Raw genomic sequence first — 71,246 nt, forward strand, 5'->3', positions numbered from 1 at the left:
TCTCCTTGAACTTGAATGTGGTTGTTCCTTCTTGAGTCACTAGAGTATAGCAGAAATTATGCCATGTAACCTCTGAGGCTAAGTCATAAAAGGATATGGTTTTTCCCTGTTTCTTTGTATATATATTTGTGTGTGTGTGTGTATATATATATATATATTTTTTTTTTCCCTTTCTATCTCCCCAATTACCCTTGGAACCCAGCCAAGAGGCTGCGTGGGAAGACCACATACAAGTGTTTCTGCCAGCACCCCCAGTCAGAGTCTCAGCTAACCGTCAGCATCTACACCAGGCAGGAAAATGAAGGAGCCTCTAGAAATTTCCAGCCCTCAGGCTTGGAGAATTCTGAGACCTGCACATCATGGAAGAAAAATAAACCGTCCCTTTTGTGCCCTTTGTGAATTCCTAGCCCACAGAAACCATGAGCATAATAAAGGATTATTTTACACCACTGAGTGTTGGGGTTATTTGCAACCACTGTAACCAGAACAAAATTTTATTTTTTTATAAAAAATAAAATTTTATTTTTTTATTTGATTTTTTTATTTTTATTTTTGATTTTTTTAATCCTTTAATTTCTAGTTATCCAGCGTCAGATCTGTTTTTTAATATTTCTATTTTTTAAAATATCACCCCAGAGGTGCCTGGGTGGCTCAGTTAGTTAAGCCTCTGACTTCAGGTCATGAGTTCAGGGTCCTGGGATGCAGCCCACCGCCATCAGTCTGTGCATTCAGTAGGGAGTCTGCTTCTCCCTCTGCCTCTACCCCACCCTCTTCTTGTGCATGCATGCACTTTCTCTGAAATATATAAATAAAATATTTTTAATTAATTAATTAAATGTCCACTCAGATTCAAACACTTTAAAATACAGTGTGGACCACACAATGACTTTTTAGATAGACCACCGAAAACACAATCCATTAAAGAAAAACTCATTCAGTTGGAAAGGACTTCATTAAAATTAAAGTTGTTGTGTGAAAGACGCTGTTAGGAGAATGAGAAGACTAGCCATGGACTGGGAGAAAATATTTGCAAAAGACACATCTGATAAGGGGCTTGTATCCCAAATACACAGAGAACTCTTAAACCCCCACAATAGGAAAACAAACAGCCCAGGAGAGGTGGGGGATGGGGTAGCAATGGCGGACGGTAAGGAGGGCTCGAGGTGCAATGAGCGCTGGGTGTTACATACAACGGATGAATAACTGAACTCCACCTCCGAAACTAATGAGGCAGTAGATATGTTCATTAATTGAATTTAAATAAAATAAGTAAAAAAAAAAAAAACTAAAAATGGACAAGAGATCTGATCAGATGCCTTACCAACAAGAATAAACAGATGGCAAATAAGTATATGAAAAGATGCTCCACATCCTCTCCCATTTGTGAATTGCAAGTTAAACCGATAGTGATAATACCCGTAGACTGGCTAGTTGACGAGAATGAGATACTGTCAGAATGGGTAAAATCCAAACTATGGACAACCCCGAAGTCTGGTGAGGATGTGGAGAAAACAGGAAATCTCATTCACTGCTGGTGGGAATGCAGAATGGTACCGCCATTTTGGAAGACAGTTCAGGAATTTCTTTTTTGTTTTTTTAAAGATCTTATGTATTTGAGAGAAAGAGTAAGTGAGAGAGAGAGAGAGAGCGCGCAGAGAGGGAAGCAGACTCCTTTGCAATGCAGGCAGCCCTGCTGGAGGCTTGATCTCAGGTCCTGGGATCATGACCTGAACCGAAGGCAGACGCTTAAATGATTGAGCTCCTAGGTATTTACCCAGATGAGCTGAAAATTTGTGTGTGTACAAAAACCCACACAAAGATGTTTATAGGTACTTTATTCATAACTGCCCCAAACCAGAGGCAACCAAGGTGAACATCAATAGATGAACAGATAAACTGTGGTACCTACAGACAATGGATTAATATTCAGCAATTTAAAAAAATGAGTTAACAAGCCATGAAAATACATGGACGAAACTTAAGTGTTTAATCACTGTAAAAGGAGCCAACCTGAGGGACACCTGGGTGGCTCAGTTAAGCATCTGCCTTTGGCTCAGGTCATGATCCCAGGGTCGTGGGATTGAGCCCTGCATTGGGGGAGAGGGGGCATCCCTGTTCAGTAAGAAGCCTGCTTCTCCCTCTCCCCCTGCTTGTGTTCCCTCTCTCACTTTCTTTCAAATAAATAAATAAAATCTTTTTTATTTTTTAAAGGCAGCCAACTTGAAAAGGCTATATGATTCCAGCCATATGACATCCTAGGAAAGGAAAAACCGTGGAGACAGTAAGAAGATGAGTGGTTGCCAGGGATTCAGGAAGGGAGGGATGACGGGTGAACCACAGAGATTTTTAGGACAGTGAAACTATTCCATACGATCCTATATGAGTGGATCCACGTCCTTATACATTTGTCCCAATCTATAGAATATGCTACACAAAGATGAACCTGAATGTAAATAATATACTTTGTTAATAATCATGCATCCATACTGGTTCATAAATTACAACAAAGGTACCACACTAATGCAAGACGTTGATAACAGAGGAAACTTTGGGGGAGTAGTAATTAATATAAGAACTCTGTACTTTCTGCACCATTTTTCTGTAAACCTAAAATTTCTCATTTAAAAGAAGTCTATTTATCTAAAACAAACAAACAGTGTGCATCAAATATGCCATCTCTTAAGGATCAACATTTAGTATACTTTGTTTAAGAAAAAATGAAGGAGGGGCGCCTAGGTGGCTCAGTGGGTTAAGCCGCTGCCTTTGGCTCAGGTCATGATCTCAGGATCGAGGGAGCTTGCTTCCTCCTCTCTCTCTCTGCCTGCCTCTGCCTACTTGTGATCTCTGTTTGTCAAATAAATAAATAAAATCTCTAAAAAAAAGAAAAAAGAAAAAAAATGAAAGAACTACTATGTGCAGATGACACCCATTTTCAGGGAAAAAAAAAATATATATATATATAATAAGTGGCCATTATAGTAATTAATGGTTGAGTCAAGACGAGAATTTAGGCCTCTTTGTCCAAGTTCTTTCCAACCCACCTTGCTGCCGAAGGTAAGTCTTAAATAAAATCGGGTTTGCTCTGAGCTGTATGCTATTACAGGAAAAACTCCCACTTAAAAGAATGAGCACCATCTTCAAAAATGAACTGAGACCAATCCTAATAAAACACCAATACAACGATCAGTACGATCAAGAATGCCTTCCCATGACCAGCTCCGGGGGGGTATATCCTGGCCCCTGAGTAATCCCACCCTAATATGACATGTTCTCCTAAGGTTGGTGTGAGAAACACAGCTGGCAACGACCTCAGAAACAGTCATTTTTCTTTCTATGCCTTTCTCTAGGAATCTTGATAACTCATAAAAATGAATCATGACCCTTAAGTCATTTCAGAGGGAAGAGCGTAGCTTTTGTTTTAGGATAACAAAGCTTTGGTGCATGCATATACATTTAATATCCCTTTTATGTGTGTGTGCGTGTGTGTGTGTGTGTGTGTGTGTGAGTGACCACATTGATCTACTTTTTAAGAAATTACAGCAAATTTTTTTTTAAAGATTTATTTATTTGTCAGAGAGAGAGCGAGCGAGAGCGAGCACAGGCAGACACAGTGGAAGGCAGCGTCAGAGGGAGAAGCAGGCTCCCTGCGGAGCAAGGAGCCCAATGTGGGACTCGATCCCAGGACGCTGGGATCATGACCTGAGCCGAAGGCAGCTGCTTAACCAACTGAGCCACCCAGGCGTCCCAAAATTACAGCAAATTTGTGGAGAATAAAACACCAATCCTTTATATAGGGCCAGGGCTTTAAAAAAGAAAAAATGTTCTTAAAAAAGAACATTTATGGGGGGCTACCCTCCCCTCCCCATTATTTTGCATCAACACAATGGTAAATTTCACTGTGCCCATTTACAGATGAGGAAACAGAAGTTCAAAGGGACTTAGCCAAGTCCCTACAGTAGAGTGTAATACAAATTTATGGCTTGGTCTCCAAGAGTCTACTCTTCATCACCTACCTTACTGTCTTTCTAATCAATTCATTAGCAAAACACCTGCACACGGGCCAAAGCAAGATGTTGCCCAGCCCAAAATTTTCTGCCCGCCCTCCACCCCCTCGGGAGCCAGCCTGGCAAATCAGAAATCCTTTGGACCCTCACTACTCAAGGTGTGGGTCTGAGGTTTCACAACATCAGCATCCCCTGGGAAGCTGCTGGGAAGTGTAGAATTTCAGGCCCCACACCACTGAATCAGAACCTGGCGTTCTAATAAGGTCCCAGGTAATTCACAGGGACTCTGAAGTCTGAGAAACTCTGGGACAGACACTCAACCCTTCGGGTAAGGCATGCTTTCCAGTCGGAACTACCCTTTCAAGGGAGCATCGGAATTTGAGAGGCAGTTTGGGCCACACAGCTAATACCATCAAATTAGCTTGCTGCTTTGTTTAGCGGGGAAGAGCGGGCATCTTCTGGCAGGAAACAGAGACAGTGTGCAGGGAGGCTGGGTGCTTGAAGATTAACTCCATCAAAACTGCTAGAAGAGTGTGGGGAAGCTTAATGCGCGAGAGTAGCGCTAGGACGGAGTTGAGACGCCATCGAAGGACTAGACAGCAAGCAGGGGGTGCCTTGGCGGCTAAGCGTCTGCTTTTGGCTCAGATCATGATCCCAGGGTCTTGGAATCGAGCTCGCATGGGGCTCCCTGCTCTCCGGGAAGCCTGGTTCTCCCTCTCTCACTCCCCCTGCTAGTGTTTTCTCTCCATCAAATAAACAAACAAAATCTTAAAAAAAAAAAAAAAGAAAAAAGACGGCAAGCAGGCCAGGAACAACCACTTCCTATATTTGTCTACAAAACACTAGATTCCGTCATTTGTGTGCGATCGGATGGCCGGTAGATGGATGGCCTCCTACTTGTCCTTCCTATCCACCCCCGCCCCCAAGGCTAGTGGAGCAGGACGCTCAGCCCGCGCCCCCGACGAACTAGAACGCCAGAACCGAGCACTTCAGCGGCCACCGCAAGATCGAACTTCCCCGCGCGCCGGGGCGGGGCGGGGCAGCGGGAGCGGCCGACTGTGCAGCCGGTGCGCGTTTCTATCCCTGAGAAGGTATCTGCGCACCTCCACCGTGAAATGCGGCTGTTTTCAGATTGGGGGGCGGGATGGGTAGAACGCGATGTGCAAATCTCAGATGGTGTAAAATGAGAAATCGTACAGGGACAGACTTTTTTTTTTTAACTGATTATATATTTGGCTAATAAAGAGATAGCCCTTCAAACCTTGCTTTAACGGATACTACTATCTAGAATAGGGTTAAAATAAATATTTACGTTTTCGGGAAGTGGGCCTAATTAACATAAACTCTTAAGTAAATAGTAGTACCGAGGGAAATCGGATACGTAGGGGGTAAAAAGACGGGATCGGAGAAGGAAGCTTCGCCCACCGTGTCTTTAAGTGCCCCGGGAGGGAGAGCGCTACTGCCAGCTTCTCTCCTTCTGGAGTCTGGAAAGGGCCCCCGGTGGTTTTGCGGTTCTGAGGCTCCAGTCAGAGAGACAAGGCGCGGGAGGCTGGGTCGGCTCTGCGCGCCCCCCGCCCGGCTCCCCCGCCGCCTCCCCGGGGCCCGGGCGCTCGCAGCCACCGCCCCGGCGCCGGCTGCCGTCAACGGCGCGAGGTGTCGGGTTGCGGCCGGGCGCAGGGCCACAACGGGAGGCTGCTGGAGTGACAGTGACGACCCCCAGGTCGAAGGACAACTGCCCTTCCCCCACACGCACACACACCAGTCCCCAACCTGCCGCGCGGCAAGCAGCAGGAGGCGGGGCGCGACGCTGGGACGCGGACCTCAACCCGGCTGTGGACAACGGGTCCAGAAGGAAGCGGTCCCCAGGGAAAGCGGGCGCCACGGTCTCGCCCTTCGAAGAAATGCCGAGTGAGGTGGCCACCATTTCAAAGCGGTCGCTGAATTTTTTTTGTACCATTCCTGACAGCATCCTATTGTTGGCCGCGTCGCAGAACTTCGCCATCAGGCCACCAGCACCCTCCCCTCTGCGGGTCTAAGGCCGAAGCCCTGGCCTCCGGCTCTTCTCCGGGCCTCCTGTTTCTAGAAATCTACAGGGTTGCGATCTGAACTGGGAGGAGGGCGTGCGCGGGAGCCGGGCCGTTTGTTTGGGCTTCTGTTAGGTTCCTATTTTCTCCAGGGTCGGAGAAGGCTAATTAGTTCAAGCCCTGGCCTGGGAGTGGGATGGGCACCCCCGGTCACGGGAGGAAAGCTACAGGTGACGCAACTAGACCTCGCAAACTCCATATGCTAGAGTCGGAAGCCACCCGCTCCGTGGACTTCTGGACGTCATTCTGGACAGCTCCAAGGTAGTGTACCACAAGGTAGTACCACAAGGTACTGTGGCCTTCAAGAACTCAGCTCTGGAACTCTGCCCGACTGAATAGGCAAAGAACATAGGCTCTCCAGCCTTAGTTTCCCCAACTGTAACGTGGAACGTCCAGCTCAAACGGTCAGGAGTGGGATTAAAAGACTTAACGTTCACATCTATAAAGACACCAGAACAACACCAGGCACGTATAAAAACTACTATTAGCAGGAGTTGAAGAGCAAGTTTCTCTAAGATTTATAAAGTAAACGTGTCATTTTCCTACAGAGCATTTGTCCATGTTTCAGTGTGTATTTCAAAATATGTACTTTAAGGTATAGCTACTCTGTTAAAATGATAATAAATGAAATCTACATGTGAAAATGCAAGCTGTGGGTAAGTTTTAAAAACATATTTTTGCTGCCACTAACCGATTATCTTTTTTATTTTTATTTATTTATTTTTTTTACTTATATTTTTTAAATTTTAAAAAATCAAATCATCAGAGCGTCTGGTGGCTGAGTGGGTTAAAGCCTCTGCCTTTGGCTCAGGTCACGATCCCAGGATTCTGGAATCGAGCCCCGAGCCCCGAGTCGGGCTCTCTGCTTGGCAGGGAGCCTGCTTCCTCCTCTCTTTCTGCCTGCCTCTCTGCCTACTTGTGATCTCTCTCTATCCAATAAATAAATAAAATCTTAAAAAAAAGAATAGGCCAAATTTAACTACGGTATATTGTTTAGGCATGCATCCTTGGGTAATAAAAAAATATATATGGCAAAGAAATGAACACTGTAAAAGAAGTCAGGATAGTGTTTGCTGGTAGGAGAGAGGGAATGGGAGACGTCTATGATCCCGAAGTGACTGGCAAGAGCTCCTGAGAGAGAGTCTGTCCTGGCTGGCTATTATCCTAGTGTTTGTTTTACAATTGATTAGGCTTGACACGTTTTTAAATACACTTTTGGGGGCATGTTTTTATATCCACCCCCCACAATGTAAAAATGATATTGACTGTCTGAGGCAGGATTTGGGGAGGAGCTTCCCTAATTTCTGTGAAAGGATGGGGGAGTGAGAAGATAAAGTCTTGCTATTTTCAGCTAGGCACAATAAAGCAAAATATCCTCACATTGTGGACATCACATGATTTCCTAGTGGAGATTCCTTAAGTCTCACTTGAATTCTGTAGGAAAGAGGAGTAATTTCTCTTTAATTTGATTGCAATGAACCTATCAAGCCTTAGCCTAAAAGAGCACCTCAATTTTTTTAAAAAGAGATTTTATTTATTTATATGACAGAGAGAGACACAGTGAAAAAGGGAACACAAGCAGTGGGGAGTGGGAGAGGGCAAGATGGCAAAGCAGGCTTCCTGTTGAGCAGGGAGCCGGACCCAGGACCCTGGAACCATGACCTGAGCTGAAGGCGGATGCCTAAGGACAGAGACACCCAGGTGACCCAGCACTTCAATTTTATTTTAAAGCAGCTCATCGAGTAAAAAAGTTAATTATTGCTTTGCATTGACTGAATAAGTCCCTATTCTAAAGATTTTATTTATTTATTTGACACAGAAATCACAAGTAGGCAGAGAGGAAGGCGGGGGGGGGGGGGGGGTTGTGGGGGTGTGGGATGTGAGAATGGGGGAAGCAGGCAGGCTCTCCTCTGAGCAGAGAGCCCCATGCAGGGGTCCATCCCAGGACCCTGAGATCATGACCTGAGCTGAAGGCAGAAGCTTAACCCACTGAGCCACCCAGGCACCCAGAGTCCCTATTCATGTGCATTTTGAGTTACGAGGCCAGCTGTCTGTCCATCCTTTGGGTCCAGAGGTTCCATCCTCTGACCCAGGAGAACCCTAGATGGAGACTCTCCAAGTCATTCCTCTCTCTTTCCAAGGGAAACTTCAGCTAAGGGGACTGCTTAACAGCAGCCTTATTACTAGGAATGTACCGATTTGCCAGGAGAGAACTCTGTAGCAAAATTACAAAAGGACGGGGAATCAGAAAATGTAGAAGGTGGGCTCCCAGCAAGGCAGAATTTACTAGATGAGTTGATTTTTTTTTTTTTTTAAGATTTTATTTATTTATTTGACAGAGATCACAGGTAGGCAGAGAGGCAGGCTCCTTGCTGAGCAAACAGTACTCTTCTCTCAAAGCCAGATAAAGCGGACTCTGGAGCTCCAGGATAGCCCCTGGCATATCCCGGGCAATTCTCAGCCGCGGGGGTGGGGGGGGCGGGGGGCAGGGTGTCCCACCCGCCGCGCTAGGGGTCCGGTTGAGCCTGGAGGGTGGGGAGGGGGTGTGGCCATCCCTGCTGCTGGCTGCAACCTCCATGCCCAAAGGCAGCTTCCTTCCAGCCCCAGTAGCCCTTTGTAGGCCAGGGAACTCTTTGGGAACCAGGATTGTGGCCCATCCAAAGCCCACTCTCGTTACTTCTTCAGGCTTTTGCTTCTCTCCCACGGGATCATCTCCAAAACTGAAGTCTCCCAGGAGACAAGGAGGAGGAGGAGCCCCAGGAGAGAAGGAGCCTGGTGGTGAGCGGTGCCTAGAGGCAGACGAGCACCCAGAACTTAGTGCTTTGGGACAAGCTCCAGGGAATGGGCGCGGCTGGTGGGAGGGGGCTATGCTAAGGAAATCCCGTAGTGGTTTATATTTTTCTACCCGGGTCTGCCACCACACGCCGCCTTTCTTAAGAACTAATGTCTTCCTCTCCCTCTCTTCCACAAACATACTTCTTTTGCCCAGAGAAGAATCTGAGAGGCATGGAGCACACTTATTAGAGGAATATTTTTAGCAATAGCACTTAAAGGGAAAACCTGGAAGAAACCTATATATCCCACAAAAGATATGCAGCTTTAAAAATTGGTACATATCCATAGAATAAAATATACAGTCATATTACAATTATACAGTATATACAGTCGATATACAGGATAAACAGTCGCTCATATCACATTATAGAAGAAGTTTATGATATGCAAAATTTTTCATAATATAACGTTAAGAGAAAAGCAACTTAGAAAACCGCACATCCAATCCAATCCCTATTTCTTTAAAGGGAGTTTATTACACATATATGAAAAAGCGTAAATGGAGAAAAATTTTTCTGCGAGTAATTAGGAGAATTAGGTTTTGTGCGTACTTCTTTATTTTCCGTTGTTTTTGTTGACTGCATGCTACTTTAAGAATCTAGCTACGTTTGAAAAAAGCAGGGAGGGATTCAAGAAGTTTACAAACCTACTGTGGCTTGTTGAGTGCGGGGAGGGGTTTGTCATCAAGGCTGGTACCCAAGTTATCAACAAGCGGAGGCCAGAGCTACATCCCTAGAAAACTAAGTTCAGGCAATTTCTGGTAAAAGCAAAACAAAACACTGCTGCTTCCTGTTTCCAGAACATGGGAATTTGCCTTTCTAATCTTAATTGTCCAAATACCAAACCCACATAGCACCAAGATCTGGTGCTGCCCAGAAAGGTACAAAAGAAGGAATCAAATAAATGTCCTCCTTATTCTAGTTATTCTGTTTTTTCTGCTCAGCTTCATCCATCTGAATAAATGCACTCCCTACGAAATGAAAGCTAACCCCAGTATTTACTATACCCAAAGGTTGTTTGACACCCTGCCACCCTTGAGAGAAAAATACCTAATCTTGCAGGGCTACAGTCTAGAGCCTGGAGCCTCCCCTTTCCTGACCTTCCTCTCCTTCCTGGGGACAGCCTCCTCCCTCAGGCCTCTCCTCCAACTCTCCAAGGCTGGTCCTGGCATCCAGAGACTGCTTAGTCTCTCCCTCCCTCCCACCCTCCCCTCCCCCTCCTCCGCCACCTACCCTCCTCCCTCCCTCTCTCCCCTTTTTCGTGTCTGTCCCTCTCTCCATCTCCTGGAAGCCCAGTCAGAGGGCTTAGCCAGCACTGGCAGCAGTCACCTTTGAGCTCTGCTCAGCTGTCCGGTTTTAGATCTAAAGTCATTTTTGTCACTTTACCTGACAACAGAGTTGCATTTTACATCCTTTCTGTTCCTTCTTGCTTCATCCACTTCCTCCAGGTGGTTTCCAGGCCAAATGCCCAGTCTGGTGTTTATGCCTTTTCTCTCTGATCTCTCTTCTGGTTCCTTCACGTCCTTCAATCTGTTTTCCTGCGGCTTTTTTTATATTGAAATTTTTCTAATTTACAGAAAAACTGAAAGAGCAGTACAGTGAATATACACATATCCTTCCTTTAACTATTCCACCAACCACTGGTAACCCTTACCATTCTGTCACATGTGAACGTTTATGGGCATGAATTCATCCCAAACACTTCGAGCAAAACCACTCTCCTGTGATCATGTCTAAGAAACTCACATTAATTCCGCCATAACATCAAATATGGGTGCAAACTCAAACCTTACCCCATTGTTCCAAAAATATCTTTTACAGCTTCTTTCTTAACTCAGTATCCAGTGGAAGTGCTGAAATGTACTTGAAATGTACTTGCTGAAAAGTACTGAAATGTACACCAAATGTAATCTGGTGTTAATGCCTCTTTCTTGTCTTTTAATGGAGAACAGCCCAGCACATTCTTTTTTTTTTTTTTTTTTTTTTTTAATGACAGTGACTTTTTTGTAGTCTTTAGATCAGTTGGTTTGTACATTTTTCCTGCTCTGAATTCCTGACCGCTTAACCTTTGGGTTGCCTGAGAATTTGGTTTTGGACTTCTTTTCTTCTCTATTTACATGCATGCCTTTGGCAATTTCATCCAGGAGTGTGGTTTTGGATAGCTTATGTATCCCAAATGTATCTTCTCAGCCTGGGCCTGTCTCCTAAACTCCTGACCCCATCTGCTTCCTACTGGTCTCACAGACATTTTAGGTTTCATAACTGAACTCCTGGTCTTCTAAAAATTTCCTCTGCCTACAGTCCACTTTTGAATTGATGCAACTCTACCTCTCCATTTATCCAAGCCGGAAAAAACTTAGAATCATCCTTGATTCTGTGTCTCACAGTGTCTTACACTCCACATGCAGTTGTCTGGAAACCCTGTTCACTCAACCTTCAGAATATACTGGGAATCTGGGGTGCCTGGGTGGTTCAGTGGGTTAAGCCTCTGCCTTCCGCTCAGGTCATGATCCCAGGACCCTGGGATAGAGCCCCACATTGGGCTCTCTGCTCAGCAGAGAGCCTGCTTCCCTCTCTTTCTCTCTGCATGCCTCTCCATCTACTTGTGATTTCTCTCTGTCAAATAAATAAATAAAATCTTAAAAAAAAAAAAAAAGAATATACTGGGAATCTGACCAGTTTCCCCCACCTCCTTTCCTTCCTCCCGATCCCTGTCTCTATCTGTGGTCTAGATTTCCAGCTAACAAGTCTTCCTAACATCTCTGCCCCAGCCTAGTCTGAACACAGAAACCACGCAGCTCCTTTACAAACTCAAGTCCCATTGTAGTACTCCTCTACTCAAAACCTTCCAATGTGCTGTTTCCCTCAAAAATAAAAGCCAAAGTCCTTCACTAGCCTCGAAAGGCCCTGTTACCTCTCTGACCTCATGTCTAGGCACCCCTCTGCCCCCTCCCTTTCTTTCCTGCCACACCACCTGTTCTCAGCACACCAAGCCTGATCCTGACTCAAGGTCTTTGCACTAGTTGTGCACGCGCCCTCCAGATCTGCGGGACTCACTCCCTCGCCCACCTTGGGCCCTTGCTCAAGTAGCATCTTCTGAAAGAAGCCTATTCCCAACACCCTTCTCAAAATTGCAATGGCCCCCCTGTGCGTGCCAGTTCACACACACTCAAGCGCACTTCTGATCCTTTTACATATTTGTTTTCTTCATACCTATTTCCTGCATATTGTATATCACCTTCTTTTTAAAAAGGATTTTATTTATTTAACAGAGAGAGTGAGAGCATGTGTGCACAAGCAGGGGGCGGGGGTGGGGGGAGTAGACTCCCTGCTGAGCAGAAAGCCCAATAAGGGATTCAATCCCAGGACCCTGAGATCTTGACCTGAGCCAAAGGCAGACACCTAAGGGACAGAGCCACACAGGTGCCCCTGTATATCACCTTCTAACATGTTCTACAATTTATCAATGTATTATATTTCTTTATCTTCTCCACCCTTCCCTGAATGTTAGCTCCCTAGGAGTGGGAGTAGAGGTGACCTGAGGACCTGAGCAAAGACCTAAAGGAGTCATGAAGACATCTGAAAGAGGACAAGGAGTGGGGGTAAGAAACTGTGCACATATATAAGAAAAGCCCATATCAGGAAAAGTACCGGCCAAGCACTGAATATTTAGCTATTATTAATATTTAGTGCATCCTTCATTCAAAGTAGAAAAATAATACTGAGAATACAGTGAATGGTTTATCATTAAGCCAGCTATAGTTCTTAAAGGCTACTTGGCAAGGAGGCACTGGATAAGGGGGTAAAGATCACAGGCTGAGAGTCCACGGACATCGAATCATGCTGAGTAGATTCAGTCAGGTTTCTGGCTCTCCCAGGCTGAGCAGAAGTCCTGCCCTCTTGCTTCTATTGTGTGCTTGCAGCCACAGTTTTCCTGGGTTTATCTATAAAAATGAGGGAGGAGGTTGATAAAAAGAACAGCCTAGAGTTTACTAAATTAATGGTCAGGGACCCTCCTGGGAATTAGACAGAAAACAGCAATGACTGTTAGGACTGGCAGCTTCATTCTCTTGGTTAACTCAGTTTGACACTGTCTGCTGTGTATTATAACAAGCACAATTTTGGCACCTTCTTCCTGTCTCTGATGCTGGACTCCCCGAGAGATCAAAAGGAAATACAAAGCAAAACTTTTCAAAGATTTGGATATCTAACAGTCTCATTTTAAATCTTTTTTAAAAAATATTTTATAAATATTTTATTTATTTATTAATGAGGGAGAGAGAGAGAGGCAGAGGGAGAAGCAGGCTCGTATGTATAGAGAATGGAGCAGGGAGCCTGATGCGGGACTCAATCCCAGGAACCTGGAATCATGACCTGAGCTAAGGCAGACACTCAACCAACTGAATCACCCAGGCACCCAACAGTCACATTTATATCCTTTAAAAAAAAATGTCTTGTTCTTCAATCTCTCCAAATTGCCTGGACTTGAGAAAGGAGAATGTATTACCGGCTTCTCATGGGATAAATTTATTTCCCACACATCCTCTACTTTATTCCAAATAAGCCCAGAACCCTCTGGCTACAAATCTACTCCAGCCCTGCTCCAAGCAGGCAATGTAGCCCACAGTATCCAAGTCCTGGAGAAAAACCCAAATGACAGCAGAGGGCAAAAGGAACCCTGCCAAAGGACACTGGGTGAAGGGCTCTGGGCATAGTGACAGCCTTCTGGGCATATTCTCCTGTGTAAAGTAGACCTGCTTAAAACATGAGACCTCTCCAAAGTCAACTTTTAAATGAGCCATCCTACTCTCTAATGCATCGACCCAGCGTCAGACTGTCTGGGGGAGAGGCGGAAGGGGAAGACTCACTTGGTTATCGGGATAATTTATCTACGTGGCACCAAATTTCAACATGCTGGCTGTGCCTGTATGCTCTGTCTTTGTCCAGGCAGCTGTCCCTCAGCTGCCACGTATGTATGGAGAATGCCCACTGGGGAAAGGGTGACGGGCTGTGCTCCTACAGCTCCAAAGACCCTGGGCTCTCCCTCCCAGCGCGTGTACTCTTCTTCTAGGTTCTGAGGGAAGTATCCACAAGTTTCCTTGGGGAGATCTCAAAATATTTTGCATTTTCTTTAGTATCCATTCTGAGCTAAGAAGCATGGAGAGCTGTAACTGTATTACAAATTAACTTCCTTATATGCAAGGCACCCCGCAGGAGCAGGGGTGGGGGCTACAGATATCTGAGCGCGTGGCTATTGCCTCAGGGGGAGACAGACAATGAATGTCTTGGGACTCAATCTAGAGAGTCAAAACATTCTGAATGACAGCATGGTGTCCATTCACATTTCCGCTCCAGCAGAAGCCAGAGAATCTGGGACAGATGGTGTTTAACTATAAGCTCACACCACAACTATTTCTTTCTGGTCTAGTCCTTATCCGTCAACACCTTAGCAGGTTGCTAGTTTTTCCTAAAGGAAGTACTTCAGGGTGCCTGGGTGGCTCATTTGGTTGACTTTTGGTTTGGGCTCAGGTCATGATCTCAGGGTCCTAAAATGGAGCCCCTCCTCCAGCTCTGAGCTCTGTGGGGAATGTGCTTCTCTCCCTCTGTCGCTCCCCCAGCTCTCTTTCTCTCTCTAAAATAAATAATTCTTTAAAAAGGATGTGCTTAAATTGTCTTTTAAAAATTATACTCCTAAACCTAATTAATTTATCTGGGCTGGCTCTTGCAGGCAATAGAACACTCCTGGAATAGGGTTGAGCATCCTGCAATTACTTTAAGGAAATAACAGGTTTGGGGGTTTTGTAAAGGTAACTTTTTTGTAGAAAGATTCTGCTTGGAATATTTACCGCTTTGGACACCCCACATACATACCTTCGAAGAACAGGTGGCCCTATATTCTGTCTGTGCACGTAGAAATGTTGACATCTTTCACTTTTGCAGAGAATAACAATAATGAGCAGAACATCATTTATGGATAATTAGCACGTTGTCAATCTCCTAAGTAAGGTACGACATGGAACGCTGGCCTCGGCCCCCAGAGTACTGAATGCAGGTCTATCACTGCCCCCTCACTAGACGAATGACTATAAACAATTAGGGGACCCCTCTGCATCTCAACATCCCATCCCTGGAACTGAGATAATGACATCTGCTTACTTATCTCGGAGGGACATCAGTGAGATCATGGATCCCCACGCTAAGCAAGACACCAGACACTAAAAACTGCCGAAGCGGGTCTGTCTGACCTCCAGGGTCAGTGTGCGTGAAACTCCTCTGGGCAGGCTCTGGGGACGCTACGACGCATCTGATCCCAGCCCAGGTTCGGAGGCTATCGCGAGGGCACATCGAGACGACGGGCTGCCAGTTTATGACAGAACAGCTGCGGTCTGGCGGTGCGCATCTAGACCGCCTGGGCCGCTCCCGGGCTACCCGGCTTCGCAGTACCCGGCCCCGAGCCCACAGGAGCGGCCGCCCCATCGCGCCACGGCGAACCCCGCAAGACCCGCTCGCAGGCGCGCTATTTCTTTGAGTCTGATCCCGGCAGCCCTACGCCCACCCGCACGCACATACGCGCGCGCGCGCGCACGTAGAGTTGCCAGGGCCGAGCGCGTATTTTTCCGGCGGCGGGGGGTGGGGGTGGGGCGCTGTCAGTCTGCCCGCCAAGGGGCCGCGCTGGGCGAAGCGGGCGCGCCGGCGGCGGGCGCCGGAATGTTGATTGAAACGGAGCTGGCTGCGCGGCGCTGATAAGTGTCGCCCGCCGCCCGGCCCCGCGAGGCCCGTACAGAGGAGCCCCGCCGACCCCGGCCCCAGGATTCGCCGCTTTACTCCGGACGTGTGGCCGGCGCACGGGGGCGGCTCTCGGGCCCCCGCGGTCTGATGGGAAGACTAAACTGCCTCCGCGGCGGAAAGCCGGAGACGGGGGTGGTGGGGAGACCACTGGGAGAAATGGAGAAGCTGGCTGTTTTATATATGATCAGCAAAACACAGCTCTTCGCCCTCTCCCCTCTCCACTCCACGCAGGCTCTTACCCTAACTCAGATTTTCGCGCGGGTGTTCTGGGGTTCGCGGGGAGCGTCTCTCAAAGTGCTCTCAGGCGGACCGTTAACGTGGCCCCAGGATAGCCGTTTGGGAAAAGATAGCATTCGATCCTTAGCTCACACTGTACACTCGAAATACACACTCCAACTAGATTGAAATGTAAATGAAATTGTGCAAGTACTAGAAGAAAATATGGGTGAATTCCTCTTTAATCTTGGCGCAGGGAAAGGTTATCTCACTTTGTTTCAGATCCAGACACAACAAGAAATAAATAACAAATTAAAAATGCATGACAAAAAGCACTGTAGACGAAGTCAGAAGACCGCTGGCAAACAGGAATAAAATATTTGCAGTATGTAGCACAAATACCCCAGATCCAGGACGCATAGAAAACTCTCAAAAATTGATACAATAGGGGCGCCTGCGTGGCTCAGTGGGTTAAAGCCTCTGCCTTGGGCTCAGGTCATGATCCCAGGGTCCTGGGATAGAGCCCAACAGGGAGCCTGCTTCCCTTCTTCTCTCTCTGCCTATTTGTGATCTCTGTCAAATAAATAAAATCTTTAAAAAAAAAAACACTGAGATATCATTTCTCGCCTATCAGATTGGTGAAAATTAAAAGGTATAATACATTCAGTTGTCCAGGCTGGTACTGGAGAGGTAGGCACTCTTATACACTGCTTGGGGAAGGCAAGCCTGTGCAACCATTCTGGAGAGGAATTTGACAATGCCCAAATAAAATATATATGCATTTACTTTTGACCCATAATCTACTTCTAGATATATCTCAGAAGATATACTTCTAGCAATATCAAAACGCATAGCAACAATGTCAACCATTACATCATTTGTAATGCAAACTATTGAGAAAATCTAAATATTCTCAGGAAATTGGTTGAATAAACTAAGGCTCATTCACACACAATGAACGACTGTAAAAAAGAATAAGGACGATCTCTCTGAACCAGTAGGTTCTGAAGTGTGGTCTCCAGGATATACTGTTAAGCGAAAGGAGCAAATTCTAAGAGTATCTCTAAGAGGGGATGGAAGCTGGGAGCACCCCTGGTTCTGGGGAGGAGTCTGTGCTAGGAGGGATCTTCAGGTGTGTGGCTGCAGGTGAGGCTGTGGAAAAAAGGATGCACCCGTCATCAACCAGCCTCTTAAATATGAGAGTCAGATTCACATCATAGATCTTGAGGTTGACACTATAATTAAAGTAAAAAATGTCCTCCTTCATCAGGCAGGTGAAATTAAGCTCATTAATGTCAGTCCACCAGATAAAATTGTGCTGGCAACATTGTATTATAAAAGGTCACTCGTCTTCTCCCCTGCTGGACCGGATACTCCTGGGGGATTCTGGCATGTGTGCTATGTATCTTTGTGTTTTAAGAGGTTGCAAACTGCCTTATATATAGGGTGACCATATGTTGTGGTTTGTTTGGAACAATTGTGGTTTGTGCCTGTCATCCCATCCCATGAGTGTTTCCTTCTTTTTAAAAATGTCCTTGGTGGGGCACCTGGGTGGCTCAGTGGGTTAAAGCCTCTGCCTTCAGTTCAGGTCATGATCCCAGGGTCCTAGGATCGAGCCCCGAATCTGGCTCTCTGCTCGGCAGGGCGCCTGCTTCCTCTTCTCTTTCTCTGCCTGCCTCTCTGCCTACTTGTGATCTCTCTCTCTGTCAGATAAATATATATATTTTTTAATGTCCTTGGTTTGGAGGATTGATTTTATGATTACCTTCTCTTATGTAATAGGCACTCAAAGAATATCTACTGAATCGAATAAAATGATTCAGAAAAAATTGAAGTAACAGCTTCAGTGAAATTTTTAAATGTGTAGTGAATTTTTCTCAGACACAAGGATGCTAAGAAGTCCTGAGTGAAGAAGTAGGGAGAAACATAAGAAAAGACGATTACCAAACAACGGCACCCGTCTTAGCACGTGTGCTCTAAGGGAAAAAGCTCCCTGCTGAAAATGAGATATGGGTGGCCCCAAACAGATCTCTTAACCTTTCTTTGTCTTGGCTTTCTCTTTTGCAACCTGGGAATAGTAACTGCTTTACACACCTCTCAGAATTATTTTGAGAATAATCTGAGTTATTTTTCAAATCTTCATTCTACTCAGGGGGAATCCGCGTGTGCGCAAGGAGAGAAGAGGTAAAGGGCAATCGCTCTGTGTTTGTGATGCGGCCGTGCGGTAAAAAGACCCAGGATCTCCCTCCAGAGAAATCTGCATCCTGCCCAGCTATCTGAGAGCTGTGTGGTTTGGCACCATAGGTAACCTCTGTGTTCTTTATCTTGTAAAATAGAGACTACTAAGTTAAAAGAAAAAATGAGAAACCGTCAGTTTTTTTTTTTTAATGAGAAAATTTAGGGGTTCCTGGGTGGCTCGGTGGGTTAAGCCTCTGCATTCAGCTCTGGTCGCGGTCTCAGGGTCCTGGCATCAGGGCCAGCCTCGGGCTCTCTACTCAGCAGGGAGCCTGCTTCCCCTCCCTCTGCCTGCCTCTCTGCCTACTTGTGATCTCTCTCTGTATCAAATAAATAAATAAAATATTTTTAAAAATAATAATAAAAATGAGAAAATTCAATGAGTTGTTTTGAAAGGATTTGCCTTAAGACCATAGTTATGCAATCTGTTGTGTGTGGGGGGGAAGGCTATGAAGATCTGTGCCAACAGTCAGGAATAGTGTGAGACTCTCAGTGTCATGGGAATATGGTAGACGTGGAACAGCTTATTTTGAGCAAAGGAAAGATAGGTAGAAAGGGAACAGACACTGATGTTACAACAAAGACATCCTGTGTATAAAGCAACAGCCACCCACGGGGAGCAATTAGAAGCATAATATCAATACAAAAATCTTAGAAATACTTGTATCTGATCATCTATGGGGAGGGAAGCACAAAAAAGAATATAGTGATGAGATTGCGAGTGTGTAGGAACCGGGAAGGATGGGGAGTGGTCATGAGAATAAGACTAGAAAGGGTAAAGGTGAAGTGGTCACATCCTGGAATACACATTTTTGTATAACTTTGGCTTTTAGAATTATGTTAATGTTTCACATATTCAAAAAGTTAAAAAGTATTATAATATTTATTTTTTAAAAGATTTTATTTATATATTTGACAGAGATCACAAGTAGGCAGAGAGGCAGGCAGAGAGAGAGGAGGAAGCAGGTTCCCCGCTGAGCAGAGAGCCTGATGCGGGGCTCAATTCCAGGACGCTGGGATTGAGGGTCCAGGACCCAGAAGGCAGAGGCTTTAACCCATTCAGCCACCCAGGTGCCCCGTGGTATTATAATATTTTAAAATGCATCCCAGCGAAAGAGACCATGGCAAAGCAGAAATTGCAACTGTGGGCAACTCAGTTTCCCCAGCCCTGGGTGGGCCTGATACCTCTGGACCAGTCCCCAGAGTATGCTAGAGACTATCTCCTGCAAACAGGGCAGATTTCTTTATCCAACAAATGTTTATTGAAGACCTATAAAGTACACAGTTACTAGCCTAAGACCTGGAGGAACACTGCAGAACAGACCCAGACCAGAGCCCGAGTCTAGTCTAGTGGAGTCTAGTGGGGATCTAGCTACCTGTGAAAAACCTCAGTTGATTTCCTGCAGGCCTTCAAGGCCCCCAGCACCTGGGGGAGTTGCCTGTTGTGTATAGGATTTTAAAGAAGGAATCCCTTCATTGTAGGAAGATCTGAAAGAAACTGGTGGTGGAGGGTGGGGTGGGGGGACTCTTTAACTGCGGATGGAAAGAGGTTCAATGTACATTACACACAAATTTTTTATGATTGTGCTCAGGATCACGCTGCATGGAAATAATTTAAAAGTCTGGCTCCTGTGCAAGACTTGGAAGAGAGAAAAGGGCTGAGGCTTGTCATTTCCTAAGTATGTTCACAGCTTGGACTGAGCTGGCCCAGTGTAAGCGCTTCACACGTTTATGGACCTAGTTTGGTTTGCAAGCATTTTATTTATTGTGTGACCTAAGTGTACTAAGGCAGATCCACTCACACCCCTGGCATGGCTGGCTCCATCTCAATTTATTTTATTTAAGATTTTACTTATTTATTTTACAGAGAGAGAACAAGCAGAGGGAGTAGCAGTGGGAGGGGAAGAGCAGGCTTTCTGCTGAGCAGGGAGCCCAACTTGGGGCTCCACCCTAGGACCCCCACCCCATCATGACCAAGCCAAATGCAGACCCTCAATGGAGTGAGCCACCCAGGTTCCCCTCCATCTCATTTCAAGAATAGAGATGAGGTGAGGTGCCCCGGTGGCTCAGCCGGTTAAGCATCAGACACTTGATTTTAGCTCAGGTCTTAATCTTAGGATCTTGAGTTCAAGCCCCTACTCCCGGTCCCAGGGAGGCACGGAGCCTATTTAAAACAAACAGGGGCGCCTGGGTGGCTCTGTGGGTTAAAGCCTCTGCCTTCGGCTCAGGTCATGATCCCAGGATCCTGGAATCCAGCCCCGCATCTGGCTCTCTGCTCAGTGGGGAGCCTGCTTCCTCCTCTCTCTCTGCCTGCCTCTCTGCCTACTCGTGATCTGTCTGTCAAATAAATAAATAAAATCTTTAAGAAAAAATAAAATAAAACAAATAAAAGAAAAAAGAATAGAGATGACGACTTCTCTGCCCTTGAGCTAGGAATGGGACACATACACACACACACACACACACACACACACACACACACACACACACCCCAGCGCACTGTCAGGGGCTGTGCCGGGCCCTGCCTAAGAGGCTGGGAACTCCCCACCTTTTCTGCTCTTGATGCCAGACCTAGCTACTCCTTGCCCCTCCCGGATGACCCCGCTTTGGCCTGTGGCCAGATCGCTCGCGCTCCCCTTTCGCTGCGGGGCAGTGGTTATTGGGGCTGCAAAGGACCGAGCAGGTAAGATGAACGTTACGAGTTCCACTCTCCCGAGGGGGCGCTCCCAGTGCGCTGTAGCGGTAGAGGAGGAGAAGGGGTGACGCCGAGGCCCGGGCTGTTTACCGCAGCGTCCCGGTCCGGGGGCCGGGGGCGTGGAATGTCCTGGAGGTGACTTGGGGAGAGCGAGACCCGGGCGAGCCGAGAGCAAGAAAAGCTGAGAGCAGTACGTTTGCTCCGTCCGGGCTGCGCGGCGAAGACAGGCGAGGACAGGCGAGGCAGAAGGACAGCCTCTCTCCCCACCGTCCCCACCGCCGTTGTCACACCTCAGTCCAGGTTTGCTTTGGGTGGGAGGGAGCCTGAGCCCAAGCCGCCCTTTCCCTAAGGCAGACTCGAGTCTGCACGAACTGCCAGGGGTCAGAAAGACTGTTTGTGCCCCAGATCTCTAACAAACCAGGAAAGGAGAAAAAAGCTGGAACCCGAAAGCAGCATTTGAACTCAGGACTCAGGGCTTTTGATGCCAGGACCCTCTCAAGGTGTCCTCCCCACCCTCCCCCCCCCCAACGTCCTAGAGCTGATAGTCCACCTTCCACCCTAGAATAACGTGCTGGCTGGTGGTCTATGCTTGATGTCTTTATCCCAGGTCTCCCCCAGCCCTAGCTTGCGAGGACACCACTGAGCAAAGTTGCTGCAGCCGAGCGGTCGGTGAAATGTTGTGAACATGAAAATGTTCTAAATTCACCCACTTTCGAGTGTCTGGGAAGTCCTAGTAAACAGCTGCAGAGAGGAGGATGTGATCATACTATTTTTCTAGGAAGTCGTGGGATATGTTTCATGAGCATTAAAACATTTGATTCATTAATATTTGTTCTAGGTATTTATCCTGAGGAGATCATCCAAAGCGTTGACAAAGTTGAAGGCACGAAGTCCTTCTCTGAAGCTTTATTGAATTACAGAAAAACAATAGGTACAGTCTAAAACTATAAGCACAGTCTATTTTGAATTGTCCGTAACATGGACTATTATATTGTAATTTTAAAACATATTCATAAAAAACTCTTTAATGAAGTCCTGGACACACTTATGATGTAAATTTAAAATATACAAATTCGCATATAGCCTATGCAAAGATATAGAAAGAAGGAAGTAGGTCACCTCTGGATGACTCTTGTTTTCTTTTCGACTTTTCTTATTTTTCCCCCCAAAAGGTGAATAATAACTTTTATAATCAGAAAAAAAATTAAAGAAACGTATGTGTTATCACAAGATTTCAAGGTCTCTGGGAGATAAAGCCCTATCTCCTTCAGACAAAAAGTTGGGGGGGTGTACTGTTTCCGCAAAACCAGATTCCTGGTGCACCCTGCTGTTGGAGAGCTGGGCCACCTCAGAGCAGCTTAACCTCTCTGATGGTGACTCCTCACTGAAGAAGACAAGAAGGAAGAAAGGAAGAAGGGGAGGAAGGAGAAACTGGGAACACTTGGGGTATAGCTTTGATGTAAAGACTAAATGAAATGATGTATAAGAAATCATTAGTTGGTTGTGCTGCAGTTTTGTGAGAAATTTTGTGCCCATAGCCTAGGGAGATGAGTTGGACTCATCTGGATTTTCAGGTAGTAATAAAGCCCAGACCATTCTTGTAATATTGAATTCTCTCAAGATCTATTTAAGAAATAGTTGGTCTGAAATCCCAAAGAGGAACTCTAGTGAGATCTCATTTTGATTAAAAGATATTTTTAAACTCCTTAGAGTCTGTGCTAAGACTGCTGACCTCAAATCATGTTTTCTTAATTGAACCAAGGTAGCATGAGCAATAGCAGTGGACGGCCATTGATGGTCTCATACACATTATCTCCGTTCTCACAATCATCCTATGATGGGCTTATTCTTATCTCCATTTTAAAATTAAACCTAAGTTGACAGAGGTAAACTTTGGCAGAATCCCACGGTTGATGTGTTCCAGAGCAAGGGCTAGACATTTTGACTCCACCCCTACATTCATAGCCACTGTACACAGTTTCTCCCTCTCTCTCTCTCTTTTTAAAGATTTTATTTATTTATTTGACAGAGAGAGAGAGAGCCAGAGCACAAGCAGGGGAGCAGGGAGATGAAAAAGGGAGAGGGAAGGAGAAGCAGGCTCCCTGCTGAGCAGGGAGCCCCAAGCCAGCTGGACCCTAGGACCTGAGATCACATTTGGAGCCAAAGGCTGATGCTTAGCCCACTGACCCACCAAGGCGCCCCCACAGTCTCTCTTCACTGGGTGCCAGCCTTGTGAGAGGAGGTTTTCTGAAGATCTAATGCTGGTCAAAACTTCCCACCCCTTGGGGGTGGGGGAAAGGGGACACGAGGACACACCATGTTCATTGAAAACAATCAACGTTAGGGAGAATAAAGAGGGAGAGAAGGAACTGGGGGACAAGAAGGGCAAGGTGAGTCCCTATCTGGCACCTTCCAGAGGGCTGGGGTTATTACCTTTCCACATCCGCCTGTGGAGCTGGCAAAGAGGCGCCCCCCACCTAGTATAGCTTCCTAGCCCTTTCTTCACCCCCCAAGCTGAGAAGCTCCTCCTATGAAATGGCTGATCTGGAATCCCCAGACCCAGATTCTGCTCTAAGTGAGACGTTTCCCGCTCATGGACAGGTGAAGACATGGACGGGTGAAGACTAGCTTGTCCGCCACCCAGCCTCGGCAGCCTGGATCCGGTTCCCCGCCGAATGGCCCCCACCCTGCGCCCACTAAGACTCCAGCGTGTTCCTTCAATCCCACGGGTGCCCAGCTGTCTCCACCTCAGTTTTCCTCGGTGGAAGATTGGAGAATTGAGTTAACGCTGGGCCCGATGGGTAGGCTGGGTTGTAGAGCAAGAGTTCCACCCCCCCCAAGCCCTTATGTCCTCTAGGAGAACCCCCTTGGACAGGGGATTGATCTTGGCGGCTCCAGCCTGAACCGTGTTCACCTGGAGAACGGCAGCGCTCAGCACTCTCTCCCGTTTCCCCTGCTTTTGAGAGCCGTCAACACAAACCAAATCTTTCAGAGGGTGGCTGGGGGTTGGAGTGGAATTAGTAGGGCGAGGGAAGAAAGCTCCTGGGGGAGGAAGGTGCGGGTTTGCACGTGGTTTCTGCCGGGACCAATGAGAGCGATCTTGTCACTTGGCCTCGGTCACCCCGTCGGCAGGGATGGCCCAGAGAAAGGCGCAGTGCTGGATACTGGGCCTCTGTCCCAGACCTCGGGTCTGCAGTGCCTGCAGCGCCAAGACGGGGCGCTCCGGGTGCTGGGCTCCTGGGGGACCGGGGCCACCCCATCCCCGCCTCCTCCGCCTTTGGAATGCTGCTGAACCCTGTCACCTCCACCCCCTTCTCGGTCAATGACATCCTCAGGCTGGAGCGAGAGCAGATTGATTCCGAGTCCGTGCAACTCCGGGGGACACAGAAGATCCCTGAAAGCTTTCAGTGTCTGCGATTTGTTCCAGAACCGCGAAAGGCAGAGGTTCCCAGCACCTGCAGGGCCGGCTGCGGCGACAGCGGCAGAAGACAGGACGAGTTGGGGTCTCCTGGTGGTCCCTGTGAGACAGTCACGGACATGGACGCGGAACGGGTCGGGGAGCCAGGTGAGTACGTGTGCTCAGGTCTTGGCTCCTACCAGGAGATCATGGCTTTGGGGGCATCATCACTACCAGCTGACGCGTGCGGGTGACACGTGCGGGCATCTCTGGGTCTTTCCTGCTCCAAAGGCCTAGCCCCATTTTCTCTTATTAGAGGATTCCAAATGGCAGATCTCTCAGCCCCCTCTTCCCATCTCCTCCAGACACCCAGTGTGCTTCCCGCATCCCTAACAAAATAAGTCCCGCATCTTAGGCGTTCATAATTTCCACAGCCTGTCCTCTGATTCCCAAAAACACATCATGCCCTCTCGCAGCCAGCCACACTACCCAGAAACTCCAGCTCCTCTTTCTTACAGTGAAGCCCTCTGCAGTATCTTAGCTGTGCTCCACCACCACCAGACTTCCCTGCCAACGTCCGCGTCTCTCTACCCTAAAGCATCTGCCAGAAGTGTAGCAATCACATTAGCCGACCGCCGGGGAGTGGAAACTCGGCTGGCTCTGGGGTCAATCGCAGCCCTTTCTTGGGGCTTGCTAAGTGGCCTGGCCAGCTCAGTCAATCCTCCGCCTGGACTCCTGGTCCGGACAATGAGAGTGGCGACCAGATCAGTTAGCATCTGAGTCCCTAGGCCTGGACGGCCAACCCTCCGTACCTGGGAGCATAGAAGGGGAGCTCCGGTTTCACTGCTCTGGGAAAGGACTCTGGAGAGTCTGGGCGCCCGCTCTCCGAAAGCACAACCCCGGGGGCATGGACAGCGAGCTCCCAGCCCCTGTGTCCATCCACAGGAAGGGAAGGAGCAGTCAGTGAGTTGTCTTGTCTTGTGTCCTGCGACCCAGGAAACTTCCGCAGAGGAGTCTCAACATTCGGAGGGATGAAAAAGCCACTCTACCTCTGGACAAAACTTTGCACCTCGGTCTACAGTTTCCTGGTGCCCGTCGGGGAGCCCCAGGGAGGCCTCGAAGATCAGCCTTCCCCTGCCCGGCTGTGCCACCGCCCACCCATTCAAGGCGCAACGAATAAGGAAAGGGGTTAGTTTGCAGTTGTTCCTCGACTAGTAGTCTCCTTATTCATCAACTGCAGGAGCCTGGAGAACATTGGACTTTGCTGCGTTTGCAGAGAAGTCTGGGGGTGTTCTGCCATGGACTGTAAACACTAATGCCTTCGGAGATGCTCAACCACCTCCGCATTCACTCTGGCCTTGCTGAGAAAGGGTCACAGTCCTGCTGTCACCTAGCAGCTGAAGGCTCACACAGCACCTTCCTCTTCTGGCAAACTTTGAGCAGCATCTCTTAAGCGGCTGCCCGCCCTGGACACCCAGAAGGGACCCACATCCAGCCCCAGGAACCAAGCCCAGGGCCACCGCAATGATCGAACCTTCCTGGTAAGCAATCCACTCATCTGTTCCCAGCGAAACCATCTTGCTTTCAAGGACACAGGGCGAGAGGGCCTCCAGACAGTGACCAAGAGCGTGCCCCGCAGCCCTATGGCCTGCCTGGCCAGCGACTCTCAAGTGGGGTCCTGCTAGTTCCAAAGAGTTGCTGAAGGTCAGCTGTAACTTTTCCATTTGTTAAGAATAAAACCGTAGTGCGTATTTTTCTTCTTTAAAGGACGAGATGGCCTCAGTTTCTCTGAGCACTGGCTTGTCTGAAGAAAGTTTTCATTTCCTCAAACTTCAAATACCAAAGAGTCCCATCTCCTGCTCATAGGAAATTGTGCCACTGGGGTTGGGGATTTGAAGTCGGGTTCCAACCCGCACCTTCTCTAATTAGGTGCGTCGCCTGGCCATGAACTTACAGCCACTCCACGTTCCTGGTTTCTCCTGGCATGCCTTCCCATGAAAACTCAGCGTTTCCTCTCTACCCACCCTTGGGTTAAAACACAGCTTAGCCAAGACAGAAGAGAGGTGGGAAGAAGGCAAGGAAAGGCTGTATTTCAGTGGGCCTCAGACACAGCCACGGCGGGGTGACTGGGTAGGACACCACCCCAGGGAAGAGGAAGTCAGAGCGAAACCTGCTTACCAAAGACAACCCAAAGGAGAAAGAGGCCGCTTTTTAAAAAGCGAAATGTAGATCTAAACTTTGTATATGCCTCCAAGGGACACTCGGTTTCCGAGCCAAGAATTAGGAGTCAGAAAAATATTTCGTTCACCTTTATTTTATTTTGCTAATTTACAGAGCATAACATCCAAGAAAAATGGGACGGGTCCCTGGTGCCGGTGCACTTGACAACCAAAAAGACAAGGGTGTGTGCAAAGGTGCGGTGAAGGTGGAAGATACTCAGGACACCCACCCCTGAGCTTGGATGGGACACCCGGTGATGGGTGGGGGACCACCACAGATAACCAGGCAGACAAGAACCCACGGGCAAGCGCGTCGCCAAGTTTCAGCGCTTTCTCTTTCTCTCTATCTCGATCTCTCCCCCTTTCTACACCCCTTCTTTCCACCAAGGGCAGTCCAAAGTCAATTTCCATCTAATAGTCCCCCACATTTGCACTCGGTCCTTGCGGCAAAAGCTCTCCCAAACTCGACCACACTTTAGAATCGAATTACAGCGAATCACCCCCACCCCACCTATACACATACATTCTAAGAAGAAAATGGAGTTGTCTTAGATCAGCTACCTTTTGGGAAAGGGCCGCACACCGAAGACCCTAGAATGTCAAAATTTAAGTATGTGCCTACAGGGACAATCGTCACAGGGCTTGGGGGAAAGGAACATACAGACCCTCCTGGGACGGGAGGGGGGTGTTAGCAAAGGGGACCGAAGGGGACGCGACGTGAAGGCTACCAGGGGAGAGGGTAGCCCCCGAAAAACAACCCAACACTTGCTCAGGTAAGCCTGAGGCTGGGCGCTGACGCTATTCCTTCCTGTGCTTTTAGAGCCGGGCCTCAGCGCAGCCCCGCCCCTCCACAGCGGGACCAGGGGTCCGGAGCGCTGCGTTGGCGACGTTGGCATCGGCGCGCGCGGGAACAGCATGGAGCAGCCCAAGGCGCGGCAGCGGCGGAAGCCGCGCGTGCTTTTTTCGCAGGCGCAGGTTCTGGCGCTGGAGCGGCGCTTCAAGCAGCAGCGGTACCTGTCCGCGCCCGAGCGCGAGCACCTGGCCGGCGCGCTGCAGCTCACGCCGACGCAGGTCAAGATCTGGTTCCAGAACCGGCGCTACAAGTGCAAGAGACAGCGCCAGGACAAGTCCCTAGAACTGGCGGGCCACCCCTTAGCGCCGCGCCGAGTGGCGGTGCCCGTGCTTGTGCGGGATGGCAAGCCCTGCCTGGGTCCCGGCGCACCGGCCTTTTCCGGCCCTTACAGCGCGGCCGCGGCGCCCTATTCCTGTTACGGCGGCTACGCGGGCTCTCCTTTCGGGGCCGGCTACGGTGGTGGCTACGCGGGTGCGTCCCCGGGTCCCGTGGCGCCCGCACCTCTGGCCCGCGCCGGCTTCGCTGTGGGTGGCCCCAGCGCCAGCCCGCAGAGCCCTCTGCCCGCCCCGCTGCAGGGTGTCAGGGCCTGGTGAGGCGCCTGGGCTCCGTCCGCCCACCGTGTCCTGGGGCTCCGTCCCCCCAGTCTCTCCGCATACCGGCTTCGGCCTGGATGAGCGACGGCGGAGGGAATAGGCGACCCGATGGTACTTCTCCCTGAGCTATCCCTGAACTTCGAATTGCCCCCAACAGGCCATCCCGCTGAGGCACTGGGGACATTTCTCTCTCCTGGACCTAAAGTGCGCGGGGCAGCAGTGGGAGGAAGGAAAGTCTGTAGGATGGTTGGCAGTTTCCGGTATCGGAGCAATAGCGAGGCTGGTGACTCTTTAATTTGTGTGCGGCAGCCCGGGGGCCTGGCCCGGAGGAGGGGGGCTGTGAGTGGGCTGGGGTGCCCTAGAGGCCCACGATCCTCCATTAGAGGCTAGAGTTTGGGGAATGAATGTAAAAAGTAGCGGAGTGAAGTGTGGGAACTCGAGTGAGGAGCGGGAGTCGGGGGTTGGGGAGAGGATCCAGGAGGTCTGGGACAGAGACTATTGTGTGAGCCAAGCCCTCCTGGGAGAGTAAACCGCCCCTCCCTCTTCGTCTCCCCCTTTCCCCCCTTCCTCCCCTTTCCTCTCCCCCCCCCCCCCCGCATTCCCCCTCCCCCCACCCCCACTCCCCGGGGGCGCCGGGCTGCTCCCCGAGGACTCCGCCTTCATTCTCGGGGACGCGGTTGCTCTCTGGGAAGGTATACTGTACATTCTGGTTCTCCCCTTCAAGGTCACTGCATTTTATCCCGTGTACACACCTCAGCACCTTGAGTAAATATCCTACATATATTTGTGTGTGTCCATGTGTGTAGGCCACTATAATTTCTCCACCTCTACTTACCTCCTACGCCACCGCGAATTAAAATAAAAAATGAAGCCCAGAAGTTCTGACTCGTCGGGATATATCCGAGTCCCCGGGGAAATGAAATGGCTGCAGCCCTGGAGATCCGCTAGCTGATTTCTTCTCTCACAGCCCCCTCTCCCTCTGCAGGGTTTCTTCCAAAACATAATCCTTGTCTTAATTGCGCATAAAGAAAGGAGGCCGCCCTATGTCCATATGTCAAACACCAGGGGAAGGAAGCCTGAATTTTAGGGGAAATTATGACTTCCCTCCCCAAATATGTTTGAAGTTATGCAAATTGAAGACTGAAAACAAGCTCGTTTTATTAAGGGAAACAAGGGATCAAATACATTTGTCTTTGGCAGGCACTAGTAGGGAAACCAGACTCCTTTTTTCTCCTGGACAATATTTTTAGATGGTGAAAACCTGGTTCTTTACCCCTTCACCACTAACTCACCAAAAGGTAAATTCTATTTAATAAATTTGAATATTTAATCAAAATGTACTCGTCCCACATTTGCTCATTTCTGAATATGTCCTGGTTGTTTTCACCAATGTGGGAAAACAGACTCCTTGGTTCTTTGTTAACTACACCTGACTATGGAAAGCTTTCATCTCTTAAATTTTATGTGCTTAAGCTAAAAACAAGAGTACCATTTCCTTACATTTCCTCTCCTTTTCATTATCATCTTTTTCTCTATTATTTCTCTACTTTTGCTGTTAACAAAAATACGGTTAGAAATACCCCTACAGTGTCTTGCAATTATAGTTAGTGTTGTGCTCCTGAGGTTGAAAAGGGCAGTATGTAGACTTTATTATTTTTTTTAAAGATTTTATTTATTTATTTGACAGAGAGAGAGAGAGACCGTGAGAGATGGAACACAAGCAGGGGAAGTGGGAGAGGGAGACGCAGGCCTCCAGTGGAGCAGGGAGCCTGATGCCGGCTCAATCCCAGAACCCTGGGATCATGACCTGAGCCGAAGGCGACTGAGCCACCCAGGCACTCCAGTATGTAGACTTTAAATCTGGAATTGTCAATAAATATTCCTTAGTCAATTAAGATAAGATTTAAAAAAAAAATAAGGGTTATAGTTTAAATCTCCATCATAAGGAAAAGACCATCCCTCTTTCGCTTTGAGATGGCATTCCCTTTTTTTTTTTTTTTTTAAGATTTTATTTATTTGTGAGACAGAGAGTGAGCAAATGAGAGAGAGAGTACAAGCTGGAAGAGGGGCAGAGAGAGGGAGAAGCAGGCTCCCCGCTGAGCAGGGAGCCAGATGCGGGACTCACAATTCCAAGACCCTGGGATCATGGCTTGAGCCAAGGCTTAAGGACTGAGCCACCCAGGCACCCTGGTGTGTGTGTGGGGGTATTCCTTACAAGAGGAAAGTGTCTGTGACCACCAGGCTTACATTTATGACAGGTGATTGACTCTATGTTCAGTGCTTCTACCAAGTAACCATCTGCCTAGCTCTCAGTTGTTAAGTGAGTTGTGTTACATTTTTCCAAGATCAGATTTTTTTAAAAGATTTTATTTATTGATTTATTTGACAGAGACAGAAACAGGGAGAGAGGGAATACAAGCAAGGGGAGAGGGAAAGGGAGAAGCAGGCTCTGCACCAAGCAGGGGGCCCGATGTGGGGCTCGATCCCAGGACCCCAGGATTATGACCCGAGGGGAAGGCAGAGGGTTAACCGACTGAGCCACCCAGGTGCCCCAGATTCTTTTTTTTTTTTTTTCTAAGATTTTATTTTTATTTATTTGACAGAGAGACACAGCGAGAGAGGGAACACAAGCTGGAAGAGTGGGGGAGGGAAAAGCAGGCTCCCCACTGAGCAAGGAGCCCCATGTGGGGCTCGATCCAAGGACCCTGGGACTATGACCTGAGCCGAAGGTAGACGCTTAACAACAGACCCACCCAGACACCCCCAAGATCAGATTGTACTACATGATAATTTTAAAAAATCCTTTGTTGCTGTTCTTTGGGTAAGGTCCTTACCCCCACCCCCCACCCCCAGCGAAGTGTAGCTCATCACCCACAGATTTGTCCAAGTCCTGGGTACAGAGTAGAAAACTAATAAATCTTAGTTTCTTTACCCGTTTGTCCCTTTTAACATAGGAAAGTAACCCAAGAGGCAGTTGGCAGACATGTGATGTTCTGAATAGGCCTTACTTCCCATACTCCCCTCGCACTTTGTACAGCATGGAAAAACACAGGAGGAAGAGCCTGGGCTCAGATTTAGGCTGTGAGTGAAGGGGAAGGGGACTTGGCTCAATCGGCAGGTCAGTACTCAGTCACCGCCAAACATTTCTGGAAGGGCTACAAAAGGAAGTAAGATTTGCTGCTGCCCTTAAAAACCGTATTATCTAATTGGATACCGGAGACTAACATGAGAAATGTATCTAAAAATACACGGTGGTAGTTGCTGCGTGTCAAGTAGGACAGAAAATATGCCCCTCTAGAAAGATGGAGAAGGGGCGGGGGAGGACCTGGGTGCCCGCAGGAGGTGATTAGGCCTGGTGATTTAGTGTGGGAATGACACTGTTTCCTGGGAGAGGTTCCAGGAAAGGTCGAAGACTTAGGAACGGAGAAAAGTGAAGTGGGCACATGCCAAAGCCATGTTGCTATTTTACAGGAGTCTCAGATACAATTCAAGGCTAGCTTCTGGGAATTTATAAACTGCATCCAGTTGGCTGAAGGCATGTGGGCGGCGGCCGGGGTTGGGGGGGGTTCCTCTCATTTAGGCCAAAATCCTTCAGAGGTTCCGTTGATTTGTGACATTTTCTATTCTGTTCTCCAGATATTTGTAGCATCCACACTTGCTGGTCTAAACGAATAAACAAACAAAAAACCCCAAAAAACTAAACTAACAAAACCTCGTGCATATGCATGGCTTTCTCTTCAGAGGAGAGCCTGAACGCTTGAGATTCTCTGGGCACCAATGACTTCTTTCCAAAAGGGGAGGGGAGGGGAAGGGAGGGGCGGGGAGGGGAGGGGAGGGAAATGCTCTCCTCTCATCTCTCCACTTTCGGCCTGTCAAGATCACTTTAAAACGAGCCGCCTCTCAGCTCATCAGGCCCACACCACCCCCCAAGCTGCACGTCTTCCATCCTGTAATCTCTCCTGCGCACTGAAAGCTGCCCCTTTGTGTGTGCGTCTTAGGGTCCCGGGCTTATTCCAGGCCCGGCTTTCACCGGGGAGGCGCTCAGTAAGCAATCAGCTCTTATCTGCATCATTCAGGCCCGTCACTCCAGTCACCTCTTAATGTTCACAAATTTCCTAAATGGGAAGTAATTGACCTCTAAACAAAACAAAAAAGCTCTCAGAGAGATAGCAGAGGTCCCCTTCCTGACTGTCCCAGGGCTAGGGGTCTCACCTAGCCCAGGTGGATAAGTCAATAAAATTGCAGACTTCCTGGCTCCCTGTCCTTCCTGTTGCCCCCTCCCCAGCCCCTTCCAGCCCTTCATCCTGATACCATCTGTAAATCAGATGGAGCCCGAGCCCGAGTGCAGCTCTGCATTTCAGAGTGGCCAGAGTTCTCTGGTATTTGTTTTTTCGCAGTGTTATCGCTACAATGATGTGCCTTTGGAAGGACATATTGAAATCTTTTAAAATTCTGTTTGGAAAAGTGTCTACAACTGCTGAGTTTGTATCAGCCCCTCATTATATCAACCTACTAACTCACCATTTTTTTTCTTTTTCCCCAAACAAAGGAACTTCCAGGCTTAAAAAGCGGTCCCACAGAGAAGACTCCTGAGAGAAGCAGAAGGCAGTGCAGGAACACTGAGTTAAAAGTTGTTGAACCTCACTCTAGTCCCGCTTCGACGAGTGACACATTCTGTGACCTAGACCAAGCCTGTAACTCTTCTGGGTTTCGGTCTCCTTACTTATAAAATTGAGGCAGTAGATCTCCGAGGCTACTGTTTTAATTTTGGGTGGCTTCCTGTGGATTTCAGAGACATTTACATTTTTTAAATTGTAGGATAGATCATATCCAGAAGACTACATGATACGTACACGTACAATTTAAGGAAAGATTGCAAAGTGAACACAGATGGAACCCCCCTCTCTAGGCAAGAAACAGGGGGTGCCAGTTCCCCAGCAGCCCTTCTCCGCAGGCACCTTCCAGAACGCAGACCCCTCTCCTCCCTCTTTCCCTAAAGGTGGTACCAGCTATTCCTACTTTTGTGATGCTAATTTACAAGCTTCTTTTGTGGATTTACCAACAGGGACTAGTCCCTCAACGGTATGGTTTCATTTTGCCCGACTTTGAATGTCGCAGAAATAGAATCAGACCAAGTGTATTCTTCTCTGACTTGTATTTAACTTGATGCTTGGGAGATTTATCTATGCTGTTGTGTGGAGCTTTAGTTTGCGCGTTTTCCTCTCCTCCTTCTTGAATTTTGAATTTAATTTTTTTTTTTTTTTTTTTTTTTACTTGACAGACAGAGATCACAAGTAGGCAGAGAGGCAGGCAGAGAGAGAGGAAGGAAAGCAGGCTCCTGCTGAACAAAGAGCCCGATGCGGGGCTCGATCCCAGAACCCTGGGATCATGACCCGAGCCGAAAACAGAGGCTTAACCCACTGAGCCACCCAGGCGCCCCTTATTATTATTTTTTTAAGTAACCTCTTCACCCAATGTGGGGCTCGAACTCCTGACTCCTAGATGCAGAGTCCCAGGCTCTACTAAGCCAGCCAGTCCTCTGAGCTTTCATTGCTACATCGTATTCCATTGAACGCATATACCTTGGTGCATGTATTTACTAAAAAAATAAATGCTTTCCAGCTGGGGATTGTAATGAATGCTGCTGATCACACCTTTCCCACAGGTACGGCTGGTTTCCCTAGCTGGAGCTTGTCTTGATCTCTCTGGACTGACTTGCAGGACAAGGATCTATCCGCTGACAGATTGCTATCTATGTTTCATAAGTCTACCAGCCTCGCACGGATACACCCCCTTTAATTTTTGTATAATTCCATTGCCTACTCATTTAAGGCAAAGCACATTCCTGTTCCCATTCCACAGAAAGGCTCCAAGGGCCAGAAACTCACATGGGACCCCAGACCTCCTGCCCTCTGCTCCTGGGTGATTCCTACTGAATATTCAACAGGAGATCAGGTCCTTACACAAATCATGTGACTGTTGAGGGACACTGTTTTCTTTATTCCCTAAGGGGAAAATGCAGAGGAGGGATGGAAGCCCTTTGGAAAGCTTCCTGACAGGATAAAAAGGAAGCAAAATGCCAGAGAGAGTGGGAAGTGGACATGAGATACATGAGAGATACAACCCCTCATTCACTTGTGGGCAAACAGATATTTTAAAGACTCTGGCTGTGACAGCCCCTTGGGCCCTCCACCCTCCCCCCCCCATCTCCCACCTACACTTTGAATCCCCAGAGACTCGGATTCACACTTCCAGGCAGCCAGCACTGAAGAGTGAAAAATAATTCAGCCCTGAGCTATTATTCCTTAGGTCCACTTCCCTCACTAAGGGGAGAGCTTTCTGGAAAGTCACTCTGCCTTCCTCTCTGACTCCCTGTTTAGACTCTAGCAAGTCTCCCCGGCCTCGGCCCAAGAGAAAGATGTGTTCTCAGTGACACAGTCCAGATTCCACTATAAGAAAAGCAGATATACCCAGCAGCCTCGGGTGCAAATCTCAGAGAGCTTGCTAGTCCCTCTGGGACTTTCCTTATAAGCTGGTCTCAGCGAGACCTGCTTGCTCCTGTCCATGCCTCAATGACTCCCACTTCCTCCTGTCACCAGCCCAGCTTAATCGCTTGAAACCCTAGTGCCCAGGAAATTGGAATCTGAAGTTAAGACTTCAGTGGGCCAGAGGTAAACGTTTCCTTTGATGGCTCCTGTCTTCAGTCCTACCCTGGCTCCCTGCTGTCTCCCCTGGGCATTACCTGTGGCTCAGGCCCCCAGGTACCTGCTCCTAGGGCATCAAGGTCTTCCCCATCCTGATGCAGGTACTCTCTGAGTCTCTTGTCCCTTCCTAACAAAGAGCCTCATGTCTGTGACAGACCCCAGTCTGTTTCCAACACACACTGTTGCTGTTATGGAGGAGGGGGCCCAACGCCATTGGTGATGGACCAAACGAGTGAACGGTTGCTGTCTGCCTTCCTTGCACAACCCCACAAAGTCTGCAATAAAGACCCAGATTCTGACCTGGCTTCTTGGTAATCAGAACCCTCTAGATGAAAATTCTCTAATGTGTGGGTAAGGATCTGGTTCCTGGCAGGGGTCATCTTGAGCCATGATAACAGGGACTCTCAGAATTTCTGTCAGCCAGAGGTTATGGCTGTCGTAGAAAAAAAAAAACAATTTTTTTTTTTTTTTTATTATTCTAGCCATTCTCTCGTAGGTCAACTTACTTTTACCTGGCAAGTATTAAGTATAATTGATAATTAGATTGAACATTGTGAGGGGGAATATAAGGCCCATATCATTAAAAGAAAATATTTAGGCCATCTGGGTGGCTCAGTCAGTTAGGCAGCTTCTTTTGACTCGGGTCATGATCCCAGGGTCCTCCTTTGGAGTCCTGCCTCAGGCTCCCTACTTAGCGGGGTGTCTGTTTCTCTCCCTCTAACCCTTCCCACAACTTGTGATCGCTCTCTCTCTCTCACTCTCTCTCTCAAATAAATAATAAAACTGAAGGAAGGAAGGAGGGCAGGAAGGAAGGACAGAAGGAAGAAAGGAAGGAAGGAAAGAAAGAAGGAAAATATTTACAGGATCAGAAACACACAGGATTCAGAAGACAGAGTCCTTGCTTCAAGAGGGACATCAAACTCTGGGCCAGACAAGCACCTATCAAACCAAATATGCTGGGGTGCCTGGGTGGCTCAGTGGGTTAAGTCTCTGCCTTTGGCTCAGGTCATGATCTCAGCGTCCTGGGATCGAGTGCCACAGCAGGGAGCCTGCTTCCCTCTCTCCCTACCTACCTCTCTGCCTACTTGTAATCTTTCCCTCTGTGTCAAATAAATAAATAAAATCTTAAAAAACAAACAAAGAAATAAACAAATACACTACAGGAGAAACCTAGAGTGGGTGCATTATACACCTACATTATTCATTGAATTATTAGACATTTACACTTAAAATTCCTACCCAAAGGATGCTGATAGTGGGGAGACATGTGGCAGAGACTTCTAGCTATCATTCAATACCCATTTCCCCCTCTTTTCTTTATTCTTGCAGATAACGATTGTATTTCCCAGACTCCTTTGCAGCTAGGAATGGCCAAGTAAGTAAGTTGTGGCTAAAGGGATGTAAGAAGTGACGTGTGCCACTTCCAGGACACAGCCTCGCAGGGAAGGGACCTTCTCTTCTCTTCCCTTCTCTTTCTGCCTGTGGCTTATGCAGATGGAATGGTGCGCACAACAGCATGTATCTTAGATTACGACACAGCAACAAGATGGAAGAAGCGTAGGGCCCCAGCATCTTATTGGCTCTGCTCTGCTTACACACCGGCTATTAGAGAAAAGAAAATTCAGCACTGGTCTTGTTTAAGCCATTTTATTGGCTTGTTATTTGGCTGCTGTTATCTGTAACAACTCAGTGGGCATCCCGTATAGCAGAGGACATAGGACATGAGAAAGCTAGCTGACACAGGTACAAGAGATGTCTAGGAGAGAAATAAATCAAGCTAAAGTCATCGAAGAAAACTTGAGGAAAGAGAAGAAGGTTGCGATAAGCCCCCTGAAAGGGTGAACAAATTTGGATGGGGTGGGGGTGGGAGGGGGCGGGGCACAGGGAGGCTGAGGAACGTAGAAAGGAATATACAATACAGAGTGTGTGGGAACCAAGGGCCCTGTGAGGTGATGTGAAAGGCTCTTCTCTGGGTTGCCCACGCTCATGGTGTTCAACTCACCTGCCCTCTCCCCAGCTGCTAGCATCGACTTATAATGGCTTAGCGGCCATTTCTGTGCAGGAAACTACCAAATCTCACTTATACCACTCCAGCTCTATCCTCATCCAGAATTCCAGATCCAGGGTGCCTGTTCCTTCCTGGGCATCTCTAGCTGAGCATTTCCCTTCAGCTCAGGTCATGATCCCAGGATCCTGGGATCGAGCCCCACATCAGGCTCCCTGCTCAGTGGGGAGCCTGCTTTTCCCTCTGCCTGCCACTCCCCCAGCTTGTGCTCTCTCTATCAAATAAATAAATGAAATCTTAAAAAAAAAAAATACTGTGTATTCCTTGATGAAAAATTCACTTTTGAAACACGGTCTACACTCTATAACCTGACACATGAGAGCCTCTAGAATTTAACTTTTACCTACATTTCCAGCCCCACTTCCTGCTGGGTTCTTCCATACACCTTCTGTTCCACTCAGCCGACCAGTCTGACGTTCCTAGGTATACTAGGCCTGGCTCCCCTTTTGGTCTCTGAGGTCTAGTTCAAAAGCCAACTCCTAGAGGAAGTCAGGGTCCCTGGTCAGGATTTCCTAGCTCTCACAGCTCATAGTGTATCCTGTTGGGTAACACTCAATTTGCAGCTGGTTGTTTCTTCAATTGTTCCCTGATGAGAGCATAAGCCTCTTGATTGAAGAAATAAATTTTACCCAGTTTATTTTTTTTTATAAATTTTTATTGAAGCATAACACATATAGAGAAAAGTGCATGAACGCCATACGTACACCTTAATGAAGTTTCACAAAGTGAATTTCCCATGTAATCAGCACCCAGATCATCAAACAGAACATTAACATTCCCCATCTCTTGCCCGAAGCTCTCTTGTATCCCATTGGTGTCACTGATCCCAAAGGAAATTACTAATTTTACTTCTAACTTCATGGATTAATTTTGCCAGTTCCTGAACTTAATCTAAATGGAATCATATGGTGTATATTCTCTTGCCTGCTTTTCTTCACTCAACAGTGTGCTTGTGAGATGAGTTCGTGTTGCTGTGGGAAGTGGCAGTTTGCACATTCATATTGTTGTTTGGTTTTCCGTGGTCTGGTTATATGGCATGGATTTCTTCAGTCTATTTTTCATGGACATTTGAGCTATTTCCAGTTTGGAACTACAGTTGACCCTTGAATAATGTGGGGGTTAGAGGCACTGATCCCTCTGCATAGTCAAAAATCTGTGTGTAACTTTTAAAAAATGGTTTATTTATTTATTTTAGAGAGGGAGAGATGGGGGGCAGAGCAGAGAGAGAGAGAATCCTAAGCAGACTCTATGCCCAGTGTAGAGCCGGATATATGGCCTGATCCCACTACCCCAGGGTCATGACTTGAGCAGAAACCAATAGTTTCTGTCTAACTTTTGACTCTCCCTAAAAGTTAACTACTAATCAGAAGCCTTACCATTAACACAAATAGTCGATTAACACGTGTTTTGTATGTTATTTGTATTATACACTCTATTCTTATAATAAAGTAAGCTAAAGAAAAGAAAATGTTATAAAGAAAATCCTAAGGCAGGGTTGGGGGGAGGGGAGAAGTAGGCGAAGGGGATTAAGAACGCACTTATCTTGATGAGCGCTGAGTAATGTAGAGAACTGTTGAATCACTGTCATCCATCTGAAGCTGGCGTAATGCTGTGTGTTAACTCTACTGGATTTAAAATAAGAATTTAAAAGCAGAGAATCAGGGCGCCTGGGTGGCTCAGTGGGTTAAAGCCTCTGCCTTCAGCTCAGGTCATGATCCCAGGGTCCTGGGATTGAGCCCGCATCAGGCTCTCTGCTCAGCAGGGAGCCTGCTTCCTCCTCTCTCTCTGCCTGCCTCTCTGCCTACTTGTGATCTGTCTCTGCCAAAGAAATAAATAAAATCTTAAAAAAAAAATAAAAACAGAGAATCATAAGGCAGCAAAAGCACACTTGCACTACTGTACTTTAAAGAATCCATGTATGAGTGGGCCCGCCCCCATTCAAACCCACGTTGTTCAAGAGTCAGCTGTTTCATAATTAGAGCTGCTTGTCTGGTACATGTCATGTACATGTCTTTTGGTGAATATGCAGCACATTTCTGTTGGGTATGTTCCAGATGTGGGAATTCTAGATCAGGAAGTGTGGATGTGGGCACGTTTAGTAGAGTGTGCTATTTATCTAAAGTAGCTATGTTAATTTACATTTCCACTAGGAGGTTTGAACCTTCCGGTTCCTCCATCTCCTCAACACCTCTTGTCAGTTTTACTCTTACTCTACTTTTTTCCTCTTGTCCTCTACTTCCTTGTCCAGAACATGGTTGTAGAAGCCGGGAAGCTGTGTTCTATGAATATTTATGTGGTGGTATGCTTGTGTGGAGCCACTGGGGAAGTGGAAGGCAAGTCGAAGAGGTGCGTGGTCAGTGGGCAGAGAAGCATAAAGATCACCTATTAAGCCCACACTAAGTGCTCACCCTAAATGCTTGGCAAGCTTTATATCATTGAACCATCATAATTGCTCCCTGAATTCTGACTTCCCAGGAGTCCTGTAAGCTCACAAATTAATAAACCTCCAAATTAGGCTCAAAGTGATTTTAAAAACTTATCCAAAACACAGAAACAGAACTTGAAGACCTCCGAAGGTCATTTAACTTCTCTTTTATGTTGTTGCCATTTCAGCTGCATTTCTGGCCCCTGTGCCTCACTGTGACTGACCTACCTAAACAGACTGAGCGTCTAGGACACGCTCTCTGACCCATCATGGTGTTTCTCTGAGCTTGATACTTCATCCCAACCTCACCCAGAGTCCCCAGAGGGAAGAGCACTTTTAGATATTGGGGATGTAAGATGTAAGAGATAACAGAGATCACAGAGATTCCTTTCCATGGGGTCCTGCTTTCCACCAAGGGATCTTTGCATTTTGGAATCAGTCCTGTAAACACATTACATAGAAGCATTACATACAGCCCAAGAACATCTGGAGCTAAGGGCCCCATGGAGGAATCCACCGCCTTTGTTTGCAGCACTCAAACTGTCCACCAGGGGACACCATTGCCTCCAGTTTCCCCACCATGGGGGAAAAAGCGAATTCCCCAAATTCCTTGGGCCTCCACCCGAAGCCTTTGCTTTTGGCTCTAAGCAGTGTTTCAGATTTCTTTGTCAGGTCCAGCCCTTTGCCTTCCTGTTCGGATATTGACAATTGGGAGTGGACAGGAGACCGAATCAGGAGATTGAGGGCTCCAGAGACACCGACCGTTGGCCATGGTTTCAGTGTGACAAATACAAACACTAGTGATGCTGGTGGCTGTGAGACGTGTGGAGTGGTTTCCACGCACACGTCCTTCAGACGAGCCTGCCACCCTGCCTCCCTTTCCTCCTCCCCGGGCTCTCACTCAGAGCACCCGCAGGGAAAGTGGTCTGATCGGTTCCTTCAAAGTGAGCTGTTCTGATTCCTGAGCAGAGGTTCTTAACTCTTCCTGAGTTGAGAACTGCTTCCAGAAGGCACGCAATTGATCTACTAGATGCTGGCTTCGCTCTGCCACCGACCCACTCAGCAGTGGAAGGCGAGTTGCCTTCATCTCCCCCAGCTTCAACCTCATCTAGTGTAAAATGGAGTTCTGTGACTTTCTGGCGTGTAAATGAGAGGAACCTAACTCATACGAGCATGAACAAAACAACAACAACAAAACACCCGATCAAGGCAGTTTCTTGGCCCATGTTGCCAAATGGTAGGAAGGCTGAAGTGAAACCCAGGCCCTGGAGCTCATCCACCACCCGCCCCCCAATCCCCCGACCCCTGCCCCCCACCTCTCATCTCTGCTTCTGTTGGAAGCATGTTGGTCGGACTTGGGCTTTCTGAAACCGTGGGTTTCGTGAAACAACTTGCGTTGTCTTCTTGGGCTGGCTGAAACCGTGTCTGGCCACCCAGCCACCGGCACCTGAGAATGAGAGAGCACAAGCAGGGGGAATGGCAGAGGGAGAAGAAGCAGGGATCCTGATGCAGGGTTCGATCCCAGGACCCTGGGATCATGACCTGAGCTGAAGGCAGACACTGAGCCACCCAGTTGCCCCACGGACATCTTCTTCTTGAGGGTCGTCCTACCCCAGGGCAATCCCCTTGCTGGTAAGCCTCAAGGGCAGATGTCAACCATTCCTCATGACAGTAGGGTCTGGAGGAGAGGGTAGACGGGCGGTGCAATGTGTTTGCCCCTCTCTTCCTAGGCCTCAGCCTGCGGCATGAGGAGGGTGCCTCCGTGGGTCCCTAAACACACTCCAGAAATCTAAAGAAAGTGACCCGGATGGATCCCTCTGCGAGGGGGGTATCGCTTTGCTTCATTTCCTTCTGTCCTTCAGGGTCACATTATCATGTCTGAGGCAGCAAATGCAAAGCAGGGGCAAGAGGGACACCCCCACCGCAGCTAGCTCCCCACTCACGCTACCTTGGTGTTGTGGGACCTCTGCAGGAGAAGGAGACTCCCCTCTCCCCAGCATCCTTCCAGACTATGCATCTCGTAACCTGTCACCCTCTCACGGAATCCTATTCACCAAAGCCCTTTAAAGCAGTGGCTCTTATCCCCGGGAGCAAAGAAATGGGGCAAAGCAACTCTTGGTACTTTTCTGCTTTCCCACCTAATAGGGAAATAGCAGCCTGACCTGGAAACAGACCTATCTGGGCAGCAGGGCGAAAGCTCCTCAGTGGGCCAGGCTGTGGTGCACCTGTAGTCTTGTGCCCCAGGCTGCAGGCAGTGGGAGTCGAGCAGTGACATGGAGGGGTCCTAAGACCCTCTAGGAAAAGGACATGACTCCAGCCAGGGAGATCACAACTGTCAGAAGTTCAAGTGCATAAAGACCAGTAAGTATCTCCCGGCCTGGGCAAGTGCAACACCCGCTGTCCCTGGGGCAGCAGCAGACATCCTGATACCAGCTACACCTCCGGGCCTGCAGTGGTCCTCTGCTGGCAGCTGTAGCCGCTGTTTGACCTGACCACCCCCTGTGTCCAAGTGGCGGGGGGAGCACACACACCAGCACTAGCTTTTTGGTCCATACCGCCCGCCCAAAGCTGCTCTGGGGCTGCCAGCTTCTCTTCCCCTTGGCAGCCCCTCCGAGCCCCAAAGGCTAAGTAAGCAACAGACCCCCTGCCCCATGCCAACAGAGTCAGGATGACTGCATATCCAGAGGCTGTATATTCAGTATTCGTGCAATGATGCTATCCAGGTAGAAATTGACTTCTTCACACAGATTCCTTCTTGCTCCTTAACACTCTTAGCTTCAAGGTCAGATAGTGGAACTGTTGACAAAGTTTTTCTTTTCCGGGCTGAGCTGGTAGAAGACCTAGCCTGCTGTCTCCTTTCTCTGTCCTGAAGGAAAATGTGACAGGACTCACTAGAATGTCAGTGATGTTGCCTGGTGCTCTCCTTGGTCTGGATGCTGACCTGACTGCTTCGTGTACACGTTTGATCTGCAGGATATTTCTGCATGATACCCAGCTGGTAACCACTCCTTTTTGCCAGGAGAGGCTAAGAACCTGCACCTCACAGGGGTGGAAAACTGGGATTTATACTGGGATTCTTGGAGCCCAGATCCCACCCTGCAGCCTCGTACCTGCTGTTCTTTTGCAGTTATCTCCTGCGTGGATCCCTTCTCTTGCTTCCCTCTGGCTGGGCCAGCCCTGGAACTGGCTTCCTGACTCCCTTCTTGCACCTGTCACTGTTTCCATGAGCGCTTAAAAAAAATATTTTTTTTAATTTAAATTCCTGTTAGTTAACATACAGTGTAGTATTAGTTTCAGACGTACAATACAGTGATTCAGCATTTCCACGCGCCACCCAGCGCTCATCACAGCAAGGGCACTCCTTAATCCCCATTATCTATCTCACCCATCCCCCACCCGATAACCATCAGTTCATTCTCTAGAGTTTAGTGTATTTCTTGGTTGCCTCCCTCTCTCCTTTTTCCCCCTTTGCTCGTTTGTTTTGTTTCTCAAATTCCACGTGACTGAAATCATATGGCATTTATCTTTCTCGGACGGACTTACTTCCCTTAGTATTGCAATCTCTAGCTCCATCCATGTTGTTGCAAATGGCACGATTTCATTCTTTTTGGTGGCTGAGTAAATATACATATCTACTTAGCCATCTATCTACTTAGCCATCAAAAAGAATATATATATGTGTGCATATATATGTATGTATGCATATATATACATACATATATATATATATATATATCTCACATTTTCTTTATCCATTCATCAGTTGATGGACTCTTGGTCTATTTTCATAGTTTGGCTATTGTAGATAATGCTGCTATAAACATTGGGATGCACGTATCCCTTTGAATTAGTATTTTTGTATTCTTTGGGTAAATACCTAGTAGGAAATTGCTGGGTCATAGTGCAGTTCTATTTTTAATTTTTTGAGGAACCTCCATACTGTTCTCCAGAGTGGCTGCACCAGCTTGCATTCCCCCCAACAGTGTACGAGGGCTCCCCTTTCTCTGCAGCCTGGCCAACATCTGTTGTTTCCGATGTTGTTGATTTGAGCCATTCTGACAAGTGTGAGGTGATATCTCATGGCAGTTTTGAGTTGCATTTCCCTGGTGATCAGTGATGTTGAGCATCGGTTCACGGGTCCGCTGGCCATCTGAATGGCTTCTTTGAAGAAATGACTACGCAGGTCTTCTGCCCATTTTTAATTAGCTTATTTGTTCTTTGGGTGTTGAGTTCTATAAGTTCTTTGTATATTTTATATACTAACCCTCTATCAGACACGTCATTTGCAATTATCTTCTCCCATTCTGTAGGTTGCGTTTTAGTTTTGTTGATAGCGCTGTCTTTCTGAAACACAAGTTCGACAGTAATGACTTTAACACCCTCTGCAGCTGCCAAGTGCCTTGTTGTGTACAGACCCTCCTGTGTGGTGGTCAAGGGTGCTTCCCTTACCAGCCAGACCGTTACTCCTCCGATCCACTTACTCCAAACCTCTGGATGTGTCCAGGCCCCTTTAAAGGCCTGCCTTCTCCATGAAGCCTTCCATCCTAAAGCTGCCAGTCTTTGAAAGAGAGTTGAAGAGGCCTAGTGGTTTAGAAGCCAGGTTCTGAAACACCACAGGGGTTCTCAAGACAGCACTGAGACAAACGGATGCTGGGCCTGGGCTGGGGAGGGGTCGTCAGCTCCCTGCCTCTGCCCAGCTGCTAGAGGCTCACTTTCATCTGTCATGGATTTGGGGTCCATGGGAAATGTCATCTGTAAAGGGTCCTACTGCTAATATACTAACATATACATTATAATAATACAGCAGTAAAAGCATAATAAATACTATCCAGCCCAACTTTCTAATTTTACAGATATGCAATTCCTACTGTACCTGCTGGCCACTGTTGGTCTGACACCTGGTATGTACTATCCTTTGTAAGTGTAACTGTCCTTTCCTGTATGTGTCTGTTTCCTCAAGTAGGGCATAAACTCTTCACGAGCCAGGAGCAGATCTTATACTTGGTTATTTCCAGGGACTAACATGGTTTAAGAAATGTTAATTTGTGGGTTCCTGGGTAGCTCAGTGGATTAAGCCTCTGCCTTTGGCTCAGGTCCTGATCTCAGGGTCCTGGGATCGAGCCCTGTGTCAGTCTCTCTGCTCAGCAGGGAGAGGGAGCCTACTTCCTCCTCTCTCTCTGCCTGCCTATCTGCCTGCTTGTGATCTCTGTCAAATAAATAAAATCTTTTAAAAAAGAAAAGAAATGTTTATTTGTTAGGACTGTTTTCTGCTTAAGATATTTCCCTAAAAACGTAAAACTAAAGCCCCCCCATACCTCCCTTCTACTCCCTCCCCAGAGGTAACCACTCCCCAAGTTAGTGTGAATCATTTCTCTGAGTTTTTAAAATCACATATAAAAGCATTCTCATGCTGTGTGATCTATCCTTTCCTGAGTTTCAAGGGTAATCTCAGAGACACGAGGGAGATGAAGGCTGTTTTCCCATGCTTACCCTGTTTCCCAGTTGGATTCGAAGTTTCTAGAGGGCACACAGCATGTTCTATAACACCCTCCAACATACACTTCCCTCTTCCCAATTCACAGCACAGGCTAACTCCAAGGACAATTCCGACTCGTCCCTGAGGAAGTGGCATTGTCTCCTCCACAGGGACCCTGGCTGGGAGTGCTGCCAGCCAGAGTCAGTGTCCCCTGTTGGTTCACCCCCCAAGATCCCAGGCCAGCCCATGTGGTATGTATCCTGGCTTTGTCATTTTTAGCTGAGCGTCTGTGGTGAAGTTAGTCGACTTCACTGTGCCTTGACTTCTTCTTCTGAAAGGGGGGGGGGGGAGGATATAATAGTAACTATTCAGACAACTAAGTGAGTTAATATGAGAAAAATACTTCAAACAGCACACCTTGAGCATCAGGTAAGTGTTAGCTACAACTGTTTTGGTGCCAAGCCAAGGATTTCTGTACTGCTGAATGCCACTTGTTTAGAAAGATCTGCTTCACTCGGTCCCCTATGCAGTGCCAGGTCACGTTAAAATGGCTCGACACTGAATGGGCCAACCTCCCGCCTTAGCACTGAGCCCTCACTGGAGGAACTAGGTATGTCTGTCTATCGAGACCAGGTATCACCTGGCCTCCATCCTCTCTTGTTTTCTTTCCACACTTTGTCTCCTGCTTGGAACTCAGACGGCACCAAACGCTTCCATCCCTGTGTGAGGAGATGGCCATCAGGAATGTGCAGGACTCCCCCTGGGCCAGAGAGCCTAGTTTCTCAGGGGCCTTCAGAGAGACTGCAAGGAGAAGCCAGGCCCCCAAGCCCAGTCTCATCTCTTAGAGTTCCTGGTTGGACAGGCTCCTTTGCCACCCTACTCCACCCACTGCCTTCCCATGCCTCCTCACACCCCGCCCTCCCTGCGCCTCCGCCAGCTGGGGTCAAGTCCCTTCCAGAGGTCTCTGAGGAAGAAGCGGTGTCATGCTTGATTTGACCCATCAGTTTTTCTACTTACCAATCAGCTACCTTCCAGCTCCCACAAGAGGATACATGAACAGGTTTCCATTAACACGTCATGGAATTAAAACACTGGCAAGGGGGCTTGGGTTATACCTGTAATGTTTTATTTCTTTTTACAAAATATATAAAATAAATTAAGTTTTAGCAAGTCTTTCTGCATTTTTTTGGACTGTTTAAAACATTTTATAGTTTAAAAAAATCACATGTGTTAGGAGACAGAAATAAAACCGACCTACACATTGAGAGACATAACCAAGCTCTGACTTGGTCACTAATGTAGAATTTTAGATGAAATTCAGATGAAAGCCATTTGCATTCTCCACACCTCAGTTTCCCCACTTATAAAATGCTGGTTAAGGTCTCTTAACACCCAATTCTGTGAATTTTTAAATAGGAATGCCACAGTGCCTCCTGGTTCTGGACGTTTCTCTCTCTAGCATACTCGTTCCCTTGCCTTCCAAATTGTTCTCATTTTGTCTCTTTCCTCTCCCTGTGCCTCTTCAGAGGAGGTGGAAACCAGGATAAATACATAAATGGAAGAACAGCTTTGTGGATGCCCACAGGGGCACAGTGGGGTGGTCTGGAAGATTCTGCCTTCCTTCCCAGCACAACCCAGGTGGTCATTTCCCTTATGAACTGTGATAACACCAGGACGGCTTTGCCTTCGCTGGGGGCAGGACTTGCCTCAGGCCAAACAGGAATGCCTAGTTGAGTGATTTAATCTGTGTCCAGTGATCCTGGCTTAATTGTCCCAAATAATCTTCAAGAGGAATTTTCAAGAGAAGCTCTGGTCAGCAGGTCTGGAAGAAATCAGACCTTCCCTTTATGGGTCCCCAGACCCTGTCCAGTCATGGGGGTCAGGAGACCCCTCTGGAGAGCTGTACAGAGTCTCATTCCCAGAAATCGGCTCTGCCTCCTTCTGCTTCCATCATTGGCCTGGGATACCATCACTTTGGGGCACCATCTGATGGCCCACTCAGTTTTATGGGGGGCACCGAGAGCTGAGGGAGTGGGAGAGAAGAGGTCTCAAATTGCTTCCGGCAGTGAGGGGTGTGGGAAGGTCAGAGCCTCCTTCCCTAGACAAACAGCCCCCTGCGTGTCTCCCCAGGAGGGCCTCCGTTGAGCTGTTGAGCAGACCAGGCACAGAGGGACCACGGCCACCCAGTGAGTGGAAAGGGAAACTTCTGCAGACGCTGCTGGGCAGCCGCCAGCTCTCCAGAATCGGGCCACCACGCATTGGGGCACAGGGAAGGTGACCAGGGTCACCGTTAGCAAAATACTCCTGGCTTCTCATTGCCCAATAAATCTTCCCCGATGGCTTTGCTTGGGTGATAAGCCCTGATGAGGGGCCTAACGAGGTTGAGTTATTAGCTGCTAGCTGCATTTCCCTGAACTCTAATCCCTTTTGCCATACAGAAAAGCCTGGGGGGAACACTGCCATACCTAGCCACAGAGATGGGGAAACAGATCTTAAAAGGTCTGAGGATAGCCAGAGAGAGCCCTTTTGCAGGTCTGGGATTTGCAACCTGAGTGGGCTTGAGAGTGGGATAAAGGGCACAGGCATATGCAAGGTTTGGAGTCCCTCAAAGGAAAATGGAGCAGATCACCTGTGTTCATAGTGGCTCCTACCCCTCCCAGAGAATCTCCCCCTCTCCTGCATGGAGCTGCTCAGAGACCTCCCCAGCTCTTTGCTACTCAAGGGATGACGATGGGGTTTGGATCGGTAGTGGCATGGCTTGGGAGTTTGTTAGAAATCCATTGTTGGGATGCCTGGGTGGCTCAGTGGGTTAAAGCCTCTGCCTTTGGCTCAGATAATGATCCCAGAGTCCTGGGCTCTCTGCTCAGCAGGGAGCCTGCTTCCCTTACTCTCTCTCTGCCTGCCTGCCTCTCTGCCTACTTGTGATCTGTCAAATAAATAAATAAAAATATTTTTTAAAAAAAGGAATGAAAGAAAAAGAAAGAAAGAAATCCATTGTTACAAGACACCCAGACCTACAAGGGCACACCTTGCATTTTAACAAGAGCCCAGGCTAATTTGTGTGCACTTCACAATCTGAGGAGCACTGGTCTGTCCGCTCAGAGGACCAGCCCCTCCCCCCCCCATCCCCGCAGGGCGAGTTTTCCTGGGCTCCACACTGCTCTCCTTACCTCTTCCCTTACACCTCCTCTCTCACACCCTGAAGCTCTAGCTCTCTATGCTGACAGCCACCATTTGGAAAATTAGAGTTTGACCCATTCATGCCACAATGTAACCTAGAGTAGCTTAGTGTCTCACCAAACTCACCTAGCATTTTCACATTAACCCTTGAAATTCATCTTTTTTAGGGCACCTGGGTGGCTCAGTGGGTTACAGCCTCTGCCTTTGGCTCAGGTCATGATCCTGGAGTCCTGGGATCGAGCCCCGAATCAGGCTTCTGCTCAGCGGGGGGCCTGCTTTCTCCTCTCTCTCTCTCTCTCTCTGCCTGCCTCTCCCCCTACTCGTGATCTCTGTCTAATAAATAAATAAAGTCTTTAAAAAAAAAAAAAGAAAATCATCTTTTTCAAAAAAAATTTTATTTATTTACTTATTTATTTGAGAGAGAGAATATGAGAGAGAGAGCAGAAGAAGGGGGAGGGCCGGAGAAGGGGGGGGCAGACTCCCTGCTGAGCAGCGAGCCTGATGTGGGACTCGATCCCGGGACTCCAGGATCATGGATCATGACCTGAGCCAAAGGCAGTCACTTAACCGACTGAGCCACCTAGGCGTTCCCTCATGAAAATAATCTTAATGCAAACACTACATAGAAAAATGTAGGGTGCCAAGTAGTATCAGTGGGATGTCAATGCCTTTGACTCTGGGGGCAGGTTCCTACGTCCAACCTTGCCTTATAAAGGGTGGTTTAATTCATCCCTTTGCCCCTCTGTTCAGTGCCTCTGCCTATAATACTCCCACAAGAGCAGAGCAAGAGAAGCTGGGGAATAGGGTAGGAGGGTAAAGATTCTGGAAAAGGCCAGAGAAGATGCCGGAACCAGGGGCTACATGGTTATTAACCCCTGCTATGTGCCTAAGGCATGGGCTGCTGGGGAAGGCCTTGGCTTTGGAACTGGACGAAGCTGGGTTAGCTCTGAGAACCTGGGCATATTACCTTGAGTCTCTGAGCTTCAGTCTCCTTATCTGTAAAAAATGGGGGGTTTAGTGCAGATTAAATATCTATAGCGAACCAGCCCAGAGTGAGCAGTCAGTGTCTGCCCATTTGCTCCCCATTTTCCCCACTGTGTGCAGGAAAAGGAGGAGCTGAGACATGGCCCTGACCTTCAATAAGGCTAAGATAAAACCCATACACATGCAATGATTAAATACTCCAAGGCAATAGAGGGTTAAATGCTCAACTGAGCAGCAGAGCCACCGGGGCGAAGACTAGAACGTCCTACACAAACTTTTGGGTGGAAGTTGAGCCAGTGAAGATAAACAAGAGAAGAAAAGCATGCATAGGGGATTGGAAACAGGGCTGGGCCAGACATGAGTGGAAACCCTGCCAGAAGGAGTCAGTAGAAGCAGAAGAGAGTGTCGGGGAGGATGAGGTGGGGCAAGAGGAGGCAAGGAAGCTGGGCCTCCGTGGAAGGTTCTGGAAAGACTGGATGAAAAGCTGGGGGATTGCATCTATGTGATGCGGAAGATGAGGCAGAGGAGAAGCACTTCAGGACTGGACGTGAAGAGGGATCATTGATTCAACACACTCTACTGCACCTCTCTTCCCCAGCAATTAGCACCTCTCTTCCCCAGTTATTAGCAACTCCTAGGTCCAGGGTGCCTCTGTGTTCAGCCTCTTTGCAATGTGCCTGGAAAAAGCAAATTTGATATATCGCAGAGGTGGGTCTAGACCTGAACACGTAGAAATGAGCTATTCCTGGGCACTCTGTGCATGCCAACCTCTGAGTTTTTCATTATGAAAGGCCATCTTGGGGTGGATGAGTGGTTCAGTCAGGTCGTGATCCTGGGGTCCTGGGGTGTCCTGGGATCGAGCCCTGTGTCAGGCTCCCTGCTCAGTGGGAAGCTGCTTCTCCCTCTTCCACTCCCCCTGCTTGTATTCGGTCTCCCGCTGTCTCATTCTGTCAAATAAATAAATAAACAAAATCTAAAAAAAAAAAAAAAGAAAGAAAAAGAGAAGAAAGGTCATCTTATTCCTCTCACTAATCCTTAAGGGGGATGCTGTTTTTGCACCCAGTTTGCATGAGGAAGCGAAGGCAGGCTCTGAAAGGTTAGGAGACTTGCCTCAGGCCAGGCTCCACAGCCAGAGCCTACTCCATTAGCCACTTGTCTCCTTCCAAAAAGGGCAGCACCCCCCCACCCCGCCCAGCTGTTCTAGGGTCCTAAGACACTTTGGAAGCTGCTTCTAAACAATTCCTTTCCCCCACAAAGGCAAAAAGTCTTTAGTTCTACTGCAAGGAGGACATGAGGCTGGGGAAACAAACAGGACCCCGTCCAGTAAAGATAGAGACCCAGCATTTTCATGTTCCTGTCCAACCCGGAAGGATACCAAAGGGAAAAGTCTGAAACCAACTTCACTGAACTTCCAAGAACATGGACCAAAGTGTTCTTTGGTCTTAGAGCCACTTAGAGCCTATGGAAGGATGGCTGGCCCTGTACTAGGAAGGCCTGTTTTTGTTTTTGTTTTTAAAAATTTTATTTATTTATTTGACAGACAAAGATAACAAGTAGGCAGAGAGGAAGAGTGGAGGAAGCAGGCTCCCCACTGAGCAGACAGCCCGATGTGGGGCTCCATCCCAGGACCCTGGGATCATGACCTGAGCCGAAAGCAGACGCTTAGCCCACTGTGTCACCCAGGTGCCCCAAGAAGGCCTGTTTTGTAGTGAGGACGGTAGGAGTCTCTTTGTTGGGGTGGTGATTATGGTCCATTCCTTTTTTCTTTCTTTATCTTCTCATCTTTCAGAATTAGCAAAGCCAACGTGAAGTGCCTTCATGGAGGATACATGTCATGACGTGTTGAGATAAAGCATAAACTTGTGTGGCTATCCCCAGTATGCACTGAAACATACATATATTTTTTTAAAGATTTTATTTGTTTAACACAGAGAGAGAAACAGCGAGAGAAGGAACACAGGCAGAGGGAGAGGGAGAAGCAGGCTTCCCACTGAACAGGGAACCCGATGTGGGGCTCGATCCCAGGATCTGGGATTATGACCTGAGCCGAAGGCAGATGCCTAACTAACTGGGCCACCCAGGTGCCCTGAAACATATATATTTTTTAAGATTTTATTTATTTATTTGAGAGGGGAGAGAGAGAACATGAGCAGGGGTAAGGGGCAGATGTAGGAGGGACAGCCTCTCTCAGGGTTAGCTAATTCCTAGGAACTGCAAACAACTTGCCCAGGAGCATAAAATGCAAACCAGCCAATCCTGAGCCCATACCCACAATCACCTCTGTTGTTCCACTGTCACCCACCAAGCCAATATTCCCCTGCCCAAATCACTCCAGGGCCAGGCACCAGACAACTCAAGACCACCCTTATAGCCCAGAGCCTGCTGAAATTATTAGAACTATCCAACCCTAAGCCTTTTTTCCATTCCTTCCCACAGTAATCTCATAAAGGCTGGAGTCAAGAATTTGCCCTTGCCCTTCCTGCCCCCAGATGCTGGTGCTTCCCCAGGTGTCTTGTCTCTGCTTCTAGGGACCCATGAGTATCAACTTGCTCCTTCACGACAGTCATTTCTGTGTCTGCGTGTGTTACCATCCATACTTGCTTGAAACAAATCCTGGGTGCATTTTTTTTAAAAGATTTTATTTATTTATTTGACAGAGAGAGAGAGAGATCACAAATAGGCAGAGAGGCAGGCAGAGAGAGAGGAAGGGAAGCAGGCTCCCTGCTGAGCAGAAAGCCCAATGCGGGGCTCGATCCCAGGACCCTGGGACCATGACCTGAGCCAAAGGCAGAGGCTTAACCCACTGAGCCACCCAGGTGCCCCCTGGGTGCATTTTTAAAAAAGATTTTATTTATTTATTTGACAGAAAGAGAGATCACAAGCAGGCAGAGAGATAGGCTGAGAGAGAGAGAGGGAAGCAGGATCTCTGCTGAGCAGAGAGCCTGATGGAGGGTTTGATCCCAGGACCCTGGGATCATGATCTGAGCTGAAGGCAGAGGCTTAACCACTGAGTCACCCATGTGTAACCTGGGTGCATTTTATGCAGGACATTTTGTGCAGGACAATTCTATGAACCGTGCTCCCACTTTGCACTCAGGAGGGTAGGTGCGGTGGCAGGTTGGGGTGGGCAGAGGGATGGGAGGTGATGCAACAGAAGGGTTTGTGCCAGAAGTTTGTGAGCCTGGACCCCCAGATATAGTCCTATCCTCTCTGGAAACCTCAGCTTCTTGCTGAAATCACCACAAAATTATGTTAGGTGATTCTAAACTCTCAACGTCTTTAGCTCTAAAAGGCTCCTAAATTAAAGGAGCAACATATGAATGCTTATGCTGTAAGAAGAAGTTGGAAAGAAGAAACAGGATACAAAATTATACTTATCCTACAATAGACTATGGATGAAGACTGGAAGAAGTTGTTTTTTTTGTTTTGTTTTGTTTTTTTGTTTTTTAAATTTATTTATTTTCCTGTGAGAGAGAGAGAGAGAGAGAGAGCACACACACTGGGTGAGCAGCAGGCAGAGGCAGAGGGAGAACCAGGCTACGCACTGAGCAGGGAGCCTGATGCAGGGCTCAATCCCATGGGATCATGTCCTGAGCAGAAGGCAGTTGCTTAACTGACTGAGCCGCCCAGGCTTCCCTGGAAGAAGAAAATTTTAATAAAGGGATGGAATTATGAGTCTTAATGCGTGTTTCAATTTTTAAAAATGTCTCAAAGTTCATATTAAAGCAGATCTGGTAATCCTCTCTCCATTTCTGGATCCTTTCATAAATGCCTCTGGATTCATTTCTAGATGGTAAAAGTCCAGAATGGGTCTACTTGGGCTAAAATCAAAGTGTCAGCAGAGCTGTTTCTCTTCTAGATGATCTAGGGGAGAATCTGCTTCGTGACTTTTTCCAGCTTCTAGAGGCTGCCTGTGTTCCTTGGCTCCCGCCCGCTTCCATCTTGAAAGTCAACAAAGGTCAGGTGAGTCTTTCTCACTTCCCATCGCTTCTCTGGCTCTGTTTTTTCCCTTCTTTAAGTTGTAAGAACTCTGAGATTACACTCGGTCCACCTGGATGATGCAGAGTGACCTTGCTGGCCCAAGGTCAGCTGATTAGCAACTTTAATTCCATCTGTGACCTTCACTCCCTTTTGTTATCCATCTAGGATGTTCGGAAGTTCCAAGGATTTGGAGGGGGACGTCTAGGGAAGGGGTGTTATTTTTCTCTGAAATGCTGTCTCATCAAAAGAGGCCTCCTGCCCTTCCTTTGGGTCTTCCTGATTGCCTTTGCTCCTTGTCACGCAGTTTAAGCTGCACAGACCTGGTGAAGAAGGGCAGACCTTGCACTGTGATTTGCCTTGGGACCTTGTGGTCCCTTATGGATAATGCTGCCAGCCTGGGAGATGTCTCCTGGTGCCTAAAGTTGAACTTCCAGCCAGCAAACATTTATCGAGCACCTTCTGTATGTCAAAATCTAAGCCAGCTTTTAGGGACAGGATAAATATGAGGATGACGTAGTCCCCGCACAGGGAGCTCACAGTCTAAGAAAGGAGAGTCCCCATCCACACAAACATTCCAGATACAAAGCATGAAAGGAAGGCCATGTGAAGTGAGGTGAGGAGAAGTGCTGTGAGCCATGTCCCCATTCAGAAGGGACATCTGAGATCTAAGGTCCTGCTGGTGGAAGAGGTGAGCCCAAGCTCAGCTTCCGTTCTACATTTTTAATTTTTTGAAATGATAAATTAGCACAAGAAATTGCTCCCCTGTTCCACTCCCCTGTCCTCTGGATCTGCTGTTTCCTCCTCACTGATCACAGGTAACTGCTCTAGTGAAATACTTATATCCTTTTAGATATATTCTATATGTGAACATGCTCAAATGTAAAATATAGATAACTTGTCACTATTTTTATTCTATAACATTATTTTTCACCTTGAATCAGTCTCTGACCAAAGTGAGGATATTTTCCCAAGTAGTACAACATATATTTGTATATTTCTAGGGTAAGTCTCTAAGCATGGAGTAGCTGTGTCAAAAGACAGGCCCAGTTTTCATCTTGACAAGTTGTTCTCCAAATATGCGAAGCTGATTTACTCTGTCTCCCACTTGGTATGGAAACCACTGTTCCTTCACACCTTTCACCAACGCTGGACGTCATCCCTTTTCTGAACTTCTGCTAGTCTGATACGTGGAAAAGGGGTATCTCAATTTAATAGACAAATTAAAAGGGGTTTTAATTTGCATTTCTCTAATGATGAGTGTAGGCAAAACTTACTTTATTTTAAGATTTTATTTATTTACCTAACAGAGAGAGACACAGTGAGAGAGAGAACACAAGCAGGGGGAATGGGAGAGGGAGAAGCAGGCTTCCCGCTGAGCAGGGAGCCCGAGGCGGGCTCAATCCCAGAACCCTAGGATCATGACTTGAGCCAAAGGCAGCTGCTTAATGACTGAGCCACCCAGGCGCCCCCCTTCATGTTTTAAATCTTTGGGCCATCTGGGATTTATTTTGTTACAAGAATAGAACTTTATTTTTTCCAAATGACACTACTAGTTATTAAATAATTCACATTTCTTCCACTGATTTGAAATCCCACCAAGCTCTAGATTTTAAAAAGTGAAAGGAGCTCATCTCCACCTCCACTTCATACCATATGCAAAAATAAATTCAAAATGGATCCTGCATCACCCCAGTGGGTTGGGCCTCTATCTTCGGCTAGGGTTGTGGTCTCAGGGTCCTGGGATTGGGCGGGCTGCATCAGGCTCTCTGCTCAGTAGGGAGCCTGCTCCCCCCCTCCCCTGTCTGCTTCTCTGCCTGCTTGTGATCTCTCTCTCTGTCAAATAAATAGATAAAATCTTTTAAAAATAATTTTTTAAAAAGTAACATATAAAACTTCTAGAAAACAACATAGGAGAGCCTCTTCAGGTAGTAGGGAGAAGCAAAGAATTTTCAGGCCTGACACCAAGAGCAAAATATGTAAAAATAAAAAATTAATTGGACTCTACCAAAATTAAAATTTTGTGCTGTGAAATACTGTTTAAAAGATGACAAGACAAGTTGGGAGAAAAATCTTTGCAAACCACACATTAAACAAAGGCCCATATAGAGAATATATAAAGAATTACTAAAACCCTAAAGAATTGAACAGATATTTCACCAAAGAGGACATACGAATGGCAAAGAAGCACACGAGATGTTCAATATCATTAGCCATTTGGGAAGTGCAAACTGAAAATATAAGACTGCAGTGAGATATCACTATACACCTCCTACAATGACTAAAATGAAAGACAAGGATAATTCTAGATGCTAATGAGGATATGGACAAACTGAAACCCTCAAATATTGCTGATGGAAATCTAAAATGGCACAATCACTCTGGAAAACAGGTTAGCAGTCTCTTAAAAAACTAAACATTCAATTACCATATGGCCCAGTGATTGCACTCCTGGATATTTACCACAGAGAAATGAAAACTCATATTCACACAAAAACTTGCATGTGAATATTCACAACACTTCCTTTTTTTTTTTTTTAAAGATCTTATTTATTTATTTGAGAGAGAGAGTGAGAGAGAGAGAGAGAGAGAAAGCATGCACAAGCAGGGGATACTGCAGAGGGAAAGAGAGAAGCAGGCTCCCCGTTGAGCAGGGAGCATGACAGGGGCTCCATCCCAGGACCCTGGGATCATGACCTGAGCTGAGGGCAGGCACTTAACCTCTGAGCCACCCAGGCGTCCCAGCACTTTTATTCATAATAGCAAAAAGCTGGAAACGGATCAACTGTCGTTCAGTAGATAGATAGCTGAACACACTCTAGTGGGTCCATACAGTGGAATACTATTTGGCAATTAAGAGTATAACTATTCATATATGCAACAATCTAAGTGGAACTCAGGGGCATCCTGCCTAATGATGAAAGCCAATTCCAGAAGTTTACATACCATATGATGTTTGATTTCATTTTCTGAAACGGTAACATTGTCTGAATGGTAAAGAAGAGATTAGTGGTTGCCAGGGGTCAGAGATGGAGAGAAGGGGCTTGGATACACAAATAAAAAGAGATAGCTGAGGAAGTTCTTTTTTTTTTTTTTTTTAAGATTTTACTTATTTATTTGACAGAGAGAGATACAGCGAAAGAGGGAACACAAGCAGAGGGAGAGGGAAAAGGACGCTTCCTGCTGAGCAGGGAACCCAATGTGGGGCTTGATCCCATGAGCCTGGGTCATGCCCTGAGTGGAAGGCAGACGCTCATGGACTGAGCCACCCAGGTGCCCCCAAGGAAGTTCTTTTGTGGTGACAGACCAATTTTGTATCTTGATTGTGGCATTACAAGAATCTATGCATGTGATAAAATTGCATAGAACTATAAACACACATATAAATGAATGCAGGTTATGAAAATGATGAAAATAAACTCTGTAGTGTAGTTAACAGTAATGTACTAAGGTTGATGTCCTGGTTTTTACATTGTACTGCAGTTAGATAATATGTCATCATTGGGCGAAATTGGGGGTACTAATTCCACAAAGTCCCGATAATCTAGAAAATGTTTAAAATACTTTTTGAAATGAAAAAAAGAGAGAGAGAAAATCACCTTTGTCAAAGACCTTCCCACCATACATGGCAGGTCTCTTTGGTTGCTTTATCCACAAGAACCTACTCCCTCTCTCTCCTCCCCAGACACACAACATGACATCCTTTTGAAGTTTCCAGTGGAATGCAAGTTGCCTTAAATTAGGAGGTACAGAAAAATTGCATATATAAAAATAGTTCAAAAGAACACCAGCATATCAGATTCACCAAGTTAATATTTAACCAGTTCATTTTATCACATGGGATCTCTCTCTCCATCTCTATCACTGTTTCAGAATCATGTGATGGTAAGTTTCATCCATCCTGAGCCTCTGCCCCTAAGTACTTTAATGTTTATTTCCTAAGAACATTCTCTTACACACTCACAGTACTGTTAACTTCAGTAAATTTAAACACTGAGTCAATACTTTAATTCATGGTTCCTATTCCACTTTTATCAATGGCCGCAGTGACATCCCGCCCGGAATGGAGCCTGTCGACCGTGTCTTTGAAAGCCTTGGTAGATCCCGTCTGCTACCCGTCTCTCGTCACGGGGCCCTCGGAATCCGCATCTGTAAACTGGGATCTAGTCATCCCCCACCCTTTGTGAGCAAAGGTGCTGTAACAATCTACGCGAGCTAAACGGAGTATCTCTCTTCTGCATCATTATTCCCCAGAGGGTCTAAACTTCCGTCGTGGGTCGGAGCTGGAATTTAGGGAGGAATCCTTCAGAGAAGAGGTGACCGAGACCGTGCGAAGGACTCCCCTTTCCACCGCCCCCCTCACCTGGAGCGCTGGCGGCCAATCGGCGGCGCGCCCGGTTCCCGCGGCCAATGGGAGGGCGGCGCGGCGCGCTCCCCAGGGCTATAAGTGCGCCGGGCGGCGGAAAGTGAAAGTGGTGCAGACGCCGAGGACGCAGCTGACGCCGCCTGCCTGCAGACGAGCCGAGGGGATGCTCAGGGCTCCCGCGCCGCGGCCCGGAGAGGCGGGGGCGGCCATCCAGCCCAAGCCGCTCACCTCCTTCCTCATCCAGGACATTCTGCGGGACAGCGCGGAGAGGCGCGGCGGCCACACGAGCAGCCCGCAGCCCCCGCGCCAGCCGGACCCGCCGCGACACCAGGAGCCGGAGCCGGAGCCGGAGCGAGGAAGAGGCGGCGCCGGGGCGCCCGAGGACGAGTGGAGCGCCCAGCCCCGCGCAGCGCAGGAGGCCGACGCGCACGCGGAGGGTGAGCCAGGTGAGCCGGCGGCGAGGCTGCGGCGGCCGGGCTGGGCCAGGGTGCGGTCTCAGAGGAGGGGCGGGCCGGCTTGCGGGCTGCACCGGCGCGAGGTCGCGGAGCTCCGGCTGCAGGGATGCGGGGCCCCGCGGCGACAGGCCAAGGGACCTCACCTCCTCCTGCCGCGGGTGCGCCTCGGAAATCAAAACTGAGCCCCGCCGTAAGGGTGGCGCAGGATTTGTACCTGGGCTGGACTCGCCGGGCACAGAGCTCTCTGTTCCGCGGGCTCCGGCTCCCGGGGCTCCAGAGTGAGCGCACACCCGGCGCCCCGAGCCCCAGCGTCCCAGGTGAAGACTCCGCCCCGCGCTCCCAGCCCCCGCGGGACCCTCGATCCGCGCCCGCCCCGCGCAACCTCTTCGCAGTTACAGTTACATCTGTAACAAGTAACTGATCAGGGTTTGACAAGGGAAGACTCCCTTGGCTTCCCAACTCCACGGGCAGTAAAACTGCATTCTGAAGGTCCCTGCGGCCTTCAGGAAATAGAACACCGTTAGAACGTTTAGAGCAGATTTCTTTCCTTGTCCTGTCACTTCGGATGAGGTGTCCTAACGGTGTGTTTAGAAAAAAAGGGGGCCTAAAGCCAGAAAAGGAACTTGCCCTTTGCCTGCACCGCCTTTCTTATAACAAAAACCCTCTCCCAAAATCCAAAAGTTAATGCGCAGGCCTTTGGGTCCTGCTTTACCAGCAGCCTGATTTCTGTGTCTTCCCTGCCTGGCTTCTCTTCTGGCTTCACTTCTGCCACCTCTTCTCAACGCACACACATCCAGGACCCTAGTGAATTCTCCTGGACGATATGGCAGGAAGCGCTACCACTAGAAGCTTCTAACTTTGGGTTCTTGATGACCGTTAGAAAACTAATACATAATATACATATTCACTTACTCCCCACTCAGGAGAGTTCCTTAGTCATGTGAAAAAAGTGAAATGTATCCAAGATGACAGTGGACTGTTTGTTCACTCACTGAAGAGATAAGGGTGGCTTGAATTCTGTTCTCTTCCCTCTAACATGTAACCTTTTCCTTCCCATCCCTCCTCCTTCTACTTTCCAGATAGACACTTGGAGACTTATCTGTTGGACTCTGAAAACAGCGCAGACTCCTTACCAAGCCTTCCGCAAACCTCGAAACAGCCACAGAAGCGCTCCCGTGCTGCCTTCTCCCACACTCAGGTCATCGAGTTAGAGAAGAAGTTCAGCCACCAGAAGTACCTGTCAGCCCCTGAAAGGGCCCACCTGGCCAAGAACCTCAAGCTCACTGAGACCCAAGTGAAAATATGGTTCCAGAACAGACGCTATAAGACCAAGCGAAAGCAGCTCACCTCGGACCTGGGAGACCTGGAGAAGCACACCTCCCTGCCGGCCCTGAAAGAGGAGGGCTTACCCCAGGCCTCCCTCATCTCCATGCATAACAGCTACCCTTACTACCCCTACCTGTACTGCTTGGGGGGATGGAACCCACCTTTCTGGTAACGCCAGCGCAGATGACAATCCTGAGTGGTCAGACACTGCCTTCCCTGAGTCGCATCTCTGGAGAGCAAAAGGCCAGCCAGGCTCAGGGAGCCTGAGAAGCGAGAGGCGTGCATACTGACCCCGCCGGAGGCTTGCATGGACACCCCTGATTCTTCCCTGGTGAGCCAATGAAAGATCTGCGATAGCGAATAATACCCAAATATATCCCCCATATCACACATGATATGGCACTTTGTTTGCTCTTAGAGACCTCTGCCAAGTGGGGAGGGATAAAATCAAGCACTGTTACTAGCACTTCTGTGGTTTTGTGTGTGTTGTTATCATCACCCCTAAGGATGCTGATTCCACTCCACCTCTTGCGTCGCTGAACATTGACCCTGAAAGTGCAAACCTGAGGGGGAAAAGGATGGCCAAGACAAGGGTCTTCCCTCCTGAATTACACTTCACTTCACAAACCTTTCACGGGCCTTGAAATGCGATTGGGGTTCCTCTCTGTCCCCATAAGACAGAGGCTGTCCCAGGGAAGCCTGTCTGTTAGGCACAGACTGGCATGGGAGATGGGGATGGGTAGGAGATGAAAACGTGAGCTGCTTCTTCCTTTTTAAAAAACGCACCAAAGTATTTACAGGGTGGCCCAAGCAGAACGAGAAGCACTCACTGCGGTTCTGGGGCAAACTGTATAAACAAGTTGTACTGCATTAGGTGGGCCCGGGACAGAAGACTCTCTGGGTGTCAGAGAGCGGCCTGAGGAGCCTCTGCATTGCGGCTGGGCGGTTGGGGGGTGACACGTGATTTTTGTTAATAAAGGTAAAAAAGCTTCCTCTGGACATTTTTGCCCTGGGCCTGAGAATTGGAATGAGTAGTTTGCTGGAGTTTTCAGGCTATAATTCATACTCAATCGTGACAGATCACATGCTTCTCTCCTATAAGCTCCTGCCTTCCGTCCTTTTATTTTTTTTTTTTTTTTGTCCTTTTTCACAACAGTCACCCACCGAAGGGCTTCTTTTCAACTCAGACTTTTAGTCTGGCTGCACCTAACATATGCCTTCCTTATTTAGCCTGAGATCTGGGTTTTTTTGTTTTGTTTTGTTTTGTTTTCTCCCCCCACCCCCGAATCTCTCATGAGTTAAAGGGGGAAAAAAAAAAGTAGGGTAGGGGGAAGATTCTGACTTGGCTAAAAGACTTTTTTTTTTTCTAAACTAGCAATTCTTATATATTTTTTTCTTTAAAAACGTACATTAAATCCCAAATCCTATTTAAAGATTTGACAGCTCGAAAAGGTCACCACTGCTTTTATAAGACTTTCGGAGGCTCTGTTGTTACAGTTCAAAGTCAGACAACCCTCTGGGATCCCTGCAGGCTGAGGAGTTTTAAGAGGTATTGGGCTTTCACACACGGAGAATACAGGGCGAAAAAAGAGTCGGGCACCACGAGCTGTCCAGTGGAAATGCGGGGTTTGTGGTCAGGGCAGAAAGAAAAGGCAGTCGGGGCCTGGGGGAGCTGGGTTCTGGCTGCAAGCTGATGAGGGGGCTGATAGCCCTTGGCCAGCAGGGGTTAGGGAAAAGGAAACCCTTTTCAAAACACATTACTGTCGCGTCCATCACCAAACAAATGAAAACACTTTGGGAGCTGTATTTAATGCTCATAAAAAATGGGTCCCCCAAATGAGTCACCTCATGACTTCAACGACAATGAGAGGAGGGCAAAGGAGAAATCTGGCCACGCTTCTGTTTCTATCTGACTGTCAAAGGTGACCCAGCGGAGGGCAGACATCAGAGCAGAAGAAGCCGGTTACTAATGAGGGTACCCCAAAGCCTGGAAATCTCTTGATCCCACTACTTAATTCTGTTTAGTGAGAAACCTTTCAATTTCCTCCTATTAAAAGGGGCGATTTACTGTTGGTGGCAGAACTGCCAGAGTTGATAGAAAGTTGGCCCGTTTCACCCCATTTTCTCCTTCTTGGGCTCCCCATGGAAATACTGTTAGACACTCAGCTGCTGACAACACCAGGGGTGCTAACGGCAGACTGGCCTAGATCGCTTGCTCCTGTCACAAAGCTTTGAAGAGAAGAATTCAGTGCCCACTCCCCGCTCAGTACCCTTTCTCACCCACCCTCTCGATTTAAGTCTTGCCACCTGCCATTCTGCAAGTATTAAACATTTTACTGTGATGTGTGTATTGTGTTGCAAAAAAAAAAAAAAAAAAAAAAGTCTGTGTTTAAAACTGGTCCATGAATCCATCTTGCTCTTACTCCATTGGAGCTCATTACTCCCCCATCTCCGAACCGTTAGAACAGCACTGGAAGAACTGGTGTCTGGGTATCTGATAGGTGAACTAGAGGGTGCCCCAACCACCTCACCCCAGACAGCCTCTTTCCATTCCATAATTCAGTCTGGGTTCTCCACCTGCCTAGCAAACTCTGCTCCAGTCTGTAACATGAAAACCTGTGACTTGAAGTTTAGTAATGAACCTCAATCAAACTTTATTTTTGTAAGTATTTTTGGCAATGTATGAGTGTTTTAAAAATAAAGCACTGTGACTTTATTAGACACCTTTGCGTATGGGTTTTTGTTTCTTAAAAGCTGCATGCTTTTGAGCTTACCTATTTCTGGTTACCATGTTCTCCCTCCCTCAGCCTGCCTGACTCGAATCTAAGGAGACCAGATAGTCAAAAGCAGCAGCTTACCCAGTGCCCAACGATGGTTATTCTTTTGTAAAAGCATCGCCCCTCCACCCCCCACCCCCCATTCCTGGTAAATCTGTGCAAAGGAAAGTACTTTCTGCCTTCAGTTTAAAAATCATCTCCAGCTCCTGCCCTTTTGTTTTTAAATAGAGAACATCAGGTATTTTCCTGTATTTCTGGAAGATCCTGACGGGAACATGGAGAGCACAGCAATACTTCTTCTAAAATTCCCCTTTCTGGGGCACCTGGGTGGCTCCGTCGGCTAAATTTCTGACTCTCCCTTTCTGCCCAGGTCACGATTTTGTGGCAGTCATGAAATTGAGCCCCAAGTGGGGCTTGAAGATTCTCTCCCTCTTCCCCGTCCCCCACTTATAAGCGCTCTCTCTTTCTCTCAAATCTTTAAAAATATTTGAAAAAATAAAATTTTGTTCCATCTCCCACCAGCCCCTCCCACTGCAACCCTCCCCTGGTCCTCTGGTGCGTGCATCTCCCTGGAAATGTCACCTTCCTTCAGGGCGGAAAGACCTCTTGGAAGTAACACCTTTGAATTGGGTTCACCAAGTATTGAAAATGGGTTTTAAAAAAAATACATAGGGGCGCCTCAGTGGCTCAGTCGGTTAACCGTCTGCCTTCAGCTCAGGTCATTAACCCCGGGGGGCTTGGGATCAGGCCCCACATTGGGCTCCCTGCTCAGTGGAGAGTCTATTCCTCCCTTTCTCTCTCCTCTGCCTCTCCCTTGGCTTATGCTGACACACTCTCTCTCAAATAAATAAAATCTTTAAAAATATATTTATATATATATATATGTATATATATAAAACACATCCTTCATCTGCCTGCACTTAAACCCTCATTAAATCCCACAAGCAGGGTGTCTCATGCACCTGATTACCTGAGAGAATTGGTGCCCCCCTCAATCCTTCAAGGAAATAGAAGCTTAAAGAGTAAGGTGCTTACTCGAGGTAAAACATATCATAATTTCAAAGTTTGCTCTAATCCTTTAAGTACATTGTACACACAGGTGGGGCCTCCCCTAGCATGTTCACATCATGAGATTTAACTCTTTGCACCAATCCATAACCATCCTCCCCTCCCCTGGAAGGCCATTAGCTCTCAAATTACAAAGGGCTCTCGCAGTAAATTAACAGATGTGGATTTCTTTTTTTAACCATTAAAAGTAACTAATCCAGGAAATTACACAAAAATGTCTCATCTCTAGAGACACTTCCCTGCCTCCTCTTTGTCGCTTTTCCAACTTTCCCTCAGTATCTCTACTAATCTCACACCCGTCGGCTTATAGAAACTCTCCCGAGCATGCCACATGTTTGTGGTAGCTGGAATTCCTGGGCCATCTCTCTCTCAAGTTCCTTCAGGTGCAGATTGCTAGCATCACTAGCTTTGCCCCTGGTGGTCCCTTTGGTCCTCCCAGGGCCTCCTTAGGAAGGCCGGACCTGTCAGAAGGGGAAATGAACGTGAGAGATCTACACCTGACAAAAACGTGTCCCTTTAACGACAGAGCACGTCGTCCTTCCAGGGTGCTGCTCGGATGACACACCCTAAAGCTGGCCTCCGAGGGACCAGTAAAGAGAAAGTCATTTAGCTGGGGTCCCCGTGATGGAGAGCTGTAGGCAGAAGGTTCACTGAGAATGCACTCAGATTCCCAACCCCAGAGGAAGTGAGGACGGCGGAGAGAGGAAGCTGACCCCCGATGCAGGTGCAACTGAGGCCTCAGCCAATATGTATATTTTTTAATTTTAAAGAGTTTATTTATTTGAGAGAGAGTATGAGAGAGTACGTGAGAGCACGCACTGGCGCACGTGTGAGACGGGGGAGAGGCAGTGAGGGAGGGAAAGAATCCCGGACAGACTCGTTGCTGAGCTCAGAGCCCCATGCCTGGCTGGATCTCATGATCCTGAGATCATGACTTGGGCCACACCAAGAGTCGGTGGCTCAACCAACTGAGCCTCCCCAGGTGCCCCTCATCCTTAAGAAGCTCCAAAGTGAGTGTGTCCGGATTGAGGCAAGAGCACGGGCCCGTGGATCCCAGCATCAGCTACTTCCTGAACATGGCGTAATCCTGGACACGGCAGTTCCTTGCCGGGTATCACGCTGGCTGCTGAGAGACACCGGTATCAATATTCCCAGCAGCTATGGGGGTGCACCTCTCGGAAATTGGGGGCTTGGTGGAGCACTCTGGAATTCACGTGGGACATGGGAAACTTTTTTTGGTCACTCTCAGGGCCAGAGTGACCACCACTCTTTGCAATGAGGAAATCCCAGTCAAAAGGTTCAGACAAGGCCGAGAAGCACCGAGTTCTCCATGGAGGCATCTGGACTCTGCTTCTCCCACAGCCATCACCAGTGTGTCACCAGGGCTTGTTTTTCAAAGCCGAGAGTTATTTACTGCCCAAGAAGGGGGCAGGAACGATAGTCCCCGGACATGAAGAGCTCCTAGTTTAGTCAGACTTGGCCTTCAGGCAAACTTTCCCAGACAGACGACCCCATCAAAAGTCTGTGAGGAAAAGCAGAAGAATCTCAGTTTCCATACCGTGTCCTCCTCTCACCACTGCAAAGGCTCCAGATGCCGCCTTGATTTATTTCCTGAGCCTGAGATGGGGTTCAAGAGAGATTTGGGATAGATCCCTCCATGTCCCCTTCTAACTGGGAAGGTACCACCTGTTCCCAGCCAATCCAGGGACAGGCATAGCCCTTACTGGGGAGTTCATGAGGTACAGAGGAGGGATGACATGGGAGAAAGTCCCGTTTTCCCCTTGGAATAACTAAAGAAACTTCTAGAAGTTTTTTAAAGGCGTAAGGATCCTTGGTGGCACCTGGGAAGTAAACGTGACTTTGCTCTTCTGAAGGCAGCACTGAGTCTCAAACAGCAATATCCTCTGGGTCTCAGTCACACCTGCTCCTGGGCCCGTGGCTGTCAGCATTGGCTGCATGATAGAACATCCTGGGAGTCTTTATAAAAATACCAATGGTCCAGCCCTACTTCACCCCAGTTGCACTGTAATCTCGGGAAGTAGGGCTCAGCATCAATGTTTCTGAGCACCAATGTCCGAGGTTACAAACCACTTACTTAGCTTCTTTTCAGCCGGATCGCCTCCTAGGCCTCACAGGTGCTGGGGTGACAGAGAGCTGCCTGAAGGAGGCAGCCAGGAGGGGAAGTATGGTTTGTTTGTTTGTTTGTTTGTTTCCTTGTTCTTTTCTCTTTATAGAAAACAGATGTTCAGCATTTTCTTACTCTCTTCTGAAACCTCCTCCTCTTGGAATTTCTGACATTATCAAAAGGCCCTCAATAATCCGGGAAAGCCCAGCTCGTTCCAGTTAATCCCTCACTCAAAGCCGAAGGTGTTTGGGTCACCTGGCAATCCGTGAGCACTTATCACCCATCTGGGCCCAGGTCCACCCAGCCTGACAGCACGCTCTGACCTCGCATGGAAGACAGGAAAGAAAAAATTCCAGCCTCACCTCTTGCCCAGGAGACTTTCCCTATCCTGGAAGCACACAGCCTTATTTGTGGGCCGCAGGGAACTCTGGGTGTCATGTAACATCTGTCAGCTCGTGTCACACTTCCCTGATAACCCATCTATTAGGATTAAGTCGTGTCTTAATGCTGACATAACATTTACACTTCCTTCTGCCAAACTGGTAATATTAAGCTTTTTTTTAAAAAAGTGTGTGTGCCGAGATGGATAAGGTGGAGGATGGTTCAAGGATGAGGGAAGGGACATGCCTTGCAACAACACGGCTTTTGACTTTGTGTGCCATAAATGCACAGCTGGCGTCAGAACTCCAGCTCCAAGCCAGGAGAGCTTAAACTTGACCTAAACATCTGAAAACGGGAGATGGGAAATGAGCTCGCTCTGCCGATTTCTTTTATGGAGAAGAATGCAGGGAATATGCAGAACATGAACTTGGGGGGATGGGGAAGAGATGTCACTCCCTCATGGAAAAGTTTGGAATCTCTCCCTCACTCCATGCCGAAGGTTTGTTTATACTTAGATCCTCGATGATTTTTTTTTCCCTTTTGAGGAAGATCTGACTCATCAAAGGCTCATCCGTGCAGTTCCGTGACTTGCAAAGTGAGGTATGAGTGGGTCCAGATGATTGCCATGGGCAAAGGAGAGGCACTCATTTGGCTCCCACAGAGCTGTACTTGCAGGGACCACAGCTTCCTGAGACAAGACCTGGCATCACTGAGATGGCAGCAGGAGAGGCTTCTGAGTGGGATGAAAGAAGTGAGACAGTCACGGAGGCCGCAGACTTGACTTTTGTCTCTCCTTCGACAATAAAATTGGTTGAATTTTATTAATAGGTAGGTGAGACTGGTTGTCAATGTGTAAAATGCATCAAGAAATTCCATCGGAAGGAACCCTTCGGATAGAAAAGGGAACAGGAGCCGGGAAGGGCTGATGGTAAGCGTGAGCAAAGACACAAGACGGACTCCAGTGGTTCTGCTGTGAAAGTGCTGCAGCCTCTTATTTCCAGAATTCCAACTCTAGAAATGTCTTTTAGACCTTGACTTAAATTGTGTGCCCTGTTGCTGAGCTGTCGCTTTTCTCCTTCTGAGCCAGGTCAATGGCCAGTGAAAAGCAAAGGAGAAGTGGGGAGGGAGGGATGGCAAAGAGTGGGAGGTGGCGGCGGGGGGAGGGGCTGGGCGGGTAGTTCTCCGCGGCCTGTGGAAGCAACATCCTGCATGCGTGAGCTTTTCACCCCTCTCGTTGGCTCCCGATTGACCCCAGAGTGGAGAGAAGGCTTCATGTCCTAGAGAGATGAAATTTTATTGCAGAGACAGACTGGGAGCATGTCAACTTTGGCATCACGAAAGAACAAACCTGGACCCAGATCTGAAGAAAGGTTTTATAAAATAGGTTTTATAAAAGCTTGTGTAGGCACACACCCCAGAGTAACAGCATGGGTTTCCACACAAATAGGGCCAGCTTCCCACATGGAGGAGCAGCTTGGTGGAGAATGAGGCGCATGCTACAACAGGACACCGTAGGAAAGGACTTGAGAAAGCTAGCTGACTGTAAGCCCTAAAAGTCAGAATGAATTGGATCTTGGGCAGCAACCAAAAATATATTGTGTCCAGGGCACTGGAGCTCAGCATAGCTCCCTACTCTGTCCTGAGCTGAGAGAAGTTCGACGACATTGACCAAGGATATATCTGCTAAGTAGAGGAGCGAATGAATGAGTCCAGACTTCACCCAAGTGCTAGGTGTGGTTCTGAGCCCCCTACACTGAGGTAAACTGTAGCCAGTTCAGAAGAGCACAATTGAAATGATGAAAGGGTTTGAAATGTCACAGGATGTGGAGTTAAGGAAACTAAGAATATCTAACCCGGAAGAGGGAAGTCAGGGTCAGGCTGTCCAGAGAAGAGGGGAGAACGATTAGATGTCTTCTGTATTGTCCTAGGTGGAATCTTCAAAGTGACAGAGCTCAGATCAGCGATTTCTGAAAGATCTCTGGGCTGACGTGGACTGTCCGTCACTGGGGAGGTGACAGCCATTTGGCAAGGAGGTCATAAGGAAGATGGATGTATGTGATGCAACGCTAAGATCCTTGCCAGCCCTCTGGTTCCGCAATTCTAGGGAGAAGTATTGGGTTCTAGTTCACCTACTAACTATGAGGTAAGGGCTAATCTCCCAGCTCTTCTGAGTTTCAGCTGCTCCTTTACTGGATGGAGAAAATTAGTCAAATCTGGTCCCATCTCATAAGGGGAAAAAAACACTTGTGTGATTTCAGGGGCAATGGAAATCTTCTGACTGATGCTTGAAATTGATATCTGAAATTCCACCCTCCAAGATTCATTCCTGAACCTCAAGAACCCATCTCCAGCTAAAATGTGAATCTTCCTGGGGCATCTGAGGGGCTCAGTCAGTAAAGCGTCCAACTCTTGATTTCAGGTCAGATCATGATCTCAGGGTCATGAGATCGAGCCCCGCACCAAGCTCCAGGCTGGGCGTAGAGTCTGCTTAAGTACCTCTCTCCCTCTGCCCTTCACCCACCCCTCAAAAAAAAAAAAAAAAAAAGAAAGAAAAAAGAATCTTCCTGAGAAAACTACTGAATTAAACCTGATGAATTCTCAACCCTCACATCTCAATACATTTATTAATTTCAACCAAAAGAACTTGTAACACTGAAAAAGAGAGGAGAAAGAATGCTAAAGGCTTGAAGAGAAAAAAATAAATCCTATTACCAAATTTCATCTAAGTTTAGCCTTGCCTACGCTGATTGCTTTATTGCTCTGTCCTACATCCAGGACTTAAACGACCGCATTCCTTTCATGGAAACCTTCTGACTTTGGACTTCAGAGCATGTATATTGATTCCTGGGAAGTGGATGTCCAGAGAAAGGTAACAGTGTTCTACAAGCAAAAGGACGGAGGAGTGATGAGTTGTCTCTATCATAGTTCTCATGTTTCTTCTTCCCTGAAACTCAGCCGTCAAGAATCCAGTGAATATGGAGGGAAACGAAAACATCTCCATATTTATTTCAATTTTAATTTTTAACCAAAATGCCATAGCCCTAAGCCCTTTACCTAAATCAATAATTGTTTATATTTCTCTAAATGCAGCGTGGTATAATAAACGTAGCATATATTTTACCCTTAGGACTGACCTGTAACTCTGGTTGTATCTTTGTATTAGCTGTATGACCTTAGGCAAGTTATTTGATATTGGTATGAGTCAGATTCTTCATCTTTAAATGGAGGTAATAATGCCTCATTGACAGGGCAGTTCTGGGATAAAGTGGAATAAATTCACTGTGCATTATTAAATCATCAAGAATTATCAGCTTTCCTCTTTTTGAGAATACATCTAGACTCTGATCGAATGTATGCATAAAATTTGCATACTATAATTAAGTATATGCAATGGTCACTTAACATATTTCTCTTTTTTATTTTTAAAGATTTTTATTTATTTATGAGACAGAGAGAGAGAGGGAGAAGCCAACCCCCTACTGAGTAGGGACCCTGGGATCATGACCATGATTCTCCAAGGTGTAGTCATTTCTCCGAGACTGAGCTATAACTCCAGGGATTCCACTCCATATGGGGTCTTTCCCACAGGGGAGGAACTATGGTTCCTGAGCTTATATCATTAGAGGTGGAGGACTAGCAACCAGGGCCGTTCTATTCCATGCCCAAAGCTGGATTGCACAAATACAGACAAAGAAAATAAATCAACAAAAATAGCTAAGAGGCATTTCTAAACATGTCCAGTTGCAAAAATTTATGGCTATTGGCTCTTGGAAAAGGTCATTTCAGATAAGCCAACTATTTATACAGAAAACAAAAATGAAACTTATATTGATTGGTTTTCAGTTGACTATCCCTGGGCCTGGGAGAAAAATCCAACCTCACCACCTTGCTCTTTGCCAATGCCTCATTCACAAAAGCCTCCCCAAATCTGGACAAGAGAGAGAACCTCTGAGAAAGCTGAAGTTCAGTGTTTTATGGCCATGAAGGCTTTCCTCCACCTCATTTATTTTCATTTCTTTTGAAAAAGAGAGAAAAGAGCTAGGTAAGTTCTCTTGCATGCCAAAGTAGATCTCTGAGTACTGAAGGGGAGGTGGTCCACGGTAGTAACTCTGTTAGCAAGTAACATAAGACTACCTCTTTGAATTGACCCAATGAATGACTCTACTTCCCAAAGGCTGGGTGCCCTTAAGAAAGTCATTCTCTTCCCTTTACTTTGATGACTCCCTCTATATAGTGGTCTCTAAGATCTGTCTACATTTAATGATTTCGCTTCTATTTTTGAAGCTATTAGACCCTTCTCATGACTGTAAGTTCAAATAAATTAAGGTGTCAAAATTAAGTTTGCCTAAAAGATGTCATCCTAGCAGATTCCCAGTAATATGTCACAATGTCCAGCTTCATGTAGGTTGCGTTAAATTCTCACAAACCAAAAAAAAAAAAAAATTGCTTCACATGACTGTTGATAGAACCAAAGAAAACAATGCTGCTAGGGTCATTTGAGAACTATAAAGGAATCCTTCCTGTAATATGTGTAATGCAGATGTTAGCATACCTGGGATCTCCCGGCCCCTTGAGAGCCGGATAAGCTGAGCTCAAAGTCCCATTCATGCCCTGTCAAAACCCAAACCTTCAGCAAGATGGTCGCTAATTCCTAGTGCGTTCATTTCATTCTCAGTTTCCACAGGTGCTAAGTCTATTCACTACAGACATGAAACGCAAGTTCTTTCTTGAATCCCTAAACAAAACACAACTCTCACACAAAGCATTTCTAAGTGTGGTAGGATGCACTGAAAATGAGTCAAGGTGGTGGGGAACCAAATGTGTTATTCCATAACAAATGAAGATTTTTCAATTAAACATCTGAAATCCCCACAACATTGTGGAATTTCTTCTAGTTGTGTTATCAGATGTGGACAGCAATCTCATTTCACCTGCTAATTCCTCCTCTCTTTCTCTTTCCTTCCCTCTCTCTGGATCCTCCCTCTTGGAAACAGAGAGAATCTTCTTGTTTCAACGAGGACATACTGCCACAATTTTTGTTGCCTTGTCTCATGCCTTCATGTATTTTTTTTTAAATGGCATATTTTTCCCTAAGAAGAATTTTGGTGCCCAATAATAATAACTATCCATTTGCATTATAATTCACAATGTTAGAAAAGCTTCAGACAGAAAAGTAGAATCAACTTAAAAGTAGAATCTTTTCAAGCAGTCTTAAAATGGCTTTAGCTATACCCAGGGGTAGATAAGCAAGGAACAATTAATTTAGAACCTCTGATTATATGAGTCTCTGAGCTAGGCCTTATTAGTCAAAAAGTTTGAAATACAATATTAAGGCAAAAGACCCAGAATAGCCAACACAATCCTGAACAAGAACAAAATGGAAGGACTGATACTATCTGACCTCAAGATTTACCATAAATCTGCAAATAATCGAGATAGTGTTGCATTGGCAAAAGAATAGAGACCTAGATCAGTGGGACAGTATAGACATCATAGAACTAGACATACACAAACATAGTCAGCTGATCTGTGATGAAGGAGCAACAAAGGAAAGCCAGTGGAGAGAGAACTGTCTTTTCAACAAGTGATACTGAAAAGATTAGATGTTCATATGCAGATAAGATAAAATAAAATAAAAGAAAGGAATCTAGTCACAGACCTTACACTTTTCACAAAACCTAACTCAAAACTGATCATAGATCTAAATACAAACTGCAATACTGTAAAACTTCTGAAAGAAACCATAGGAGAAAATGCATTTGACCTTGGGGTTGAGATAAGATTTTAGATACAACACCAAAAGAATGACCCCTAACAGAAAAAATTGATTAGTTAGATTTTATTTAAAAATGTGTGCTCTGTGAAAAATATTGCTAAGAGACTGAAAAGACAAGCTACAGACCTGGAGAAAATATTTTCAATCATATATTTGATAATGGACTTGTATCCAAAATACACAAAGAATCCTTAAAATTTATCAATAAGGAAACAACTTAAAAATGGATAAAATATTTGAA

At 47.3% G+C, this 71,246-nt stretch overlaps 2 protein-coding genes across 2 annotated transcripts; both read left to right on the forward strand.

Moving 5' to 3' along the window:
• The first annotated feature begins 24,046 nt into the window (after nucleotides 1-24,046).
• On the forward strand, nucleotides 24,047-27,919 carry NKX2-6 (NK2 homeobox 6). Its single transcript, XM_059155568.1, has 2 exons — nucleotides 24,047-24,422; nucleotides 27,294-27,919. Exons 1-2 carry the CDS (start codon nucleotides 24,140-24,142, stop codon nucleotides 27,917-27,919), a joined length of 909 nt encoding a protein of 302 aa, XP_059011551.1. The 5' UTR covers nucleotides 24,047-24,139.
• Nucleotides 27,920-57,217: 29,298 nt separating this feature from the next.
• Nucleotides 57,218-61,544, forward strand: NKX3-1 (NK3 homeobox 1). Its single transcript, XM_059178003.1, has 2 exons — nucleotides 57,218-57,543; nucleotides 58,632-61,544. Exons 1-2 carry the CDS (start codon nucleotides 57,261-57,263, stop codon nucleotides 59,048-59,050), a joined length of 702 nt encoding a protein of 233 aa, XP_059033986.1. The 5' UTR covers nucleotides 57,218-57,260; the 3' UTR covers nucleotides 59,051-61,544.
• The last annotated feature ends 9,702 nt before the right edge of the window (nucleotides 61,545-71,246 follow it).

This window comes from Mustela lutreola, chromosome 1, assembly GCF_030435805.1.
Source record: "Mustela lutreola isolate mMusLut2 chromosome 1, mMusLut2.pri, whole genome shotgun sequence".
Classification (NCBI taxonomy): domain Eukaryota; kingdom Metazoa; phylum Chordata; class Mammalia; order Carnivora; family Mustelidae; genus Mustela; species Mustela lutreola.

What these genes read in the sequence shown, in the direction of transcription:
- NKX3-1 (XM_059178003.1), top strand. Translation starts at nt 57,261, where the DNA reads ATGCTCAGGGCTCCCGCGCCGCGGCCCGGAGAGGCGGGGGCGGCCATC. An exon ending in GCACGCGGAGGGTGAGCCAG is followed by an intron (nt 57,544 to 58,631) that starts GTGAGCCGGCGG and finishes TCTACTTTCCAG; the next exon opens with ATAGACACTTGGAGACTTAT.
- NKX2-6 (XM_059155568.1), top strand. Translation starts at nt 24,140, where the DNA reads ATGCTGCTGAACCCTGTCACCTCCACCCCCTTCTCGGTCAATGACATC. An exon ending in GGAACGGGTCGGGGAGCCAG is followed by an intron (nt 24,423 to 27,293) that starts GTGAGTACGTGT and finishes CTGTGCTTTTAG; the next exon opens with AGCCGGGCCTCAGCGCAGCC.